General features: G+C 40.2%; 3 protein-coding genes across 11 annotated transcripts; 2 read left to right on the top strand and 1 right to left on the bottom strand.

Moving 5' to 3' along the window:
* The first annotated feature begins 18,352 nt into the window (after window positions 1-18,352).
* Window positions 18,353-26,956, top strand: LOC114264876 (serine/threonine-protein kinase RUNKEL). Of its 9 annotated transcripts, none has more exons than XM_028205591.2 (11): window positions 18,353-18,683; window positions 18,824-18,913; window positions 19,660-19,712; window positions 19,832-19,907; window positions 21,203-21,264; window positions 21,396-21,474; window positions 21,558-21,617; window positions 21,773-23,407; window positions 23,777-24,646; window positions 25,021-26,149; window positions 26,736-26,956. In XM_028205591.2, exons 1-10 carry the CDS (start codon window positions 18,636-18,638, stop codon window positions 26,134-26,136), a joined length of 4,089 nt encoding a protein of 1,362 aa, XP_028061392.2. In that variant the 5' UTR covers window positions 18,353-18,635; the 3' UTR covers window positions 26,137-26,149; window positions 26,736-26,956. The 9 variants fall into 9 exon arrangements, with proteins under 9 accessions (XP_028061392.2, XP_082737739.1, XP_028061395.2 ...); XM_082881613.1 differs by lacking the exon at window positions 18,353-18,683 and adding an exon at window positions 20,894-20,936 and having other exon boundaries at window positions 18,894-18,913; window positions 19,832-20,805; XM_082881614.1 differs by lacking the exons at window positions 18,353-18,683; window positions 18,824-18,913 and adding exons at window positions 20,752-20,805; window positions 20,894-20,936 and having other exon boundaries at window positions 19,672-19,712.
* A 2,477-nt stretch (window positions 26,957-29,433) lies between these two features.
* On the bottom strand, window positions 29,434-34,612 carry LOC114264875 (acyl carrier protein 1, chloroplastic). Its single transcript, XM_028205590.2, has 4 exons — window positions 34,342-34,612; window positions 31,314-31,424; window positions 30,529-30,651; window positions 29,434-29,844 (listed from the first exon to the last, which is right to left on the bottom strand). Exons 1-4 carry the CDS (start codon window positions 34,399-34,401, stop codon window positions 29,716-29,718), a joined length of 423 nt encoding a protein of 140 aa, XP_028061391.1. The 5' UTR covers window positions 34,402-34,612; the 3' UTR covers window positions 29,434-29,715.
* Window positions 34,613-38,000: 3,388 nt separating this feature from the next.
* On the top strand, window positions 38,001-39,636 carry LOC145795599 (uncharacterized). Its single transcript, XM_082880431.1, has 3 exons — window positions 38,001-38,013; window positions 38,097-38,755; window positions 38,832-39,636. The coding sequence occupies exons 1-3, from the start codon at window positions 38,001-38,003 to the stop codon at window positions 39,555-39,557; spliced, it is 1,398 nt and encodes a 465-aa protein (XP_082736557.1). The 3' UTR covers window positions 39,558-39,636.
* The last annotated feature ends 32,453 nt before the right edge of the window (window positions 39,637-72,089 follow it).

The raw sequence follows: 72,089 nt of genomic DNA, 5'->3' as shown, positions 1-72,089 counted from the left end.
TTGCATTTTTGCATGTGTTGCATTAGGCATTGTTGACATAGCTAGGATCATGCATGATTACTAACTAGCTTCTTTTTTGGCTCGGAGTACACTGTAAGTGTTTACGCGTTAGCATCCTTGCATGTGTGTAAGTGATTGCCATGAGGCTAACTGCTTAAGTGATTAACTGCATGAATGCCTGTGGATGAAGGCTTCATTGCTTGAATTGGAACAATTCAACAAAATGTGAGTTTTAAGCTCACTTGAAGTGGCAAATCACCATGTTTTCTAAGCTCACTTGAGGGTGGCAAAATTCCCGACTTAGCCTACTTGCGAGTAGCACTTTCAAAACATTTTCAAACAAACAAACATGAGATGTTTTGTTTCAACTTGAGTGATTTAGTCTATACTTGTATGTTGTGCGCATCATATAGTAAGCTAGTCTAATGAACTGGAATAAGAACACATGTGTTTTCAAAAACAACATATCATGTTAGTAGAGGCCGATCCTTCGATCGCGCGAGCGGGGGTACTCATTGCATGACCTTTCCCTCTTGTACCCAAGTTCCCAAGCCGAGGCAACTTTGGTGATGACGGACACGTGGCCTTAGGCACGAGTCAGGGTTTTCTAAATTTCCCAAAATAAAATATTTAGGTGGCGACTCTGAAATCTAGCAAAGCAGTCCATGTTTGGCGCTTTTTGATTAAAATCGATTTTCCAAAACGGTTTGCCGAATTTGGACTCTTTGGTGATTTATCAATCTTACATTGCACTTTGTGAGATTAGATTCAGAACTGTGACATGAGTCCGAACTGTAGTAGCTAAGAACTATAATTCGCGCCCTTGTGTGCGGAGCGGAGTTCCGGGCGGTGTACAGTTTCTGGCGACTCCGCTGGGGACTTAGAGAACTTGACTCGAACTCATGATATGTTGTTTTATTTACACTTATGTGTTTCTTTGCATTGCATGTGTATTGGTGCGCCTAGGACACCGTGTTTACCGTCTGTTATTCCTGAATGGTTTGCCGGAGGCTTGCTTGAAAAAGCATGCCATAAGGCTGACCGGTTGCGAGCTCTGCCACGATGGGAACACAAACCTTGGTTTTTACCGAGGCACCCTTTTTGACCATTCGACCTAGTTGCATATCAGAAACTATAGTGACCATTCCAAACTAGGACAAGTTGCTTACCCGAATGTAGGTTGTTTGAAACCGCTGCGTGCATAGTGAAACCCTAACTCCTGACAAGATAGGACAGGGAAACCTACCCCTCCATAGGGGTGTTTTGGCTCTTACTTGCGTGTTATGTGCTGTTAGGGTGTGTCTCTACAGGTTGTATGTATCAGTTGCAAGTCTGAGTATCGGCCTGAGGGTATCAGTTTACAGGGCAGAATTTTGGGCAGAATTCAGTAGAGAGTGTAGTCATTCAGTTGTGCTCATATCTATTTTGGTGAAATCAGGCTAAGATGCTGTCTGTTTTCTCTTTTGTAAGGTAGTCTTGGAACCATAGCTTCAGAAGGCTCCAATATCCCCCGGGTACACCGGACTTGTGTTGATAGACTTTGTCAGGTCAGAGATTCAGTTCAAGGGCAACCAGTGTTTCCTTCGCCAGTGGTAAGGCAAGAAAAGGCCAGTTAAGCACAGATCACCAGTTCAACAGTCCCCAGTTCAGCGGTCATTATCCACTTCGTCTGTGCGCAGTTGGACTGAGGTATCTGTTTCCACCTCAGAAAGGGGATACACACTTGTTCAGTTAGATCAGCAGTTTTCAATTAATATGGAGGACATGATGCGTCAACTCCAAGAGACTATGCAAGCCATGCAGCGGGATGCTACCCGCTAGGCAGAGGTTGTGGCTCAACAGACAGAGCTGATTGCCAGAGTTTAGCAACAGCAGCAACCACAACAAGCCGGAGCATCTGCTTCGCATCCACCCCCACCCCCACCTAGAGTTCCAACACTCGAGGATACTACAAACGTCCAGGAAGATATGGATGCTCCAACAGGGCCAGTCCCACCACCAGTTCTACCGCAGATTTCAAAGACACTAGCCTTCTCAACAGATACATCATTTGAATCTGAGATGGACCTGACTGCTCTAAAGGTCAGTAAGCTTGAAAAACTATTCAAGAGGGCTCAAGGAGTGAATTCCATTCCGGACATAGAGGATGGATATACTGACTCGGCGGTGACCTTGCCGGACCGGTTTAAAATGCCCCACATAGACCGTTTTGACGGTTCGGGCGACCCCATGGTACACCTGCGACTGTTCTTGGATATCTTAAGGCCAATGGGCCTCTCCAGGTTGCAAAAGCTTTTCCTCTTCGGCCGAACCCTGTCGGGTGTTGCGGTTATTTGGTATGCAAAGCTGGAGGACTCTGTCAAGAGAAGTTGGAAAGAAATAGCTGAGGCCTTTGTAGCTCAATACTCCTATAACACGCAGATCGAGATCACAACTCGTGATCTCGAGACAACCAGACAGGAGCCAAAAGAGGGCTTCTCCGACTTTGTAACCCGTTGGAGGACCAAAGCTTCTGTGATGACCACCAGGCCGGTCGACAAGGATCAGATACGGATGATTGTGCGCAATCTCCAACCCAAATTGATGCAAAAGATGATCGTCTTACCCTTTCCCACCTTTGTGGATTTACACGAGATTGGGGTACAGATTGAGGACGCCATGAAGCAGGGTCTGATTGACCATGAGAGAGAGCAGCCCAAGCGGGCATTTACACGCAGTTCAAATGCAGACACGAGTAGTACTACAGCTGCCGGAACTCCCGATGTGGGCATGGTCACTACCACCACTCCAAAAATAGCCAATCCCTTCACTGGTTCTTCCACTTCAAACCCCCAAACTTCGAACTATCTACCTCGAAGCAAGAGGGTTTTCACCCCACTCTATATGCCTTTGTCTAAAGCTCTAGGGGCCCTACTCAGGAAAGGACATCTGAAACTATTAGAACAACGGCCTCTACTCGATCCCCTCCCTCCAAAGCATGACCCGGCTAAATATTGTGCTTTCCATCAGCAACACGGTGATGATACCGACTTTTGCATCAGATTACGTTATGAGATTCAAGATCTCATTGACAACAAGGTAATAGCACCTCCAGAAAAATCAAATGTCAATCAAAACCCTCTACCTAGGTAGGTAAACTTCATCCAAACAACGGCCAACCCATTTGATCACAGCATATACATCACCCCAGCCCATTTACCCAAGCCTGAGGTGTTCATTCCAGTCAGCATGGACTTATGCATGATGGGTGCACCTGAACCTCAATCATCTCAAATCCCTGAACCCACTACTTCTGAGCTGATGAAAATTATTGAGATCTTCAGAGAACTATGGCAAATCTAGCCTTTGGAATTTTGGCTCCATTATCGACCACATCACGGGCCAGCAGTTTCAATCCAAAAGGCTCCTCAATCTTGGGGCAAGCTGCAATTAAAAAGGGCCAACCTGAAGCCATCTCAGATCTGAGTGGTGGCATGTCAGTAACAACCGGGCTCCGCTCTGATATAGCAACCCAATCCCTTGGTAAAGTGGAGGCAAATGGCCAGAGAAAGGTTAGGGCAGGCATCGGTCCCTATGAACATCTTCAATGGGCTGTTAAGGCTTTGAAAACCGAAGGACTGAACAAGCAGCAAGCTCTCGCAGTTGTTATAAAGACTGTTGATGACACTTTTATGACTCAAGTTGGGGGCAGTTTGAATCAGGAGGCAAGCCGGGACAAGAGATGTCGTGCCAAAAACACCCCTCTAAACTTCAATCCTACATATGTCAGAGATCGACAAACCCAGTCAACACCTGCTGACCCTTTTGCCAGTACATCCAACACAACCGGCTCACAACCTGCCAAATACCCACCTTGGGACCAAATGGTGTTCACCCTACTGTACATGTCTCTGTCAACGACCCTGAGGGTCCTAATCGAAAAGGGGCATCTGAAGCCCCTGGAGCCGCGACCATTACCGAATAAACTTCCTCTCTCCCATGATCCAGCCAAGTACTGTGCCTTTCATCAACAAGCTGGCCATGACACTAACAGTTGTTTTTGTCTTCGCCACGAAATACAAGATCTAATTGATAACAAGGTTATCATCGCACCAAGCTCTACAAAGTCTATCGACACTGGATCAGTTAACTTGGGGGATAATGTGATTATGTGATCGGGGGTTGAACTACCTGCTGATGGTGCTCAGTTTACTCCAGATGTGGGGGATGGCACGCACTATTTTGAGCAATGTGCAAATGTTGGTTATTTTACTTTCTGACTTGGGTGTTGGGTCAGTCTTGCTGTGCTGTGTTGAGTCAGTCTTTTTATACTGAGTCAGTTGAGTCTGTCTTATTGTGTCGAGTCAGTCCTATTTTGTTAGAGTCGGGTGATTTCGGGGGTGTTACCTCGGACATCACTATCTTGTTTTGTGTTTGTCTTTTGCACTCTTTCTTTTAAGTCTGTTTCTGCCTTGGAGCCAGTTACGCTAGGAGGTATGAATAAAACAACAGCGATTTTCATGCTTTTGTGTTTGTGTCTACCATGGATCTAGTTGTGCTAGAAGATTTGAATGAAACGACAGTATATTTTCACCTACTTCTTCTATGCCTTGAAATCATTGCATTGACCTAAGTTTTTCAAAACTTTTCTAACACTGTGATGAAAACAAAGAGGGAGGAATTTCTCGGGTTTTGCAAAATTTGATCAATTGAGAGAAAGAGAGGCATGCGAAGCCCTTAATGAATGAGATCATGTTTGTTAATGTGAGTACTGAGAAGGATCCTGGCTTGATCCAGATTGGTTCTACATTGTCTTCGAGGCGAGCGATTAGTTGTTTTCTTAAAAGATTTTCAAAAAAATGTTTTGTGTGGTTCTGCGAAGACCTGTGTAGAATCGCTCTTGAGATTGTGTAGTATGGGATCGCTCTCAACCTCGAGACTCAACCCCTCTTGCTTTCAAACCTTGAACTTGGATTCAGAATGTTCAACGGCCAACCATAATGTGAGGCTTGCATGGCCAGATTTGAAGCAACCCATGAACTAAGGGCAATAAGGTCGTATGACATCAAAGGACGCCTGCCAGGCCAGACTTGAAGCAGCCCTCGAACTATGGGCAAGAAAAGTCAGATCAAGAAGATCAAATGTTGTCAAAAGAAGCTTGCAAAGCTAGATCAGAAGTAGCCCTTGAATAAGAGGCAAAAAATGTCAAATGTGCTCGAAGAGTCAAAAATTGGGACATTTCTCAAGCTAATGAAGATCGGCAAGAATGCCAAATCCCAGAATGGAGAAAAGAAGAAAGTTTTGTTGAAGGACAATCGAGTTCCTATCCACAACACTGGGGGCAATTCAGACCTGGTTGGATGGACTCCTACATCATCAGCAAACGACAGCCATTCTCCTGGATTCAGATGGCTTTGAGATCTCAAACCAATCAACATGGACAAAGTTACACTTTTACCCTTGAAAGGTTCGCTGGGCCGAAAACCCGGAAGGGTAACCTAGGCAAAAGTTAGAGCACAAAAAAGAACAAAAAAAGAAAAAATGCAAAGATTGAAAAAAGAAAAGAAGAAAAATGAAGAAAATGAAAAGAAAAGATGAAAAAAGAAGAAAAGAAATGAAAAGAAAAGAAAAAAAGAGCTCGCAAGGTTGAAAATCCGAAAGGGCGGCCTTGGCAAAAGTTAGAGCGCAAAAGGAGAGGTTAAATACCCGATTGTACCTTAACCCCGAACTACGTAAGGCTTGATTCTCATCTTTGGGATACGTAGGCAACTTCATTTTGAAGTCCAGCCGTAAACACTTCAAATTCAACTGTCCTGTCCATGAGATTGAACGGGTCATCTTTGTCATTTCTGTATCCAAGAGTTCGGTTGTGATCCTTACTATGAGAACTGGTTATAGTGTGCTGAGGTGCTATTCAAACAAGGGGCAACTTTCCGTTGCCATGCGGTGTCATTTAGGCAAGGGGCAATTTTCCATTGTTTTGGATCTGAGGTTGTGCATCTCAAGAGTAAATTCCATGTTGGTCGAGCAGTGGCCATTTGCAAAAACAGTTCTTGAGAATTTTTACTAAAGTTGACTAGTTTTCTCAAAAATTTGCTCTATTTTTTCCAAAAATTGGACCATATCTTGGACCCAAAAAGGAAAATTTTCAGTGCTCATAACCTAACTCGCACGATTTTGAATTAGAAAATCGAACAAGTATATTAATCTAACTCTCATATTGGTCAAAATTGTTTTAGTAGAAAACCAAAACAAAAAATGGTCAAAATGATGAACTACGGACACAATTGAGTCAGGTGTTCTGTCTTTTCCCATTGTCAACATACTTTCCAAAAAGGGCACTCTACTTGCCAGAAAGAGCACTCTACCTGCTAGAAAAGGGCACAACTGAAGCTAACAACAAAGGGCTGAAAGCTCTCTCATCCTCCGAGCAGGGAGGTATCAAATCAAATGCGAAGCACGAACTGGAAAAGGAGCAGGGTATTCCACTCCCTTATTCTAGAAGGTCTGGTCACATCCGAACTGGCCAAGGGCATCATCAACCGATGTCAGTTGCTGATCTACTGCATATCTAGTCGCACCACAACCCCTCTGCGGGAGAAGCTCATTGTTGTGAGCGGAAGAAGAAGAATCTAGTGGAATGCTAGGGACAAGAGCCCACAACTTCCTGTTTATCCATCAACCACCCAGGGGAGGGATAAAAAAGAAAAGAGATTGAAGAATAGAGAGATGTGCGCTGAGAGAAAAAATGAGAAAAGGGCTTTTTCAGAAAACAAGAGATTAAGTGCCAGAGTGATGTGAGAATCACAAATGAGAAAGGGTGGGAAACAATACCAAAAGAAACTGGCTCCTCGTGAACTGAGAGGTCTCTTGCCATTGGAACACATCTGAGTGTTGTGTGTGTGTGTGTTTTTGTTTGTCTCGATTCTTGTTTTGAGTCGTTTCGGGTGTCTATAGATGTGTTTAGGTTGTTTTACCTTGTCTTTTTCTTTGTTGAGTCATTTTGGCTGTGGTCAGTCATAGGCTCAATACCCAGTTAAGAACCCTTTTCTCATTTCAATTTCAAAAATAAAATCATCTTGTGCCCAGAGTGCCGTGTCCTTCTCTACATGTGTGCAAAACAAGATTTGTTCTTTCATAAAACTACAAGGTTCAACCCAGGTCATGTGAGAATAGTAAAACCAGGACTTATCTGAAGCTACATGGGTTCCAGATTGCAAAGCAAAAGAAAAGAGAAAAAATCGAAGCATCTGAGTTTGTTTCAATTTCAGCAAATTTCGAGATTACATTCTGGATTTACCTCTTCAGGCCTTGTCAATACTCCAAAGTATGAGTGTGCCTCTACCTCAAGCTCAAGCTAAAGCCGGCTTCAAAGCCAGAATGGCAATCAGAAGTGCTTTCCCTGAGTACCATTCCCCGCCAGAGTTATCTTGGTTGTGTTTGCAATGAGTTCCTAGGAGACCAACTGTGACAGTGGAAACTAGAGTTCGAATGGCTGATGCTTAGAACACAAAGGTTTGGAATTTCTGAGACTAAAGTCTGGTTTAAATACCCAGGGATGTATCATCGGCTTGAAATCTGTATGGTAGCCCCATAGATTGAGATAACATGTGTATGCGCCTCAATTCTGGATACTAAACCAACCTAGTCTGTCACTCCATTGGAGAATAGGGAAAGTTGTGAGCATGGCTAGGAAGGAAAGGTAGCAACTGCGGTTTTGAAGTGTAATCAAGAAAGTGCAAGAAGAACCCACTTTTCAGCTCAAAATGTTTCTGCGGAATTTTCAACTCATGTCTTCGATGCGTAGCTCATCGTTAGTTGGCATGCACGAGGTGTATCCTTTTAAAATATATTGTAATCCCTCTGAGAGGTAAATCGGAGGTCACAACTAAATCGGTCTTGTCGAGACGCGCATTTCTTCACTGAGCATACTACATCGAATATGCATTGAATATTGTGCACAGAATATGTATGCTGCCTTTTCACTTGCATTTGTTATGCACGTTTCACTTGCATTGTTATGCACCTTTCCAGTTGCATTGTTATGCACCCCTTTCACCTGCATTGTTATGCACACTTCATTTGCATTGTTATTGTTATGCACTTCTCATGTTTGCATTGTATATGCACTTCTTACACTTGCATTGAATATGGACCTTAATAGCTCGCATTGAACATGCATTGGTTACTCCCGCATCGGACATGCATTCATGGTTCTTGTATAGAATATGTATCTCGATATTGCATGAAACATGTATTTCTCATGTTTGCATTGTATATGCACTTCTCACATTAGCATAGTGCATACTATCAACCTTGCTTGGAACACACATTCTTATCCTGTTGTATCTGTTAAGTTTATTTCTTATGTAGGCACGATATTGTATGTATGGTTCATTCAGAGGAATTCTGGGTAACATCATTCCTCTCCCGTACCCCGTTACTTAAAAACACTTGGGTGTGCCCGGTGTTTACACTAACACCCTGTTAGAAGCGTTTGGATTGTGTGCCCGACGCTTGTACCTCTTTGCTTTGGTTAAGAGCATTTGGAACGTGTTCCGATGCTTATACCACCCCGAAACACTGGACGTGTGCCTATGTTTCTCCCTCTTTGGTTAAAAGCATTTGGAACATGTTCCGATGCTTATACCACCCCGAAACACTGGGACGTGTCCCTATGTTTCTCTCTCTTTGCTTTGGTTAAGAGCATTTGGAACGTGTTCCGATGCTTATACCACCCCGAAACACTAGGACGTGTCCCTATGTTTCTCCCTCTTTGGTTAAGAGCATTTGGAATGTGTTCCGATGCTTATACCACTCCGAAACACTAGGACGTGTCCTTAAGTTTCTCCCTCTTTGGTTAAGAGCATTTGGAACGTGTTCTAATGCTTATACTACTCATTTTCCGTTCACGTACAACGAGTTGGAATCTTGTTTGAGACCTCGGATGTGCCCAACAGTCGCTTTTAGTCTTTCCTGCGTGAGCCGTAGTTAAGATTGCATAATTTTCTTGCGTCCTTTCTGTGTGAAATGTGGTTTGACTTGTGAGTCTCGCGCGTAGCATGTTTGTATTTCTCATGTGTGAGATTACCTTATCGGTTTGCTTCAAATGTTGTATTTACTTTGCATAACATTTGCATCTAGATGCTTCATTACAGCTTTCTTTGCATGATCATAAGTTATGTTCTGCATCATGCATGTCATTTGCAGCTTACCCCTGCCTGCGGGCGCGTCTCTTTGTTATTTTGCTTGTTTGTCTAAGTCTTTGGCCTTATCAAAAATGGGTCGTCTCTGAGCTTTGACATTTACTCCCGTCATTTCATGACTTCCGAGCTCTGTCAAAGAGGGGCAACTATAGACACCCTATTTTTGACCGCCCTTAAGACTTGGGCATTACTGGTGGTTTACTTAGTGGTGAAAGGTGTGCAGGGCAAAGGTTCAATTTCTTCGGCAATGAGAGAGTCAAATCCCAACTTCATACCCCTTTTGGACCAAAACAATCTTGATCAAAAGATTTTAGACCTTAAAACCCTCTCTTTCAAAATATTTTTGAAAAGAAGTTCCTACGATGTTCCGACGCTCGCATTTTGTTAAATGTTGCGCTTTTCGATAAACCGAGCGGGGACAAAGTGGAAATGAATGAAAGAGAGATGAAATCTTTGAAAAATCTTTCAAAACACCTTGTTTAGGCGTTTGGAGTTGAAGAAAAGAGGAAATGAGAGAAGAAAACTAGTTGAGGAGAAGTTCGGCATAAATTCGGGTGGGATCGAAACTGCGCGGCATCACCAAAATAGACATAACGTTTTTCATAGTTGGAATTTTGATGCAAGTCTTCACCATTGGAAACTTACTTCTGGGGCTTCAATTTGGACACAAGAATGACCTGAAAAGAAGTCCAGATGAAGGAGTTATGCCTATTTGAAGTTGGACCTAGAAAGCAGAATTTTGCCTGCCGACCAGAAAATTGGGCTACCAACCAGAAAAGTGTCCAACCGACCACTTAGGTGGTCTACAAGTGGTCTGCAGCTGGAAAAACTGGTCGGCAGCCATGCCACCACTATGCTTTTTATGTGCAGACCACGTCTCCCCCTTGCCGACCAGTTGGTATCCTTGCAGACCACTTTTGGTGGTCGGCCGACCAGTAGAAGTAGCTGGCCAACCACTTCAACTGGTCGGCAGCTTTTCTGCATCTTTTTGAAGATATTTTCTTGCCAACTGTGACAGCTGGTGAGCACAGAAAGCATCCTCCATACACGGATTGCTTGGAGCTCTTAGCTTCCTCAACAAACTTGTTGCATGATTTTTTTATATAAGGAAGGCCCTCTCTCCCTTCTCCAAGTTTAGAAAAAAGTGCTTTGAGCTATACGCACACTTCTATCTCTATATTGCTCCTTCGCTTCATATTTGTGCTCAAAAGTGTAGTTTCTTAACACTTTCACACAAACACATAGTAAAACACCATACTCTTGGAGCTGAGGCACCTAGAAGCTGGTTTTGGTGTTTTTGGATTGGTTTGAGCTCAGAAAAGCTGCTGGAGTTGCAGCTTTGAAGTTGTTCTTCAATGGTGAGTCAACTACCCCTTTAAAGCTTTATTTTGATTAAGCTTTTGGACCTATTTTCATGATGATTTAGGCCTAACTTTTAACTACAAAAAGTTCTGATTTCAAGTGTTTGAAATGTTTGTTTAAGGCTTTGTTGGTGTTGGGGGTGGTCCACCCCCTCTTGTGCCTTGTTTGGCCTTTTTTTGTGCTATCTTTTTAAGCTACTGGGACCATCTCTTTTGACCTTCTCACCACTGAAACTCAGAGGAATTTCAGTGGTGGAAAGGGTGTTTCGAGGTCCCAAATAGGAAAGGGTCGTCCCCTCTCCTTGTATCTTGGTTGCTTGCCTTGTTGGCCTCATGTTTGAGCATGTTTTTTAAGCATATGTTGGCTCCATCTCAGCCTATTTTTGACCTTATTTCAGTATGGCATACCTCTGTTTTAGGTTGGTTTGATAGCCTCTTACATACTTCTTACGCTTGTAGTGTAAACCTTGCTCACTAGCCTAGTATACTTGGTGTTTTGGCCCTTCATGCTAGCTTGTCTTGGCTATACTCCATACATGTTTTAGCATTATTTTGACATGCTTTAGGACTGTTTTGGGCTACCTTGGTCATCTGACTCATGTTTTGTATAGCTATAGTGCAAATGCCTTGACTAGTCTTGAGTTTTGAGGTCCCTACCATGCTATACTTGTGATGTTTGCATGCCTTGGCATCATTTGGCATAGTATTTCAGAGCATATACATGTGTCATATTCTCATGTTTATCCCTCTTTGATTGTGTTTAAGAGTTTTACCCTTATGCCTAGTTGGTGAGCCATCACTTGAGCATGTGTTCTTGCCCCTTTTGTGCCTAAGTTTTGGTGTGTTAGCCACTGTTTTGGCATAATTTAGGTCTGTCCATATTCGGTTTAAGTCCATCGGGTATTGTTTTGCATGCCTCTTGTGAGATGCTCTTTCCTAGCTTTGATGCCTTAAGCTTACAAAGTTGCATGCATTGTTTGCACGATAGAATCTTGGGCATGCCATCCTAGCATTGGTAGAATAGCATGTTGTTTGCATGTTATTGTATTGCGTTATGTTTGCATGTTGTTACATTGCATGTTGTTTGCATGTGCATACATTGCATTTTGTTTGCATGCCATTAGCATTGATAAGTTCATCATGTTGCATTGCATTGTGTTTGGATAGGGTGTTAATCCAAACACGAGGAACGAGGGACGTTTCATACTTGAAGTGATGAAACGTGCCTCATTTCTCGGTCGCCGACCCTCTTGATCATGCATGATAGAGGTTAAGGCCCTTATGTGTTATCCGTGTGTATTCATTAACATTGATTTGTGCAACTCGGCCTCTTTGGCCATCATGCATCGAGATGCACGATTGGTGGCTCGAGAGCCGAGCACTACACTCATTTGAGCATAAGAGATGATAAGGAGTGTGGTTGCACACACATTCTCTTACAAATACACTACCATACCTCTGTTTGTGCTCTGTTGCAGCAAAAGGAGAAATTGCAAGAATCAGTGGCTGACCGGCCATCAAAGGCTGCCGATCGGCTATCAAAAGTGATCGATGACTATTAACTTTGGCCGATGGCCATTCCTCTTGGCCAACCACCCCTCAACATGTTTCTAAGGTGGATCAGAAGCATATTGGAAATTGGCACAATTTTCAGAAATACAAAAGAGTGCAAACAGAGGCATCATGAGGCACGATAGTGGATTTCCGAGCAAAGCCGACCGAGCATGCATGCATCCCTCGTCATGAGGCCATTTCAGTGTTTTTGTTAACTTGGAATAAACTGTTATTTTATTTATAAAAGTGTTGCAATTAATTAGTTAATGCATTTAATTAATTGATTCGTTTTGTAATAATTAGTTAACTATGAGTATTTAATTAATTTTGTTTTGTAATAATTAGTCTAATTAGTTTAATTAGATTAGTTAATTAGCTTAGCTTAGCTAGCTTAGCTTATTCATTCGGACCCTCCGTCGAGAGGGCACAACTGTTGTAATAAACGTGCGTGTGTGTGATGCATGTCTTCCAACCCTCATTTCTTTTTCCCTTTTACTTATCAGTTTTTGATGGTTAGTTTTAGGGCATATTTCAAATAGCATCCTTATGATTGCATGCGTGCATCCATTCATCTGTTTTGCATGCACCGGGCTCGGCGCATCATACAAATTACATTGTATTTCAATACCATTTTGAATACATGTTATCAAGTGTTGCATTCATATGCCATTCTAGATAGCCAAGCTTATTTTAGTTACATTTTTGCATGTGTTGCATTAGGCGTTGTTGACATAGCTAGGATCATGCATGATTACTAACTAGCTTCTTTTTTGGCTCGGAGTACACTGTGAGTGTTTACGCGTTAGCATCCTTGCATGTGTGTAAGTGACTACCATGATAGCATGCTTGCCACGAGGCTAACTGCTTAAGTGATTAACTGCATGAATGCTTGTGGATGAAGGCGTCATCGCTTGAATTGGAACAATTCATCAAAATATGAGTTTTAAGCCCACTTGAAGTGGCAAACCACCATGTTTTCTAGGCCCACTTGAGGATGACAAAATCCGCGACTTAGCCTACTTGCGAGTAGCACTTTCAAACCATTTTCAAACAAACAAACATGAGATGTTTTGTTCCAACTTGAGTGATTTAGTCTATACTTGTATATTGTGCGCATCACATAATAAGCTAGTCTAATAAACCGGAATAAGAACACATGTGTTTTCAAAAACAACATATCATGTTAGTAGAGGCTGATCCTTCGATCGGGCGAGTGAGAGTGCTCATTGCATGACCTTCCCCTCTTGTACCCAAGTTTTCGAGCCGAGGCAACTTTGGTGATGACAGACACGTGGCCTTAAGCACGAGCCAGGGTTTCTTAAATGTTTCAAAATAAAATATTTAGGTGGCGACTCTGAAATCTGGCAAAGCAGTCCATGTTTGGCGCTTTTTAATTAAAATTGATTTTCCAAAACGGTTTGCCGAATTTGGACTATTTGGTGATTTATCAGTCTTACATTGCACTTTGTGAGATTAGATTCAGAATCGTGAGATGAGTCCGAACTGTAGTAGCTAAGAACTACAATTCGTGCCCTCGTGCGCGGAGCGGAGTTCCGGGTGGTCTACACATAGTTAACTTTTTTTTTTGGGTACATCGGAAAGAAAAAAGCATAGTCATCTCAAAAGCATTTTTTTTTTTTTGTTGATAAATAGTCTTCCATTTTATCCAATCAATGTTATGTTCCATTTTTTCCATTAATCTTTTTTTTTTTTTTGCTGTGCAATACATTAAGGTTATGTTCAGTCAATGTTTGGATCATTCAAAATTTTTCATATGAATTCAGGTAAGTTATTGTTATTTACTTTTTGTTACTTAGGAGAATCATGACATCTTGGGATTACAAATGTTTTTGTATGTATAACACCATTAAAATATTTAAAAACATAGTTTAAATTGAAAAACATAGTTTAAATTGAAAAACATAGTTTAAAAACATAGTTGTAATATGACCAAAACATAGTCATCTCAAATGCTACAATAAGCAACATGAAAGAGCAGCAAAAATGCGTGGGGAGCATTCTTAAGTTTAAATTGAAAAATTGAAAATTGAAAACGCATTCACAAATTGAAAATGCAGAATAAGTTTTAGTTACCTTGCTTTTGATTGACCTCACACTGAAGTTGGAAGCATTCACAAGTTTAAATTGAAAAATGCGGCTATGCGAAGCCTAGACCGTGGCTGCCACATTTACTTGATAAACCCATTTTTTTCGCTCTAGCAAATTGTTCAGATCAGCATCAGTAATTGATTTCTTGAACCTGCAGATACCCAAGAACATGAAAGAGCAACAAACACTCATTTGGCTTTAATGTTGATACCCAAGAACATGACGGGATGATGACAAAAAAAAAGAAAAACAGAGCTATGAACTGGGAAAAAAAACAGAGGTAAAAAAATGAAAGTAAGGAGATAAGAGTTCCTTACCTGGGTTTCTCAGAGCTTTCTTCCTTCTTCAAAGCTTTCTCAGAGCCATATGTGAAGTGTAGCATACAAATCTGGAGTGCAGTGGGTTGGTAAGAGGTGAGAGGTAATAAGTAAACAAATCTGGACCAATGAATTTTAGCCATTGATAAATCTAAACCACTGAAACTCTTTGCAATCTCAGCCATTATTTTTAAATTAGCCAAATCTGGACCATTAAAGATAGTTTGTGAGAGAGATATTTTTACAAATAAATCTGAGCCATTGCTTTTCAAATTAAATAGATCTGAACCATTAATTTGAAAGACATTTTCAAAAGAACCCTTCCATTGTTATATAGATAAATTTTTGGTATTTAGTGAATTTTCTAAAGATTTTTTTCACAAATATTATATTTTTAAGTGTATTTATGTAGGTGTATCTAAAAATTTTAAAAATTGTTTAGAATATTAAAAAAAATCCAGTGAAAATAAAAAAATACAGAAAATAAAAAATTTCAATATTCTGAAAAGTGATTCATGAAAATCCAAACCAAACAAGCTAAAATAATTAAAATTTTGCATTAAAAGGGTGTTTTGATTATTTTGCATTAAATAAAAAAAATTAGAAAAATGATCACACATGGTTTGAGATTTAATGTTTTTTTGTGACATTTTTGTTGACTTATTTTTTTTAGTAAATTTTTTAAAAAAAATTTAAAAAACTTCAAGCTTCTAGATTTTACTTTCGAGATGAACCGAAAAATTGTTATTTAAGCAGAAGAGTATAGAAAAGGTAAAAATATGCGAAAACAAATGGACTTTTTGGGATTATTTTGATTTTTTATTTTTTTAATGAATTTTTCAAAAAAAAAACTTTTTAGATTCCTTTATAATAGACCGAACGGCTCCGTTTGGTAGAGCTTTGTAACTATGATTTGAAAATATGAGTTGTATTTTGAGTTTGTGTGTTTTAGAATTATGATTTGAGTGTAGAAAATTTGTTTGGTTATGGTTTTTGAATAAAGTGTTGAATTGAGTGTGGAATTGAGTGTAGAATTGAGTTTTAAAAGTTTGATTTGACATGTGAAGTAAGAAAATTTGTTTGGTTATGAGTTTTGAAAAGAGTTTTCAAAACTTAATTCAAATTGTTATAACTCATAACAAAACACATTACTTTCACATTATTGAAAATTTTGATCAACACTCATAACCAAACTCTTTTTAAAATTCAATTAAAAAATTTATTATTAACAAAAAATAACATTAATCAATTTTTTAATTGAAAATACTACAAAGGAAATAATTTTTTTTCAAAATAAATATTCAAAAAATTTAAATCATAAATATTTAAATAATTTAAATAATCTAAAAAATTTAATAAGTAAAAAATTAAAATAAATATTCAAAAAATTAAATTGTAAAAATTTAAATAATTTAAATATTTAAAAAATTAAAATAATTTAAAATTTTAATATTTTAAATTTAAAAACAACTCTACACTTAAATCGTAACCAAACACATAAAACAAAACTCAATTAAAAAATTATTTTTAAAACTCATAACCAAACATATAACTCGAAACTCCATACTACTTTCACAACTCTACACTCAAATCGTAACAAAATACATAACAAAAAAATTAAAATATTTAAAAATATTTTTATAAAATAGAGTTTGAATTTATTTTTATAAAATATTTTAAAATTTAAAAAATTAAAATCGTAATATTTAAAAATATTCAAAAAATTAAAAAAATTAAAAAATTAAAAAAATCGTAACATATTTAAATATTAAAATATTAAAAATCTTAACAAAATTAAAATATTTTTAAAATATTGATTTGAATGGAGTTTTGAAAAGAGTTTTGAATTATGTGTTTGGTTATGAGTTTTGAAAAGTAATGATTATGTTTTGAATTGAGTTTTGAGAAATGAGTGTAGAATTATGATTTAAAAACCCTAAACAAACACCACACTCAAAAGTGAGTGTGGAACTAGATTTTGAAAACTCCACCAAACGGAGCCGTAAATTTTTTTACATATTTTTTTTTAAAAAGTCACTATTTTTTTTTTTATATATTTTAAAAAGTGACATATTTGAGAGATCTCAAACAACCAACTAAAAAAATCATACAAAAGCTAAAATGTCATAAATGTACTGAACAATATGATTTTTATAAAAGAATTTGGTCAAAACTCTCTCATAATAAAAATTTAATGTATTAAGGCAAACACAAAAAGTTTTTTTTTTTTAAATCTAACAAATATCACTATTATCAAAATATTAAACTTTAAAATAATATAACTTTTGATGTAAATGTCGGTTTTTAATAAAATTAATATTTTTAAAATTATTTCATCAAAATCTATCAAATAAGATCCATATTGACTATGAAATTCTTTAAAAAAAAAATTATTACCGTTGAAATTGATGTAAACAGTTACAATAATATATTACTTTGTTTGACAATTACTCTATTTAACAGTAATATGTTACTCTATTTGCCAATAACATATTATTCTGATTCATAGTAACATGTTACTCTGGCAATGTTGTCAAAAAAATAAAGAAAAAAATATTTTATTTTATCCTTATTCAATTATGTGTTTTCTCTTTAAAAAATTTATGAAAAAAAATAAATTAATCTATCATTTTCATCAAACATGGGTCCAATGGAAGATTTTGACTAACCCGAACCTTCTCATTTTTTGTAACCCTAACCTTCTCATTTTTTGCTAGTTTATTTTTAATTTAAACCTACATTAGATTGACACAATATTAGAAGACTATTCTTTTCATATACCTATTAGAAGACTATTCTTTTCACCACCTCGATTAAATAATTTAATGCGTGATTTTAAAGTTGAAGATGAAGTTTGGAGTGCATTCATTAATAAGTCATTGTATTACATTGACTTTTTTTAATTAGTTTTTTTGAGTCGATACTTTTTTTATTTGGGATTAAAAAATTTATTTGGTTTGATTTTTTTGATTTTTTTTACTTTTATGAGAGAAAAAATAAAATGATTACGATTTAAATACGACATTGTAATATTGGCTTATTTAGCCTATTTGTCTTTTGTGTTTTTTTTAGTACAACTAAGTTAGTCAAATGAAGGCTAAATAAAAAGTGAGTAATTCAATTCCCAAAAAGCACAAAACAAAAATTGAAGGAATTAAAATTATGAGTAATGCTACATTTATCGAATTTTGATTTGTCTGAATCGTTTAAATTTGTGCATGCCAGTCGTTCGCCTGGTCGACCGACCAGTCGTCCAGCCGATCATCTGACAACAGGAGTTATAACCGCAGTTGACAAGGGTGATAATTGTGGTTATATTGCATCGGTCATCTGAATGGTTGATCGCAGACAAACTTGAACGATTTGAACAAATTCAAATTTTGTGGACTAATTATTTTTCTAAAATTATAGTGTATTTAAATTCACTAAAATATGATGTGTTTGGTTTCAATTTTATAAATTCAATTTTTTTTAAACTGAATTTTTTATTTTTTGTATTTTTTATTTTTAGCGAATATTTTAAAAATTTTAAGTACTTTTTTTTATTTTTTTAGATACATCTTACTTAGATGTATTTAAAAAATAAAATATTTGTAAAAAAAATTAATAAATACACAAGAATACGAAAAATGTATTAAAAATATTTTTGATATTTAATGAATTTTGTAAAAAAAAAAATTATAAATATTATATTTTTTAAGTGTATTTATGTTAAATGTATCTAAAAATTTTAAAAATTATTTAAAATAATAAAAAAATTCAGTAAAAATAAAAAAATAAAAATGAAATTTTTTTCTAAAAAACGTGAATCCTCACTTGTGAAACCAAACAAGCTGTACAAGTATTGTTACCGTTACGTCGATCCCCATTGTTTGGCTACGGAGCAGACCCTATCCTTTTCGCGTTTTTCTATTTTTCTTTCAACGTCTGATTTTCAATTACGCTCATCGTCCCGCTCTCACTCTACATTTTCACAATCTTCTCTCACTACCCAAAGCCATCTCAATCAACAGTTCCAATCATAATCGACACCATAGTGTCTCTCTCTCTCTCTCTCTCTCCTCAGTCTCTGTTTCAGACTCAACCCTAGAAATTCTCAGCCATCAAACATGAACCAGTATCACATCTACGAAGCCATTGGCCGCGGAAAATACTCGGTAACTCTCTTATTCTCAATTTCATTCGAGCTTGTTTTTACTTAAATTAACTTGGTTGTTTAAAAAGTGCACAATTTAGCTTGGTTAGGTATGAATGTGTGTATATACAGTTGTTTAACTATTTTCATATGGATGTGTAGAATGTATACAAAGGTAGGAAGAAGAAGACTATAGAGTATTTCGCGGTTAAGAGCGTAGATAAATCGCAGAAGAGCAAGGTTCTTCAAGAAGTAAGCCTCAATCCTCTTGATTAGATTACTTAATTGTGTTTCTTGAAGGGGTTTGTGGTTTAATTGTGGTTTACTCAGCTTGAATTTTCATGCAATTGAATTTTTAAGGGAAATTGATGATTCCTTTTGAAATTGCCCTGTGATTTTGGATAATTTGAAGCTGCTCAATCTTTTATTCTGGCTAAAAAGCTTTTGACCTCTATAAATTCACTGCCAAACTGAATTGGATATGTAAACTTAGAGGTGCAAGCCATACAATGTTCTCCCATATGATTTAGTCATGATTTCCATTTAGTAGGTTTGAATGAAGGCTGAATTTCTTTTGATTTTGGCGCTGTTACATTGGGTTTGCTTCAAATGGTTTGGATCTCCAACGTGGAATTAAATTTGATACATTTGGTTGGAGAAACTTACATCATGAATTTCAACTAAGGTGGTTAAATAATGAGAATATTACAAGTGTACGATAATCTTTTTTTTAATTCATTTGATCAACGCTGTCAATTGTAACTATTTTACGAACTTAATAATGTGCCTCTCAAAAGAGAAGCCCCGGGCAAGGAGGTAGGTGGAATAGAAAACACCCATTTGACATCTATGGATTTCAGGTTTGTTAAATTATTTGCTGGTGTGGCATTACAATGGCCATTTTTTATCCTTATATCTATATGACAAACTTAAGCAGCTATAGGGTGTTTGTAGCTTATCTCATCTGTGCATTGGTACATATTTTTTGGTTACTGCAGGTTAGGATTATTCATTCCTTAGATCACTCAAATGTACTAAAATTTTATTCCTGGTAAGGTCTCTATTCTGAAACATTTAATCCTTCATCAATTGCTTAGGTCTAGAAGTTGGCATTTTATTTAACCCAAATCCTCTCTCTCTCTCTCTCACATCCGTCAATCTAAATTTTAGGTACGAAACTTCTGCTCACTTGTGGTTGGTTTTGGAATATTGTGTTGGAGGAGATCTCATGTCATTATTAAAGCAGGTACCAATTTCTTATTTTTCCAAATCATTTTAATCCAGGAATGTTGATTTTATTGATATTGTACAATCTTAGATTTTTTCCACTGGATATGATCTATTTGACACCCAAACCTCTAAAAACTCATTGTGACATTCTGGTCCCCCAGTGTTGTTGACATTATAAACTGCACATAGACATTGAAATTCTGTGCACATTGTGGCTGCCGCATACTCGAACCCACTTCTCATGCTTCACAACCTCATATAAGTCAGATTCGTTATGTGGAAAAGAGGCTAAAGCTCGAGTGTCCTTGTATTGGATCATATTTCACAATGATGCTGTGGAGAAGTGGTTTAGAAATATTTTTCTGATCCTGGGAAATGCTCGAGATCCTCTTCCGGTCACCTGAAAAGGAATATACACTCCGGCGGGGGTGCCGGAATTAGCACTTCGACGGACAAGTCAGTAACCGCACTCAAGAATACTTATATTCTAAGCTAAGCACTACAATTCTCGCATACCTCTTTCTGGCTGATATTCTTATATTTATATCTTTTAGGTCCATTCCCATCTCATATTCGGCACATCTTATAATAGACCGACCCTCACTCGGCCCCTTGCCTAATCGGCTATTTGGCCGAATAGGGTTGGATTTGAACATGCGAGCCAATTGCGGAGTGCCTCGAATCTCGACTCTCCGAGATTCGACCATCCGGAGTCTCTACGACTCCCTCTTCTCGGCCCCCACAGATGCTAATGGATAGTTTATTTTTAGTGTTCATGCTATATCAATTCCAATTATAATCTGTCAATTATGTGTTACGATGTTCGTTCTTAAGTTTCACATGTCTCTGTGACACAGCAGATTTTTTGACAATACTCATTAGAGCTTTAAAGAGGAAAAATGGGAAGACGTGCGGTAACTTAAATAAAATGCTCAAATAATTTTGTGGATACCTTACAAGTTTTGTTTGAACTTGGAGATTCAAGCGTGATTTACTGTGCAGGGCATATAACCTCTCCACATCTCTCATGCTGATTCTCCCTCGTGTGAGGCTGCACTGCAGATAAATAAATCTCCAATAACATGTTATAGGAAAAGTATTTCATTTTTTCATTTAATGCTGCGATGTTGGTTCCTATATCTCTGCATAATGCTATAAGCCTTAACACCATTTTAGAATTTTATAGTAATTATGTCATAAAGTAGAACAGAATTGAGATCATGGTGCTTTTTCATCACCCTGGATTCAATGAACTCTAAATTGCATATGCATTTTGACAAGTGGAATACTAACTTAATGATTGAGTTGCAGGATAAGCAGCTTCCAGAAGATTCAATACATGATCTTGCTTGTGACCTTGTCAGGGCTTTGCAGTAAGAAAAACTTATATTACCTTCAAAATATCCACCCCCCCCCCCCCCCCCCCCCTCTCCTCCCTTGATGAATTTGATTTAAGTTATGTCTTTTGAGCTATGGCCTCTGCCTGCAATGACATTATTACCAGGTTTTTGCACTCAAAAGGAATCATTTACTGCGATCTGAAACCATCAAACATCTTACTGGATGAAAATGGTCGTACAAAGGTATTTATGTTCCACATTTTCTAGATGTGCTAGTAACTCTGCCAGATGTGCTAATAATCTCTCCCGTATCTTGTGAATTGCAGCTTTGTGATTTTGGATTGGCAAGAAAATTGAATGATATATCTAAAACTCCTTCATCCTCGGTAGGTTTTTCTAACAATTGCAACTTTTCATGCATGCTACTGATTTTGTTAGTGTGACTCATTAGGATTTCAACTATGCAATATTCTTTCCTTTCTTTAAATTTTTCTGGAAATTTATCTACTTTTTCATTTTTACTCTTTGTGCACTTCTTCAGTTGCCACAAGCAAAACGTGGAACTCCCTTTTACATGGCTCCTGAGTTGTTTCAGGATGAAGGGGTCCATTCTTATGCTTCTGATTTGTGGGCTCTTGGTTGTGTGCTATATGAGTGCTACGTTGGGAATCCACCCTTTATGGGAAAAGAATTTACTCAGTTAGTAAAATCAATCCTTTCAGACCCAACTCCATCTCTTCCAGGTACTCCCAGCCGTCCCTTTGTCAATCTAATCAATTCCCTCCTGGTGAAAGATCCGTCTGAAAGAATACAGTGGGTTGAGCTCTGTGGACATGCTTTTTGGAGAACAAAATTTACTCCACTGCCTTTACCTCCTCAGCCTGCTTTCACTAATATGATAGAGCTTTTATCTAAACCATATCTCTCAGAACGCAATAGCGACAATCCTCCCCAAAACAAAACCCCACCAAAATCTCGTGGAAAAGATTCCAAAGGGGGTCCCAAACAGGATGAGAATTCTATTTTGGGATCAAGAGGTTATTACACACCGGTTAAGGGTATATCCAGTGGACGAAGGACTCAAACAAAGGCTTCAGGCAAAGCAATTGAGGAGAAGCAGAAAGATCATTCAAGCAATACTAGGGGTGTGAATCTTCTAAGGCTCTCAAGAATAGCAAAATCAAACTTACAGAGAGAAAATGAGAAGGAGAACTTCCGGAGGCCGTTGCCTAATGGGTCTGAAATTGATGCAGAAGTGAAAATTGAAAACACTGATATGGAACTTGATTTTAACGAGAACATGGAAGATGAGACACATGATGATCCTGATGGGTCTGATAACCTGACTTGCTCTGATGAAAAAATGACAGATCCAAATCAGCATCAGGAAAAAATAGAACAAATAGACATGGATATATCCCCTACGGTTAACACTCCTATCTCAGATGACTCAAGAACACCTGACCTGGATTTATCGTCAGAACACAATGAAGTGGCTGCTGCTCCACCCAGTGTTAGTCCTCTACTCAAAACTCAAAGGGTTAAAGAAGGTTCAGGAAGTGCCCTCAACTCAGATACCTCAAAATCATCTAATGATCTCTCGCAGCTGCTTTGGCATCCATCTGATCTCTCAGTTAGACCAGTGATGCCCAGCAAGAAGGCTGACAAAGTATCAATACCTTCTCTTCCATTTGATGCACTGTCAGCATCAGATTTTGTGAAGATGCCCAAGGATCAGTTGGACGCATTCAATAATAGAATCATAACAATCTTAAATGGAAACACTGCTATTGGTGAGAAGCAGAATATAATTAGATACCTCGAGACACTAAGCAGTAATGCTGATGCTGCCAATATCTTGACCAACGGGTCAATAATGCTGGTGCTTATCAAAATGCTACGACAGTCTAAGGCTTCAGCTTTGCGTGTTCAACTTGCTTCACTGATCGGTTTGTTGATTCGACATTCTACTTTCATTGATGATGATTTGGCAAATTCTGGAATTTTAGGTTCACTGACTGATGGTCTCAGAGACCAGCAAGAAAAAGTGAGGAGGTTTTCTATGGCTGCTTTAGGTGAGTTGCTATTTTATATATCTACTCAAAACGAGCATACTAAGGACAACAATCCTCCTGAATCTCCGTCTAAGGATAATCGGTTTTCTTCAGGCTGGCAGGTTCGCCTCTTATCTTCTGTCTGAGCTTCTGAAAGAGTGGTTTTTATTTTCTTCCCATTAAATGAAGACTAGAATTGTACGCACACTAATGTGTGCAGGAAATTGTGGATGAGAGTGGAGAGAGAGAATATTGTGTAGTGGATAACAGTATTTGTAGCAACTGCTAGACAACATAAATATTTGGGGAAATAAGAATTATTGTGGGGGTTTTTTGGGAATTAAAATTGTGTGACAAATTGTTTATACCAAGTGAGTTATGTGCTTTACATAGTAGTATAGATAATATATTGTTTTGTTTTATTTGTTCTCCATATGCTCTTTTCCTATGTTCATATTTCCTTGGTAAATATATTTGATTTATTTTGGCAGGTTTCAAGCCCACTAATTTCATTGGTGTCATCAATTTTACGGAAAGGAGAGGATGATATCACTCAACTCTATGCGTTGAGGACAATTGAAAACATCTGCAGCCAAGGAGGGCAGTGGGCAACTCGCTTCACCAGCCAGGATGTGATTAGCAATCTCTGCTATATATTTAGAGCTGCAGGGAAACAGGAGAGCATTAGGCTCACAGCCGGGTCTTGTTTGGTGCGTCTGGTTCGTTTTAACCCTCCTAGCATTCAACAAGTTATGGACAAACTTTCATTGAGGGACACTGCATCTGCCCTTACCAAGGGCAGTCCACGTGAGCAGCAAATTTGTTTAAACCTTTTGAATATGGCCATGATTGGGACACATATATTCACAAACATTGGACGACATCTTCTTCCCTTGGTGGAAGAGAAGAATCTCGTCCCATGTCTCACGTCTCTCATCGATCAGGGAACTGAAGTCTTGAAAGGAAAGGCACTTGCTTTTGTGGCTCTACTTTGTAAGAACGGGAAGCGATGGCTATCACATTTCTTTTGCAATGCAAGGTTACTCTCAGCAGTGGACAGGTTGGTAAAGGAAAAGGATAGCTATGTGCAACAGTGTTTAGATGCATTTGTTCATGTCGTGGCATCGACTATACCAGGTTTGCTAGAAGTTATAACCGGAGACATTCATCAGATAATGGGAGGGAGACGACCGGGGCAGATTGCTGCTCTTACCAGTCGAGCCACTCCAAAGACAAACTTTCATTTGTTTCCTGTTGTTTATCATCTTCTTGGAAGCTCCTCTATAAAGCGTAGGGTGGTGACTAATCACGTCCTGCAGCAATTGGCAAATTTAATAAAACTTGCGGAGTTGCCTTTTCAGGTTGACATCTACAACTCAGTTTTAACTTCGCATGCAATCTGTAAATTTCAATTTGGTAATTTCATATTTCTTGTGAGAGGAGGAGAGAAGGAAATCCTTATTAAAATTATAATTAGCAATGGTGGATTTTGGCCAAAGGACTCTTTGTAGTAACCAGGTGAAAGTGTGGGTTGTCTGTCCTCTGAAAAAAATTAGCATACAATTGATCAAGTAGAGTTTGGTTTGCATAATAAACTTTCTGAATGTCATAAATATATGAAAATATCGATGTGATATATTTTAAGCTCGGCTTTAATCACAAGATCTGAATACGTAACTATATTTTTTGGTTGATGTGGGGAATAATTTAATCATTAGTTTTTGGTGCATTTCAGGGCAGGGATGACTTCCAAATAACACTTTTACAAGTCCTTGAGTCCATCACGGAGGAGCCCTCAGTTATTGTTGAGAGCCCTAACACTTTTATCCGCGAAATCCTTCCCAGTCTAGCTGTTGTGTACAAGGGAAACGGAGATGGAGACGCCCGATTCTTGTGCCTGAAAATTATGTTTGATGTGATGGTTATTTTTCTCGATGAACCATCAGAAGATGAACAACGAGCAGTCGATTTGAAGTCCATATCCAACACTCATTTCCTTCCTCTGTTCCCCACCTTGATTGAGGATGAAGATCCCATACCCATGTACGCTCAGAAGCTTCTAGTGATGCTCATTGAATTCAATTACATCAAAATCCCCGACATTCTACATTTGAAGATAGTTTCACAGTGCTTTGAATTTCTGCTTGGTGATCTCTCATCTGCAAATGTAAACAATGTCATGCTCTGTCTGGCTTTGGCATCTGCTCCAGAGTTGGAAAACAAGATACTCTCTCAACTAAAAGTAGTAAGAAGGATCGGAAACCTTTTGGAGTTTGTGTATGCAAAGGAAATGCAAGATTTTATCGAACCAACTCTTGGGTTGTGCAGGGCTTTCCTTCTACGCTCAGCAGGCAATAAAAAAGGTTTTGTCTATGCAAAAGAACCGACTCTCTTAGGTGATGGTTCTTCTGAGGGGAGTGGTGTCGTTGATCAACATCAATGCATAAGAGATATAATGGATTTTGGTAGCAATGTTGGCGTCTTTCTGGAGTTGAGCAAGTCACATGGCTCAAACATTGCGGATATAGCCTCTGAATGCATAGTTTTGGTGCTCGGGGCAGCTCCAAGGGAAGCTACCACGGGTTTTCTAACTAAGCTTCCCAAAGTTAGTGTGATTCTCGAGTCATGTCGTCAGGGAAACTCTGACTTAGTAGTGCAACGGATGCTTCATGCCCTCGGGTTTTCATGTCAACAATATCTGTCACAAGCAATGATATTATCGATATCTATACCGGAGATTTCAAGAATTGAAGCCATTGTTTCTGAGCTCAAAAGCTCAACCATAAAGGGTGTTGCTGATGCTGCTTGCAGAGTGGCATTGGAGTTGCAGAGGTTGCCTCGTTGCATTTGAAGTTCTTTAAGAGGTATTTTTTCAGTTTGTCTTACTTTTTTCACTTAGACTATGTTTGGATCATAAATTTGGATAGAGATTTGGAATAGGAAAGAGAAAAGGTGGGTGAATTACAATCTTTAATTTTTGGGTTAATTTCATTTTAATCCCATAAATTACTGTCTTGTTTCTATTTCGTCTGTTTAGTCCCTAATTTTTTTTCAATTATTTGAGTTTAAATTATACAACCAAACACAATTCTTCTTCCTCGCACTATATTAGACAATTTATACCCTAAACAAAACACCCAGCTGCTCCGTCTTCTTACTCACTATTAGACAATTTATACCCCACAACCAAACATCCATCTTCTATCTTCTTATCCAACTCTTAAAAATAGTAAATAAAAAAATGAATGTTCAGTTGTATGGTTTAAATTGTTCAATTTTTGAAATGGCCTTTTTGTCCATTAAATTAGGTTTCAACAATTACTAAATTGGACTAACGTCTCCAATTAGACCACATTAGCTAAAAATATAAATTTTAAGGACTAGACAGATGAAAGTGAAACTAACTCTTAATTTTATTTATTTTATTTAAACCAAATAACCTTTTTGCAGGAATCACAAAAGGTTCATTGGCTTGGGCTTTCTAAAGGCAAACACCTCTTTATTTCCCGTAGTTCAGATGAGGCCTCAACAACCCAACCCTTGTACTAAGGTGAGAGAGTTCATTTTTTACATAATACTGGCTTTCATTGGCCTGTCTTTGTATAACTTATGTACACATGTAACATCATTAATTCATTCAATTTGAATAATATTTTTCAAAATTGAATCAAGATTTGAGTAAAGTGATTATTTAATACTAATTTGTTTTCTCCTACTACGTGTTGAAGTGATCTGGAAAATTTTAATATGTTGAGAATTTTCTTGTAATACACCTAGTTTAGAAAATTCATGCTTAGTCCATTCTCCAATTATGATTGAAGCACCCAATGATAAAATTCATATTTTGGTGATCAAAAAATGGTGAACTCATAATTTTTCTCTTATTATTATTATTTTTAAAAATTCTCATCTAGGAGTGGTAGACTTGAGTCTGTTTGGTAAATAAATGTGGAAATTATTATTCAGGGTGGATTTTAAAAATTATTACATATTAATGAATTTTTTTATAATTTTAATTATTAATATTTATAATATTTTTTTTATTTTTTTTATATATATTTTTTGGAACAACTAGTGCTCTGTTATTTGCCCTAAATGATGAGCCTTCCATGTTAGAAAATAAAACTATTGGAAATTTGAGCTTGCAAAATGGTCTCCATTTGAGTGAAAATTTTGTAAAAACTTGATTTGATATATGGGTTTGAGTCAAAGTATGAAGGGAGAATATAAAAAAAAGTGAATAATAGGAAAAATAATTTTAGGATGATGACAGTATAAGTTTTTTTTGCATAAATTATAATATTTCATCTTTTTCATCAATTATAATATCTTGAAATATAACGTGATCGTACTCTGAAGTACACAATAATTACCCGAGAGGAACATGGGCCTTTCTATGCCACGTAAGTCAGGCAGTCGGGTGACTATTTTTGCGTGGATGAAATATTTATTTTGTTTAAAGTACAATTTACTTCTTTGTCGTTTTGAAATTTGTTAATATTTTATAACAAATTGTCTCTTTTATTAATAAATTATCAATTCAATTAATAATCTTTATGATATCATAAATTTATTTTAATTAATAATTAATGTAATTGTATTATTATATAGTAGAGCAATTATAAATTTTATTTTTTCAGTTAATTCTATTAAATAACAAATACTAAAAATGAGATATTTGTAATTTTTTAAATAATATGAGCAATTTATATTTTACGTAAATTTCAAGAGATATATTTATAATTTATTCTAAAAATTAAAATTGCTTAAAATATGAATCCAAATTTGTTCACGCATTCAAACAATTGTAATGGTGTGGAAGTGTTGCAAACGGTTCTCTTTCTCGAATAAAAAGGCTCAACTTATGTGGGGCAAGTTTTCAAATAGTACTTTTAAGAAATAAAATAAAAAACTAATCTCAAATTTACTTTTTATTGTCCAAATCTGTCTATATCTTTGAATTTCTGTTCCGTTTGTCATCTTCCTTTTATGTTGTGTTTGATTGGAGGATTTAGAGAGGGATTTGGAAAGGAAAATAGAAAAAGTAGGTGAAATGTGAATAAAACATGCCTATATTTCATTTAGTTTTACACATCTTTTCCCTTTTTCTTTCCAAATCCCTCCTCAAATCCCCCAGCCAAACACAGGATTAGTGTAATTCTCTTCATAAGTTGAATTCTTCTGTCTGCATAAATAACCAGCTCTAGTTTGTCTATAACCTTGTATTTTTTTTTTTTTTACTATTATTATTAAGAATCATAATTTGTAGACCATCTGTTGTGAATGCTTCAGAGCTTAAGACAACAGGGACGAAACCATCTTCAATCAATCATGACTCAATTTTTCACTCAAATCTGAATAAAAATTTGAATCAAAGCTTCATTTGTATGAACATTTCAATGACAAACATCAATTTTTACTTAGATTCTTTTTTCTTTTCTTTTTTTTAATTTTGTTTTGAAAATTCCCATCATATCCTCAAAATGGCAATTTAGTAAATAAATGAAACAAATATAACGCTATTTAGGCATTTGAGTCCAGATTTGAATCTTCCATATTAAGTCAAATTTGAATCATTCTCAATTTAGTATGAGTTTAGGTCAAGTATTTAAGGCTTTTTTTTTTTTTTTTTAATTCAAATATAAGTTTGAGGACATTTGGATATGGATTGGAGATGTTCTTGTATCAGTCTTTTTTTTGGGGCCTCTTTAGTTGATTTATGTAAGCCACCCTTTACATCCACCATTTTACAGGTTTCCCCATTTGATTTAAATAAAAAACTTTTTCTTTTTAAAGTTATCTTTTGGATTACAAATTTGAGTAGGAATTTATATATAAAAAAAACTTTTGGATGTGATGTGATATTTTCAAAATTACACATCAGAATTCAAAGCAAAAAAATAGGTTCTTCCTACTAATTGGTGCATTTAACATTATTTTTGGCCAAATAATAAAGACTTGAAGATAAAACAATGCCTCAATTTCAAATCACCCCCGAAAAACTACTAAAAATTTGCTTGATCATTAATTTTAGAACCTCAACTTGAACCGCAACTTGAGATGCACGCAAACTAGTCCAAACATTAGATTATCCAAAAACAAAAACATGGTTTAGTGGTGTGTATGACTATGAACCAAAACCACCATATAATAAAAATGCAATAAGATTTATTAAATTTCTAATACATTTTTTTAAATGAACTTGATTTTAAGTCTCACAAAAAAGAAACAGAAAAAGAAAAAAGGGCAGTATGCAAGTGCTTTCTGACAAAACAAAGAGAAACAAGACACACACAAACCTGATAAATTCGTTCTAACAAGCACACTGGAAGCTTTTGAAGTAAAAGGTTACCAAGATATCGGCAAAACAAAGTAAAAAAACAACTTCCCTACCAAACGACCTTTAGTCCGGTGGAGTATTTTGTTTTTTTTAAGCACCTTTCTTTTCAATGAGCTTCTCGATCAGATCAGCTGCATCTTGAACAGTGGTAATACTCTGGGCACTTTCTTCTTCCACGCTGATCCCAAATTCCTCCTCAAGTCCCATCACAATCTCCACCTGTAACGGAAAAAGAAAGGATGCACCGTTTATGCAAATCATTTTTAAACCAAGAATAATGTACATGCAATCCACACACGCTTGTGCCGTCTTCCCTGGGAAGAAGCAATTGTACAAAGGCTACATTGGGAGCTGATGGCAATTTAAGACCCATAAGAAATAACATTGTCTACTGTAAAAGTTTGAGTGGGGTGGAGGGAGAGAAAGCAGGCAAATAAACAATAGTTCTGAAGCTAATAACCTGATTTAATGAATTTTTTTGATAAAATATTATTTAATGAAACAGAATTACACATTTTAATTTACAACACTAGTTGAATCTTGGGTATATTACACTCAAAATCCCCACAGTTTGCCTCTTGTCTTAATTTTGTTTTGGATTAAATTGACACAAGAAACAAACTACAGGGACCACAGGTATAATTTGCCCTTGAATCTTTTAGCTAACTGCTCAGGAAAGATACGAACAAGTACTGACTATTGACAAAAGGCAGCAAATAGCCATGGCCAATTTTATGGGTCATGAGGCAGGCACATGTCATCATTACAAGCAAAATGAAGAACAAAGGTAGCTAATATATATATATATAATTATTATAAAATAAATAAGTAGGATATTACCAATACAAAATTTAATATCAGTATGTTGAATATAATGACAGTTCATGGTTACAAATTGGATACCGTATCAAGAGAATCAGCCCCAAGTGTTGTGAACTTTGAGTCTCCAGTGACTGCAGTCTCAGCAGGTAGTGCCAGTTGTTTCCTCACTATTTCACACACTTTGTCTACAGTCTCTACTTTGGCCTGCTCAAACAAATCAGCATCTGTATCACTCACTGGCTACATCATCCTATACATATATATGTACCAGGACTGACAAATTTAAAATTGCCGGTTGCATCCTAAATTCAGAGGACATATGAACTGTATACTGAAGCACGTTCTTGTTGCCTCATATTACCATGTTGCTAAACAAACAATACATACAACAAATTCGACATTCCCACAGAAGTAAACATATATATATATATTTGATCAATCTAAAACAAACTATTGCCAAATTAAGAAATAGGTCTCTAACTTTGCATGGAATGTCTAGATGGATGTGATATTGCCTACCACTACACCGCTCGAGTGAATGTGCATTATCAACACGTCGAGATGATGAAGGTTAACTGCCATTCACGACATAACAACAATTTTTCAGATACTAAAAATGATAAAGATGCCATGAATCATTTCATAATTTTTTTAAAAATCATGTATTAATATCAAATTCCTTTGCTGAGTACAGTGGCTGAACATCTAATCAATTTTTTTTTTTAAATAAATAACACTGATGCAATCAGTGATGTTTTGTATCAATGGAGCTGTGAAATGCAAAGAATGATACAAGCTGTTAATTTAGGCATAGAAGGCAGATTTTTTTACCTACAAAATGCAATATCATGATACAAGAAACATACCGCACATGAAACCCGAAAGCGATGTGGCACCGGGTAGCTCCTAAGTGATGTAAAGCCTTTCCCTTTAATCGATAGGGACACCGAATTCGGACTAGAGATCCTGGTGGGTGCCTGCTCAATCCAATAACAAAATTTGAGTAAAACTCAACAATCAATAAAGCATAAATTAATTCTAATTTTTTAACATGATATGGAACAAAAGTTTCCGTCAAATGGTTAAGCAAATATATAGTTACCAAAATCTCAAAAATACTAAATAATTACACCAAAATCCTCAATTGTTACCTAATATCATTTTAACCCTCATCTACGAACCCATACCTTTGACCCCTCTAACTATAAAAATGCATCACTTTCACCCCTCAAAAAAGAGAATTTGTACAGTTTTTATGATTGAGTTGGTCAGAATGTACAGGTCCACATATTAGAGATGAAGTGAAACATCACAAGAACTAAGGGTGAGCAGCGGATATACCGATCCACCAAAACCGACCGAACCGAACCGATCCGTCCCATTTTGGACGGATGCGTGATAACAAACGGACGGTTGCGGATTGATTTTCTCCAATCTGCCAATCTGGTAGACGGATGGCGGATTTGAGATTCTTTTTGCCGCAACCGAACCGCCAAACCGCGAGCACCCCTAGTAATTTATAAGACTTTGTACTTTCAATTTGTTTAAATATTTTGTTTGTGTTTTCAATTAAAAAAAGAGTTTAAATATTCTGTTAAAAAAAGTTTTCAACTTGAATATCTTTTTTGAATTGAAAAAAATAAACGTATTATTTATCTATATTTTTTAGTTTTTAAATATATCTCTAAAAATAATAAATAGAAAATATGATATATGCTTGTTGGTTTTTATTTTCAAAAACAGATATAGATGTAACAATACCGAGACATACAATCTCTACTGCTTCTCTGTTCATGGTTTTGGTGGTTTGAATTATTTTTATATTTTAAGAATAACAGATTGTAATACTTTATGTGGATGAGGCATGCTATGATTGTAGTATGTGGATGAGGCATGCAGTGATTATAATATTTTTTTAAATCATTGAATGCAATACTTTCTTCTTTTTTTTGAGGAAGTGCACAAGTTGAATTATATTAAAAATTTATAAAATTTTAAACCGCCAAACCGATTCGCATCCATCTGCCAATCCGCTCAATCCACATCCGCCAAATTGGCGGACAAATGCGGATTGATTTTCTCTAATCCGCTAATCTGGCGGACGGATGGCGGATTGAAGGTTCTCTGGCCGCAACCGCCTACGCCCACCCCTAACAAGAACTTCAAATTAAATAATACAACATCCACAAGAAGTTAAGGGGCCTTGGTGTAATTAATCTATTTCTTTAATTTTTATAAAATTTGAAAAAATTACAAAAAGAACCCCAGGGTTTGAGGCTTGCAACAAAATAAACCCTAAATATTTAATTTTATCAATTTAAATCCAAATTATTTGATTTGTTTTCAATCTAAACTATCCGCCTATTTTCTTTGATTAAAATTGCCCCGGAAAAAAATATTTTAGTCATTAAATTCAATAGAAAATGGTATTTTAGACATTTTCCATACATTTACATTAAATTTAATAACTAAAATATCATTCTTCCAGTTGTTTTACTTAACATAAATAGGTGGATGGTTTAAATTGAAAACAAATCAAAAGATTAGAATTTAAATTGATAAAATTAAAAGCAAGAGTATTTATTTTGTTACAAGCTCAAATTTTGAAGTTTTCTTCTTCTTCTTCTTCTTCTTCTTCTTCTTCTTCTTCTTCTTCTTCATTTTTTTTTTTGGTGAAATTTTCCTTAAAATGTAAAGACATTGAATCAACACAACAACGTTCAAATTTCATTTTCTTAGGGGGAAAATGAATGCCAATTAGTGTAACTAGCAACACACTCAATCCTCAGCTACTGTACCAAAACAAACTTCAAAATGTAATTACTAGCACAAATCTGCAACCAATCCAAGTACACCACGTGATTAGGTCAACAGTAACAGGTCTAACAAAAAAATTCACGTTCCCACAATCAACAAACGCTTGTATTTGCATATACATATAATCATATACATTCATGTAAGCATCAAACACTGATTTCCATAGAAGGACTTCAAGTAGGGACTATAAATCAAAATAAGAGTGTCCAATCCAACAAAATACATATTCATACAGATTACAATCAACAAACACATTCAATCATGTAAATCCATGTAAGTATGAGCACTAATTTCCGAAGAACGATTGCAAGTAGAGACTATAAATAAAAATAAGAGTATCCAAAAACAAAATACATACACATTCATAGAAATTACAATTAACAAAAACATTCAACCATGTAAATCCATGTAAGTATGAGCACTAATTTCCAAAGAACGATTGCGAGTAAAGACTATCGAAATAAGAGTATCCAAAAACAAAATACATACATATTCATGCAATTAATTTACAATCAAAAAACACATTCAATCATGTAAATCCATGTAAGTATAAGCACTAATCTCCGGAGAACAATTGCGAGTAGAGACTGTAAATCGAAATAAAAGCGTCCAATCCAACAAAATACATACATATTCATACAAATTACAATAAAAAAACACATTCAATCATATAAATCCATGCAAGTAGAGACTATAAATCAAAATAAGAGTGTTCAATCAAACAAAATACATACAAATTGGTACAAATTACAATCAACAAACACATTCAATCATGCAATCCATGTAAGTATGTGCACTAATCTCCGAAGAACGATTGCGAGTGTAGACTATAAATCGAAATAAAAGTGTCCAACCAACAATATACATACATATTCATACAAATTAAAATCAACAAACATTCAATCATATAAATCCATGTAAGAAGAGATTATAAATCAAAATAAGAATGTCCAATCCAACAAAATACATACATATTGGTACAAATTACAATCAACAAACACATTAAATCATGCAAAATTCATGTAAGTATGAGCACTAATTTCCAAAAAAAGGATTGCGACTATAAATCGAAATTACCTGGTTTTGTTTGAAAAAGCATGAGAAAGAGGTCAAGGACGATCCAGTGACAGAAGCCATTGATGGATCGAAAAGAGAGACGAATCTAAGGGTAGAGAGAGATCTGAGAGGGTTCTTCGAAATGGGTTCGAAGAAAATAGAGAGAGAGAAAGAGATGGGGGGCGAAGAGCACGAAGAGTGTGATGTAGCTATAGAGAGAGAGGGATGAGTATTTATTCCCTATTTATAGAGGCTTTTGGGTTTGTTTGTTTGTGTTGGATGCCCTTTGTTTTCATCGAAATTTGGGGTGTTTGGTTTCGGTGATAAGGACTGCTCTCATTGTTGCACTAAGGTACCGTTTGGGTGAATGAAATCTAGAAATGTGTGTGGTTTAGTTTTTAAAAATTGTTTGTTTGTTCGTTTTTTTTTTTTTTAAATTTAGTAAACCTTTTTCGTATTTTAATTATTATTTTTACTTTTTAGATGGGAATTGAGGTGGCTAATGTGTATTAGCACAATAGTTATAGGATTCATTTCGAGACTCATTTTAATAATTTTAATTATTCATTTTTTAAGATATCTTAAATAGTATAACATAATTGTAAAAAATTAATTTGAGATGATATCGATAGCTCTTTCATCAAATTATATTTATATTTAGTTTTATATTTTAAATTACATTTACTATTAATTTTGTTAGATACAAATGCGGTTGATAAAAGGGTTATTAGATAAAATTAATTAAGTCTTGGTGTTCAGCCTAACGCCTGATCCACACTAGTAGGGGAGCTAAGGGCTCGGCTCAATGATCAAACACTTGCTCCAAAGCAAGGCAATCAAGGTAGTAGCCTAGTTCTAGGCCCACTCCAAAATGAACCGAGCAACATATTGGACAACCACTCCAAAGTGGGCTGAGAAACATATTGAACTTCTTGATTGGGCAGATAACCACTCCGAAGTGAGCCAACTTAGAGAAGGCCAATTCATCGAATATATTTCTTAAAGCTCGTAACTCTGTCTGAATAGAATGTAGAGACATGAAGATGCAGAGGGGCAAGGCGCACACATGATAAACTTGCACATGAGTGTTAGGTGAAGTGGTCGTCCTCTTCCAATGAGAGACGATCACTAATGAGATAAACAAGACAGACCTGCACCCGGGTGTCAGGTGGAGTGGTCGTTATCCTTCAATGAGAGATGACCACTGTACGGGGAGGAAATAATTCTCCTCGTATAATCCTGTTGACCAAGTCCACGCTCCTCCGTACGACGTCGCTTTGTCACCTGAAAACACAAACGTGAGCTAGCCGGCGGGTGTGTGCCGGAAACCTCTCCGATGCCTAAGTCAGAAAACTTGACAAATAGACAAAGCTCTAAGTTCTCAGAAAGATTGTGTTCAATTACCTCCTCCAAGGTGTTGCTTGTGAGCTTTTATAAGTTTCGTACGGCACAATCCTAGTAGGACTTGTACTTCTCCATGCAGAGTCCTCCTAGGATTCATTCTCCTAAGGATAATGCTTATCCTTTTGCACCCTCCCCCACTGCTTAAACCAAGTGGGATGGTTTTTTATATGACCGAACTTCCACATGACCGAAGTAAAATTGGCTATACCGAGCCACAGAGGGCCGAACTATACTTAGCTCGGTCTGCTCCTCCAATTGATTACTTCGGCTGCCCTGTTTGACCTTGATGTGCTTAGTTCAAACTTCCAAGTAGCAAGTTCTGACCGTCCCAACCGCTGTATGTCACGACCGGACTAATTCTGAAACCGGTCTTCCCAGAACATACTGCGGCCGGACTAACTCTGAGACCGGCCTAACTCCGAGTTGTCTCCGGACCGGAGTGGCTTTACTCTTCCTTGGACCGGAGTAATCTCACCTCCTCGGGCCGAAGTAACTTTGTCTCCTTAAGGCCGGAGTAACCTTGCCCCTAGGCCGAAGTAGCCATTACGGCCTTTTTACTTAGTCCTTCGCGTTTTGGGCCTCGAAGCCAAACTCGGAGCTCGGCCCAATTTTTCCCAAAAATTACCCTCTCAATTGCCCCTTAATTCCATCTGCGCAACATGATCGGGATTACCAGTCTACTGGCCGAGCTAGAGTTTATTAAGCTTTTTCAGCCGAGCCAAAAACCCTTTAGCCTCTCCAGCCGAGCTAACTTTACCTCGGGCTTCTCTTCGTCCGGTCAAAAACGTCTCTTCAATCACGACTGTAACGCTTCCCTTTCCATAGACACGTGGCAGGATCTGATAAGCCGTGGCCAACTGTTACGCCGCCCTGCAGAAATTTCGTACTGTTCCCGCCTCTTTTTGCCGCCTTTTTCTCTCCCTTCTTTCACAAAACAACCCTTCATCTCGTATCATTCACTCACACCTTGCTATTCATCTTCTCTCTGTGTTCTTGAACCTTCGAGTTTTCAAAATTTTGAGCTTGCTGCGTCCGTGTCACTATTTGCTGCTACTGCCTCCATCTTTAGCTCCTCTTTCAATCTGGTAAGTGAATCCACTTTCTTCCTCTCTTTTTGCTTATGTTGCTTTTACCCTCGTTTTGTGCAACTGTATATCTTGTTTTCGTATGCTTTTTGCAAATATTTTCTCCATGTATCTGCTCTGCTTTTGTACTTTCTATGAAGAAACCAGTAGAACTTGTATGTGTATGAACTATTTTGTAGGAAGATAGTCTTAGATCCAAAATCACCTAGCAACCGGACTAGAAAACTGTTTGTGTTATGTATGTAGACAGATTCAGAACATAACCGAACTAGAACTTGTAGAAACATCAGTAGTTTCTTCTGACCCACTCTAGCCAATGATAAGTTTGCCGTTACCGAACTAGGTACTTCGGTCTCCAACCGAGCTAAGACCTTGGGGCCAAGCCGGCTTTCTTAGTTCTGAAACCGAACTCAGAAAGCTGCCCCTAGGCGTTAGACCGGTATAAAACTGCTCAAAACCGAACTAAGAAACCTTCTGATTTGTAGACGGGGTAGAACCAGCCCTTTAAGCCGAAGTAGGATTTGTATATCTTGCTTATAATTTGTAGCGCGGTCCAACGATCTGTGCTTAACCCCCTTGCTTTCTACTTTGCAGACTTAGGTTGCCCAGGCACTCCTACGTGTGCTCAACCGAGCTACTGAGCCAAATTTTTGTACCGAAATAATTTATTCGTAATTTATACAACAAATGGGTAAGTATAGATATTTAGTCGAAACCCCTGGTGGCATGGCCGATTTCAGGCAGGACTACCAGATTCCTGATGATGTCCAACTGGAGTTGGCCAAGAAAGATGCTACTCCCTGGGACAATGAAGGCTCCGTCCCCTTTACCCTTCAGTCAATAATTGAAACCGGACTACGGTTTCCTGTCCAACCGCTCATCTGCGAATTTCTTAGACAGACTAGGTTATGTCCTACCCAACTGTCCACCAATACATACCGTATTATAATGGGAATAGACGCATTAAACCACCAAACCGGACTAAATCTCGGTCTAGCCGAAATATTCCATCAGTATTCCATCGGCTCAAAGAATGCTGGGTGGGTCTACTACCTCAGAATTCGCCGCCGCCGCGAGAAGATAATTAAGCACACTCCGGACAAAGATCTTAACGATGATGATTTCCTTTGGGTCTCTGGGAATTTTGAGGATTTTCAAGCTCAAATTCCTGGCCGACCTATAAATTGGAAAATGGGAGAACCTGGTAATTTTGCTTCGGTCTTCTGTCTTGTTTGTTATCTCGGTTGTTTAGTTTATTAGCCGGACTAACACTTCCCTTTACTGCAGATTTCGCCCATCTCCGTTCCCTGTACAGTTATCCCAACCTTGGGGTTCTGCGAGCCGCACTACGGGTTAAAGAAAGAAGTTGGTCAAAACTTCTAAATTTTCAGCCGACCTACCGGTATAGCGGTCGCCGCAAAGCAAAGGTAACTGATTTTCTTCTCGAGGAAGCACCGGAGCCGGACCCAACTCTGCCCGAGATAAGACTTGTCCCTCTAACAGCAGAAGAAGAGATGGCGAAAAGGAGCAGAGTTAGGGCCCTTCTTACCGAAACGGCTAGGCCCGAAGTAACGCCTCCCAGTCAATCGCAGCCTGCCGTTGTCGCCCTCCCTTCCCAACAGCCATCCTCTTCCCGCCGGACCAAACGTCCCCGGACTGCCGAACCCGAACGAGTTTTGGTTGATGAAGAACCTGTCATTCAGCCGAGCTTACCACCAAGCCCTCGACCGGAGTCTTCCGACCGGACCATCAGTTGCTGGGCACCGAAGCTATCTTTCAACGACCGAGACATTCTGGAAACAGACTCGGTTGTTGCTGAGAAGGACCACCTGTTGGCCATCAATTTGGCCAAGAGTGTGTGTCTGCCTAAAGATATGGAACATCACCACAAACAGTTAACCACCGAGCTGAAGTCCATCCGGTCAGCCACGAAATCAATGATTCTGGTAAGTAACTTCGGTCGTATTTCTGTTTTTCTACTTTTCTTTTTCTTCGGCTAAATTGAAGTTGTTGCTTTGTCAGGCTATCCAGAAAAATCAAATCACCCATAGGAAGGTGCTGGAGCTGAGGAAAGTGACAAGGCAAGCTGCGGCAGAGGCAGAGGCGAAATCGGCCGAACTAGAGGAGGCCAGAAAGGAAATGGCCGAACTCCGAGGTGAGGTCGGTCGTCTGACCGGAATGGTTAGTTCGGCCGAGGCCGAAAAGCAAAAGACTGCCATTGTGCTGAAGGACAAGTACTTGCGCGAGTTGCTAAAACTTGAAAGAAAGAAGGATGCCGAAATAAAAGAGAAGGTGAAGGAAGCCGACAAACAAGGCTTCAAGAGGGCAGAGGATGCTTATGCCCAACAATGCAATGCGGCCAAGGATCTGTTCTTTAAGTGCGGCTGGAGGGGAGCCGTTGAGAAGCTCGGTCATGATCCTCAGACCGAGGTTTTCAACCCTCCAGCCTACTTTATACCGAACTCCCTGATGGATTATGCCACGGCCATGCAACAGCAGTTCCTTGAGGGCTCAGATGATGAAGATTCTGATGAAGACTCTGCCCCTGAGGATACTTCGGTTGTGAATGCAGATCAGGTAGTTCGGTCGGAGCCCGTGGTGGAAGATCTAACTCTTGATCAACCAATTGAAGCCGTGGCTCCAGCCGAACCCGTTCTTCCTTCTGAAAGTGTTGTAGCGCCCGAAACCGGTCTTCGGGTTGACGCCGATGCTGCCTTTGACGCCGAAATAGATGAACTCTTCTCTTAATTTTGTAATCTTTTCTTTGTAACCGAACTAAGCAGCCTTGTAATGACTTCTTTTTTGAATGAAAATTTGACTTCTCTTATTCCGGTTATTGTGTGTATGCTTGTATTTGTAATGTCTTCTATTACTCCATGTGTTATTTCGGTTTTTGGTTGGTTACACTATACTTACCAGCCAACCACTCTTTAGCCGACATAATTATTTCGGCTGAAGAGTAACAAGAGTTGGTTTAATCCAGCCAACCACTCTTCAGCCTTACACTTACTTCGGCTGAAGAGTAACAAGAGTTGGTTTATTCCAGCCAACCACTCCTTAGTCATGCACTTACTTCGGCTAAAGAGTAACAAGAGTTTGTTTATTCCAGCCAACCACTCTTCAGCCATACACTTACTTCGGCTGAAGAGTAACAAGAGTTGGTTTATTCCAGCCAACCACTCTTCAGCCATACACTTACTTCGGCTGAAGAGTAACAAGAGTTGGTTTATTCCAGCCAACCACTCTTCAGCCTTGCACTTACTTCGGCTGAAGAGTAACAAGAGTTGGTTTATTCCAGCCAACCACTCTTCAGCCTTACACTTACTTCGGCTGAAGAGTAACAAGTGTTGGTTTATTCCAGCCAACCACTCTTCAGCCATACACTTACTTCGGCTGAAGAGTAACAAGAGTTGGTTTATTCCAGCCAACCACTCTTCAGCATTGCACTTGCTTCGGCTGAAGAGTACAAAGAGTTGGTTTATTCCAGCCAACCACTCTTCAGCCTTACACTTACTTCGGCTGAAGGGTACAAAGAGTTGGTTTATTCCAGCCAACCACTCTTCAGCCTTACACTTACTTCGGCTGAAGAGTACAAAGAGTTGGTTTATTCCAGCCAACCTCTAAGTTAGTTTTTCCAGCTAACTTAGAATAAAGTTTGGTTATTCCGACCAAACGTCCTGCAGCCTGGATCCTTATCCTGGGCTTAGGAGGGGTGTTGGTTTATTCCAGCCAACCTCTAAGTTAGTTTTTCCAGCTAACTTAGAATAAAGTTTGGTTATTCCGACCAAACGTCCTGCAGCCTGGATCCTTATCCTGGGCTTAGGAGGGGTGTTGGTTTATTCCAGCCAACCTCTAAGTTAGTTTTTCCAGCTAACTTAGAATAAAGTTTGGTTATTCCGACCAAACGTCCTGCAGCCTGGATCCTTATCCTGGGCTTAGGAGGGGTGTTGGTTTATTCCAGCCAACCTCTAAGTTAGTTTTTCCAGCCAACTTAGAATAAAGTTTGGTTATTCCGACCAAACGTCCTGCAGCCTGGATCCTTATCCTGGGCTTAGGAGGGGTGTTGGTTTATTCCAGCCAACCTCTAAGTTAGTTTTTCCAGCCAACTTAGAATAAAATGCTTACTATGTACCTAATCTTCACTAAAGCTAACTTTTACAGAGAACAACTTATGCTGAGAAGAATCGCTTGTTTTATTGAAGAAAGAAAAAATTACACGTCTTTGAAAAAGAAAGAATAAAATAACTTGAGATTGGCCGTGTTCCATGGCCTAGGGATTGCTTTGCCGTCCTTGTCTTGGTGGTATGCCCCTTTGTCTGTTAACCAAACCACTTTGTAAGGACCGTCCCAGTTTGGCCTTAACTTGCCATCTCCTGGTCCTCCACTGCTTTCCGATCCGCCGCTTTTCCGACATCTGCGAATAGCTCATTACTCTCCGGTTCTTCCACCGAATGAACATATCCTTTGGCGGCGCGGCTGCCATTCGCCGTGACGAAGCATTGCTTTGACATGATCTGATCTCCATAGACTTCTTCAATTATGCCGGTGTTGTTGGGGAACCGCATTACTTGGTGGTAGGATGACGCCACTGATCGCATGGCATGCAGCCATGTTCTGCCTAAGATGATGTTGTAAGTGGAGGGGACCTTCAATACCCAGAACTCCACTTGTTTTGTCACGGTTCCTGCTCTGACTGGAAGAATGATTTTGCCGACGGGCCATTCTGGCATGGAGTTGAACCCAATTAGGGGAGATACGGCAGGTGCCAAGTCTTTGTCTTGCAGCTTCAATTGCTTGAATGTCTCGTAGTACATGATTTCACATGAACTACCCTGGTCAATCAGAATCCGCTTGACGTCAAAATCCTTGACTCGGAGAGTGACGACCAGGGCATCATTGTGGGGGCAGTAAATTCGTTCCAAGTCTTTGTCAGAAAAAGTCATGACGTTTGTTGCCTCCGTCTTCCCTTTCTTGATGGCTGGTTGGGCACTTAGTACTTCTCTAAAGTGTTCTGCCTTTTTGATCGATCCCCTAAGCTCGCATACACGCTCAGGTTCAAAGACTCCATGTATGACATTGATGACGCCTTGAGGCGGGGCGTCTATTGGCATTCCATTGGGGTGGTTATTATGGTCCTGGGGGGCTGGCTGCGTCCCTCCTTCAATGTACTTATCCAAGTGTCCTGCTGCCACCAATTCTTCCAAGTGCTGTCTCAGTGGCGTGCAATTCTCAGTTCGGTGCCCTTTTTCTTGGTGGAAGGTGCACCGTGATCTGTCGTCGTAGTCTTTCTGGGCTTCTCCTAGCTTGGCTGGCCACTTGACGAAAGGCTCATCTCTTATTTCGCTCAGAATCCGATATATTGGTTTCTTGAACACCGTTGTTATGGCAGTGCGGATTCTCAACCATTTTTTATCTGGATCTTCTCCGTTATCTCGTCTGCCGCGTCCGTTTTTATTCTGTCGATCTACTGTATTGACCTTTGCTGAGGTCTTCTTTTCTGGCATTGTGGTTGTACTAGATTTTGCTTTTGCACGTGCGCCATCCTCTTCTACCCTGATGTGCTGATGCACTCTTTCCATCAGGGCCTCCATGGTGAGGGGTGGTGTCATGGTGATCGAGTCCCGTAGTCGATTCCCTACTGGTAGGCCTCTTTTATATTGCGCAATGGCCAGATTGGTGGGGCAGTCTCCAATCTGGTTGAATGTCTCCCAGTAGCGACTGTTGTAAGATCTGAGGGTCTCTTTTTCACCCATGTCGATGGAGAGTAACTGGTCTATCTCCACCGGTGTCTTAGTATTTTTCCGAAACCTTGTTACGAACGCTTCTGCCAATTGGGCCCAGGAGGCTATGCTGCCCTCTGGGAGCTTTTCGAACCAAGTCAAGCCTAAGTCGCCCAGACTTGATGGGAAGAGTATGCACATTAGGGCCTCGTTTCGCCTGTACACAGCCATGACTTGGCGAAAGTGGCTCAAGTGTGAATACGGGTCCGTCTTCCCTCCATATGTATTGAACTTCGGCTGAAGGAAGCCTGATGGTAGGGGTGCGTTTTCGATCGCTGGGACAAACGGCGAAGTCTGTAGTCTTGCTAATGCCTTGTCTGCTAGTTCGTAGGCCGGTCGCGGTATTGGCATTCCAACCTCGACGCTTCCATGCGTCCGAGGAGCCAACCGTTGTAAGGCCGAAACTCGGTGTGGATCTCTTGCCCTGGCATCCTCCTTGCATCGTGCTTTTTCTTCTAGCACGGTTCGTAAGTCGGATGACCTGGGTAGCTCGGTTTGTCTGGATCTGGTTTGGTGTGAATGTGAAGGCCAATACGTGCTTCCTTCAGTGTATGATCTTTCGGATCTCGTCCTCTCAGACCTGGAGTGACGAGTCCTTGAAGATAAGGAGTGAGTGTCGCCTGTCCTGAGGCTTCTGCTCTCTCCTTGAGAGGGTGTAGTATTCCTACTACGACTTTCTGAGTGGCGAGGGGGCGTCTTGTGCTTGCGCCCCTCTCCTGTCGCCACATCTTTGGTCTTCATCTGGCGTTTCAAGGCCTCCATGTCCGCCGCCATCCTCCGAATCAGTTCATCCTGTTCCTTTACGCGATCTTCCAGGGCTTGAGGATCAATCCTCCTCCTTTGCCTGTCGGGACTTTGAGAGTGACGAGGGCTGCCATTCCGCCTTCCCTTGCCGCTCCTCCTGGAATTATGTTGTTGGGGCTCCAAGTCCGCCATGGGAGGGACAGCAGGTAATCCCTCACGCCTTGCGCCCCCTTCTGGAGTTAGTCCGTCGACGGCGGACTGCGGCAAGTCTTCAATGTGTGCCATTGAATGAGAAAAGGAGAAGCTTAGTCAAGAGGTTTTTGTTCTTGTCTGATCTTCCCACAGACGGCGCCAATTGTACGGGGAGGAAATAATTCTCCTCGTATAATCCTGTTGACCAAGTCCACGCTCCTCCGTACGACGTCGCTTTGTCACCTGAAAACACAAACGTGAGCTAGCCGGCGGGTGTGTGCCGGAAACCTCTCCGATGCCTAAGTCAGAAAACTTGACAAATAGACAAAGCTCTAAGTTCTCAGAAAGATTGTGTTCAATTACCTCCTCCAAGGTGTTGCTTGTGAGCTTTTATAAGTTTCGTACGGCACAATCCTAGTAGGACTTGTACTTCTCCATGCAGAGTCCTCCTAGGATTCATTCTCCTAAGGATAATGCTTATCCTTTTGCACCCTCCCCCACTGCTTAAACCAAGTGGGATGGTTTTTTATATGACCGAACTTCCACATGACCGAAGTAAAATTGGCTATACCGAGCCACAGAGGGCCGAACTATACTTAGCTCGGTCTGCTCCTCCAATTGATTACTTCGGCTGCCCTGTTTGACCTTGATGTGCTTAGTTCAAACTTCCAAGTAGCAAGTTCTGACCGTCCCAACCGCTGTATGTCACGACCGGACTAATTCTGAAACCGGTCTTCCCAGAACGTACTGCGGCCGGACTAACTCTGAGACCGGCCTAACTCCGAGTTGTCTCCGGACCGGAGTGGCTTTACTCTTCCTTGGACCGGAGTAATCTCACCTCCTCGGGCCGAAGTAACTTTGTCTCCTTAAGGCCGGAGTAACCTTGCCCCTAGGCCGAAGTAGCCATTACGGCCTTTTTACTTAGTCCTTCGCGTTTTGGGCCTCGAAGCCAAACTCGGAGCTCGGCCCAATTTTTCCCAAAAATTACCCTCTCAACCACGAACAGGACAAATGGAACAAATTATAGAAAGAGAAAGTCTTGGAGGATAAGTAACCTTCTCCTATAAAAGGCGAACACTATTCTCCCTTAAGAGATTGGGAATCCAGACATTTAATATATACGCTCTTTGTATTTTCTCTCTGTTTTTTTACGAAGTTCAACCTTTTATAGTACGGAAATCACCCTTACACAGTTACCGACGTCCAATTAATTAAAATGTTTATAGGTATATTTTATTCGATTTATTTTAAAAAGTGAATGATTTGAATTATTGAAATGAGGCGCGACGTCCAATTAATTAAAATTTTTATAGGTATATTTTATTCAATTTATTTTAAAAAGTAAATGATTTAAATTATTGAAATGAAGTGCATTGGTCGGACAACCGTGATTATTGTACTGTGCATAGTAATCACCTTAATTCCTATTAGATGCACTTCAAAAATAAGATATTTATGAAAGAAAAAAAAAAAAAAAACTAACGTTAAGAAAATGGAAATGTGACATGTTTTGTGTTTCTTATTGTTATTATTATTTTTGACTTTAGTGAAATGTTTAAACAAAATTATAAATATTTTAAAAAAATTACTAAATTATTAAAAAAATTAAAAAAGAAACGAAATAATGTGAGTATTGACAAGATAAATCTCATTGCCCGTAATACTCTGTAATAAAATACATTTTTTGTCGTCCATTATAAGCATCCAAACGGGGTCTTTTTGTGGGGTGACATATTTGACAGAGTAAATGGGAGGTGTTTGGAAACGATTTTGCGAAAGGAATTACTACGGAAAAGCTTTAAACCTTGAAAATGCAGGTCTGTTTGGAAACAATTTGCGAAAGGAATTACTACGGAAAAGCTTTAAACCTTGAAAATGCGGGGCTGTTTGGAAACAATTTCAAGTGTTGCACGAAAACAAATGCAGAATTGAGACTCGTGAGACGCATGCTATGCTATGAAGACAGAACGTGAGACACATGCTATGTTATGAACTCTTTAATTTTTTTATTTTTTATTTTTTTGAAATAAATTACATTTTAAGCTCATGCGATTTATCTAACAAATACAAAATTTTTCTATAATTTCATTTATAGTACTTAAATCTCTAAATTTAATACCAAATTATAATTTTGAATGAACGTAACATAAGTAATAGAAAGTCATAAATGCCTCTATATATTTTACACTCAATCATTTTATTTGTATTATTTTGTATCACTCTCTCTCCCTCTCTCTCTCTCACTATATATATATATGTATATATATATTCTCTCTTACCGTTTTACACTCAATCATTTTATTTGTATTATTTTGTATCTCTCTATCTCCCTCTCTCTCTCACTATATATATATTCTCTCTTACCGTGACCACCATCATCACCACCACCTTTCAACACTAAACCCACCTCATTCACTCATTTTCACAACCAAGTTCTATCACCACTACCATCAAGCTCCACGATTACCATCACTGCGAGCTCCACGTCACCGCTGGACTGTCACGACCACTATCGCCCAGCTCTGTCAAAACCAAGAACCACCTTTTACAAAGTGCTATGAAGCAGCAGAAGATGATGGATGATGAAAAAGAATGAAATAAATTTAGAAATGTTTCTTTGGAATGTGTGAAGTTAGTTTTTGGACAACTTTCGGCATGCCGAAACCACCTATTTTAGGAAGAAGTAAGAAAACGAGGTGGCGTAGGATGAAGTATAAAGAAAGGTGAAGAGATTGATGAAAGAACGGGATAAATTTGTTAAGAATCGAGAAAATTATAGTGTCGGAAAGATGGGCCAAAAAATGTCGCAAACGGGGAAAAAAAATCTATTTACCCTTTAATTTTTTTATTTTTTATTTTTTTGGAATAAATTACATTTTAAGCTCATGCGGTTTATCTAAAAATTACGAAATTCCCCTGTAATTTCATTTATAGCACTTAAATCTCTAAATTTAATACCAAACTGTAATTTTGAATGAACGTAACATAAGTAATAAAAAGTCATAAATGCCCCTATATATTTTACACTCAATCATTTTATTTGTATTATTTTGTATCTCTCTCTCTCTCTCACTATATATATATATATATATATGTATATATATCTTCTCTCTCACTGTGACCACCATCATCACCACTACCTTTCAACACTAAACCCACCTCATTCCCTCATTTTCACAACTAAGTTCCATCACCACTACCATCAAGCTCCATGATTACCATCACCGCGAGCTCCACGTCACCGCTGGACTGTCACGACCACCATCGCCCAGCTCCGTCAAAACCAAGAACCACCCTTTACAAAGTGCTATGAAGCAGCAGAAGATGATGGATGATGAAAAACAATAAAATAAATTTAGAAATGTTTCTTTGGAATGTGTGAAGTTAGTTTTCGGGCAACTTTCTGCATGCCGAAACCACCCATTTTAAGAAGAAGTAAGAAAACGAGGTGGCGTAGGATGAAGTATAAAGAAAGGTAAAGAGATTGATGAAAGAACAGGATAAATTTGTTAAGAATCGAGAAAATTATAGAGTTCGAAAGATGGGCCAAAATAATATCGCAAACGGGGAAAAAAAAAATCTATTTTTGGTCATATTTTAGAGCGCCGACAAAACGCAAAAGAAAATGGAATGAAGCGTATGAGGAGTGATACGAAAACTAGGCCGTGAGGTGAATCTAATGAAGTAAAAATGAGGCAAAACAGAGTTATGACAAAAGATATACAAGGGCTTAAAATGGTGCGTTTGAATCTGAAAATCTAATCTTTTCGGGCTTGTTCGTGCATGTGGTTTGGAAAAGATAAAAGTGGGTTTGGTTGGTATGAATCTCATCAATGCTATTTCAAAAATCTAAATGTTTCCACATATTAATTGTTTGATTCCATGGGTTGAGTTTGCTACTAATTTGAATCATAAGGAGAAAAGTGGGTTTGGATAATTTTTAGAGAGAGAAAAATGGGTTTGATTCCATGATGGTCGTGATGTTGGTTGGTTGTGATTTTGCATGGAAGGTAATGTTGGTGAGATGAGAGGAGAAATAAAAGGTGATGGGCATGGAATATGATGGTGGTGATATTGGTTGGTTGTGATTTTGTATGGAAGGTAATGGTAGTGAGATGAGAGAATAAATAAAAGGTGATGGCAGTAGTTTTGCATAGAATATGATGGTGGTGATATTGGTTGGTTGTGATTTTTGCATGGAAGGCAATGGTGGTGAGATGAGAGAAGAAATAAAAGGTGATGGTGGTGGTTTTGCATGGAAGGTGATGGTGTTGTATATTTATATAATGAAGGAGAGAGAAGAGGTGTTTTGATCCAAGAGTGTAACTCACGCTTTGTCGCACTATACTTTTATGCTCTTAAAATCCACATTCTGCTTAAACAAACGGATCTGTCAGAAATTACAGTTTGGTATTAAGTTTAGGGGTTTAAGTGTTACAAATGAAACTTTAGGAGAGTTCTGTGTTTTTTGGACAAACCACAAGGGGTTAAAATGTAATTTACCTTTTTTTTTTCTTTTTCGTATCTATGCAATATGATAAGAGTGAGGGTACACTTGGATTTTCTAATTTTTCATAATGTTTGAATAATAAAAAATTCATATTTGTTAGAAAAGAAATATATATATCTTCATTGATGAGAGATAAATTTTTTTATATTTTTTCTAAATCTTATTTAATTTATAATATATTTTTACATAATTTACCATATCTTGTTTAAAAATATTATATAATACGTAATATATCAGTGTCTATAACAAGTCCTTATATCTATATCTTATTTTAAATACATATCCTAAAATTTTAAATTTTAATTTTATGAAAGTATGACGTTTGAATACGAAATTGTATATAATACTGTTGGCTCTTTGGCTTTCGAAGGTTATTATTGTAATTGCAAGCGTGCCAGCAAGAATCAATCAGTCCTTACAGAAATTTAATTGTCAACCAATTATCAGACGATTGTGTTTTAGTTCTCTCAGCCTCAATAAAAGAGGATTTTTACCGGTGGCTTGATTTAGGAGAATTAAACAAAATACCAATCAAATAAAGAACAACTGAAGCATTTTATTAGAATAAAAAACTTATAATGATTCAAACTCAGCCTCGTAGAGGTTTACAGCGATAATCTACTTGAAAACTACTCCTATTAATGAAGTGTAGTGCAGAATTTAAAGTACTGGAATGTACAGAACAGGACATGTAAAACTAAGTAAAGAAGAATAAGACTGGTTTTTTGGATCTGAGTCTAGGGGTCCGTTTCTGGGTTTTCTTTTCTATTTATACTGTTTAAGGATGACCATCGAACTGTATTTCCAACCGTCGAACTGCTCCTCCATGATCGCTGATCATGTTGCCTCAAAATTAGCTCCATTACGTCATCACTTGCAGTTAGGCTTCCCTCCTGAATTTGAATTCAAATGTGAGTAACCGATGATGCCACATCATTTTGTATCTCTCTGCTGATCCACTGCTACTCAGATCTCGTAACAACCAATATTAACTGACACGTGTACGATCAAGATCGAAGATTTGAATAGTCTTCTCGTACTACCCTTACTTTGCCACACGTCGAATTGTAATTGGCTTGTACAAAATATGTAGCCAACATTACCCCCGCACTAATATACCCAATACTTGGTGATATTAGTGGATCAATGTCTTTTTTTCCACGTCTTAGAACGTGCATGGGTTTTGCATTTTTCCAGAAAATGCAACTGTCATTTATCTGCATTAAACTCTCCTTCAATCTTTTGAACCCCCCACCACCTTAGCATTCGAACAGACTGATACATTTTATGGCCGAATCAATTTTCTCCTCCAATGATCGAACACACGAAGAGTCATATGACGATGCTGTTCCTCCTCGAAAGAACCTCTATGCATTAATTAGCCACCTTTACCCACCTTTCTATATTCAGGTCATGGATGCCTTTGCAAATTATCAACCCTTGGACTTCGAACATATTGCCCTTAATCCTTCGATTCAGAAACTCACAAATATGGACATGGGAAGTTCTTCTTCTGACTCACCCTTGGACTACGAACAAACTGCTCTCAATCCTTTGATTCAGAAAGTTACAAATATGGACATGGGAAATTCTTCTTCACAACCCTCTGCATGGGACAAGGTTGCGACTTCTTCCTCTTCTGGTGCTTCAAACTGGACAAGCTGGTCAAAACCTGAGGCCTGTGATTTGAGAGAACGAATCAACCATTACTTTGTCGAATTTACTGACCCTTTAGAGTTTCCTTCTTATGCACGAAGCTCGGTGGTCTATCCCTACGTGCCCATTGACCATCGACGCAGTTTGGAGGAGAATCTGCTTGTAGCATGGTATACATCCTCCATACCTACAAAGATAGTGCACGTCGCCCGACGCTTAGAAGAGGTACAAAGGTACAATCCATCATTCTTAGCCCAGAAGGCAAAGATTTGTTCTTCTGACTGGCTCGATTATATTAATGCCCTTGTTCCTTCTGCCCTTGTTCCATCTTCTGAAATAGAAGCATCCATACCTTCCCTCCCGTTAAATCCTTGCTGGACAGAGAGATTGAGGCTTGCCTTTCCCCAGATAAGATCTTTCCACCCTACAAGCCTCCCCCTTCCCCTACTCTAACTGAGCGGAAGCAAGCTCAACTTCTGCTCACGGCTTTTTTTCACTTGCCATTCAATGTTCTTGAGGATGAAGTCCCTTTCAAGAACCTTCGATGGGCTTGTGATATTCTAACTCGAGGTCATGTTCTCAATCCCCTCGCCCAAGCAGAGCTTCACATGTTTTTGGACCAACTTCCATTGCTTCTCCACTGGCATCGGACCTCTATGGCCACCACACAATCTTTAGACCAACTTTCGTCCCTTCGAATTCATGCCTAGTACGAAATAGAGAACTTCATTGAAGAATTCGATGATTTCAAAAACAAAGATTCTGCGCACTAGGATGACTTAGAGATAAACGAATTGGAACAAGGATTAAGAGAAACATCATTCGAAATAAAGGCTGAAGAGCTCTTTTACGAAGTGCGAGCACATCAACTTATGCAGCCAATGTTAGAAGAAATAGAGGATACAATAAAGAAAGAACAGAAATTCATTAATCATTGTTGGACTAAATTTCATGATCTTGTCATTTATTCCATTCCCTATTTTTATGAGCTTGAGTTTGTACCCAAATAGGGCCATTCGATGTAATTGCTTTGGTTTTTAATACCACTAGGACTTTTTCTTTGTTTGGTATGGTTTGATCTTATCTCCGTTTGTCTTTTAAAAGCAAATTTAGAGCTTCGAACTGAACAAGCTTATCCTTCGAACTTGGACTCGATTGTTTTAAATGAAACACTAAAAGAACCAACAATGAACCTGTCCAATTTATGGAATATAGTTAACAATTTTGTTGATTTTATTTAAAATTGATGCTTCGAATTTAACAATCTTACTCCTTAAAGCTTGTTTTGATCATAACCAACATATGGTCATGGTCAGTATGATCAATCAGTTTTAAATTGACCATTTTTCCTTAGAATAACAGTTTCAAAAAATATGAAAGCTCCTTTTTAGGGCTGTACTGTTTTAGTCTAGAAAGAAAATCTTTCTTAAATACAAACCAATTATTGGTTCTGATGTTTCGAACAGCAATTCCCACCCTTAAGGGATCTCAAGTCTTGCTTCGAAGGACATAACTTTCCTTGAGAAACCAAAAACAGGTTTTTAATTTCTTCGAAGTAAACTAATACTTGAGCACTCTTTTATCCATAAGTATGAAATATACTTCGAGATGAAGCTGCTGCTGCTGCTGATGCTGATGCATTACAAAAGGAAACCGCAAGAAGGCAACAAATTGCTGAACATTACTCCCTTCGTAGCTCTCCTATTATTGCCAACACTTCTTAAACAAGTAATTTCTTTTATGCTTCTGTTGTTTTTCCTTGTCAAATTTTGGTATTGAAACTTGACATTACTTTATATTTCTTCTTCCTTTCGCAGCAACAACTACTGATTCTATTCTTCCAATGGGAACTCCCTCGGTTTCAGTTGAGGTTGATCATCTGCAGAATGTGAGGACTATTCAAATCATCCTTCCACTTCCTAAGCCTGCATTTGATGTACCCTCCTTGAGACCAATCATTCCTAAATTTCTTTCTTTTGGGTTGGCTCCATATCTTCCCCATCTGACCTTTGACCCTCCTCAATTAGGTTCTCTTTCAAACCTCGCTCTTCTTCCTTCTCCCAAGGAAATTCCAACTGCTACTCCATCTCTGATGGCAGTTGATTCTCCTATAAAAGGTGCTGGCAGCTCTCCAAATCATGGTTTATTACCTCTGCCTACTTCCAGCCCTTCTTCTCTTGACCTATTGGTGGCTAGGACCATAGAGACTGCTAAAGATGCTCCACCTATTTCTTCTATCCCCATGCAATCCTCTATGCCTTTAACCACGACCCTCTCTGCACCCCTCATGTCCATGGTCGAGGTAGATATCTTTGAGGCGAGACTAGCCAGTGTCTTTGACACGCCCTTTACCTCTCCAATAACCAATGATGAAACTGAGCCATTAGTTTTGGCTGACTCTTTACTAGAAATTTTTCAGAGTCCTTCTTCCAGTTGTAAGCCTTTTACACCTCCGATAGATTTGGACAATTGCCTGGAACTATTGATATCTTTCTCAAGGATTCCTTTCGAGGCCCTAGAGAGACCTATAATAAGGAATGGCTTCCTTCAATGCTGCAAAATTGTTGAGCAATCCGGCATGTCTGTCTCAAGCCATCTATCTCAAGTAGCAGCTACTATTGACTTTTATATCAATATTTGTTGTGCTGCCAAGGCTTCAGAGGAGAAATTGGTCAGAGATCAGGACTTTGTTTCAACAGTATATGCTGAGATATCAGAGTTGAAGGGAAAACATTCCTCTGTCTCCCAATTTCGCACTCAACTATTAGAGAGGAAGGCTCAACTTGAGAAGGAGTTATCTGTAGTCAACCAGGCTTTAGCCCGAACTGATACCAAGTTGCTGATCACTAACCAAGGACTGGCCAATCGAAAACAAGAAATGACTACAGCCATTCAGTTGTTTTCATCTTTTAAAACTAGAACATCTGTTGTAAAAGAACAACTGAGGCATTGTAATGATTTTTGGGCCAATTTATGGCAGAATATATTCAACTCTTTATGAAAAATAAATTCTTATTTATCATTTGAGTATTTTTGTATTCTTGTACTTGGCATTTATTTATCTCCTTATGTTTCCCATATAGTTGGAAAATAAGGCTTCAAATACATGCCATTAATCTTTTTGGAATGTACATATCCATTCAAATTTCTCAAATGGTATGCTCCAAAAGGAAGGACTCTATGGATTTGGTATGGCCCCTCCCAGTTAGGTTACCATTTGCCAAACTTATGGCTTTTAATCCTTATTGGGAGTATGGTTTTTCACACCAAATAACCTTCATCGAAGCCAATGTGCTTGACTTTCTTATTGTAAATTTTGGCTGCTTTCTTTTTTTGAAAGAGAATGCTATTTAATGCCAGAATTATGGCTTCATCTATTCCTTTTAATTCCAAGCATATACTCTGATGGTATTGCTCAGGATCTAGCTGGTCTTGGCATCTTACCCTCAAAGACTTAACATTAATTTCCACAAGTAATACAGCATCATGCCCATACACCAAGGCATAAGGAGTAACTCCTGTGCTTGACCTTGGAGAAGTTCTATAAGCCCACAATACATCCAACAATAAGTTATGCCAATTCCTAGGATTGTCTTCCATAACCTTTTATATTCCTTTCTTCAAGGACTTATTGGATGATTCAGCTTAGCCGTTGGCTTGTGCATAATAGGGGTGGAATTAACAAGGTTAATTCCAAACTCAGCCACAAAAGAGCTCACCATTTTTCCATCAAACACAGTCCCATTATCAATAGTTATAGTTTGTGGGATGCCAAACCTATGGATTAAATCCTTGATGAACCCAATGACCTCAGTCTGGTCTACAGCCTTGTATGGCTTAGCTTCGACCCACTTGGTGAAGTAATCAGTAGCCACTAAAATGAAACAATGATGCTTCGAAGAGGGCGCGTGTATTTTCCACATCATATCCTTGGCCCATTCTCTGAATGGCCAGGGCTTTACTACTGCATGCAGGTCAGTTATGGGCACATGCCTTATTGTGCCATGCTTTTGACATGCTTGGCAACCCTTGGCATGTTCTATGCAGTCTTTAAGGATAGTTGGCCAATAGTAGGAATGCCTTCGAAGTAGCCATCTCATTTTTACACCAGGCTGATGAGCACCACAGATGCCTTCATGAACCTTAGCCATAGCTGTTAATGCTTCTTTTGGGCCTAAATATTCCAACAATAGACCATCTCCCCCCCCCCTTTTGTAGAGATCATTGTTATATATGATGTATTGCATAGATTGCAATTTAATTTTTCTGTTGGCCTTTGAGGATGGGCCAGCCAAGTACTGTATTATTGGATGCCTCCAATCTTGTTCCTGCAAGTCATTATGATTGACTTCCACAACCACATTCCTTTTATTTAAGGGAGGTATAGATTTCTGGTATGTTGTTTGGCTTATGTCCTTTTGAGTATTATCCCTTCTCTTGAAATTCGAAGCTTTCTGAGCCACATCATTAGCTCTATTATTCAAGAATCTTGGGACATGAGTTACATTTGCTATTTGAAATTGAGAGAGCAAATGTAATGCAACAACATAGTATGACAACATGCTTATACTTTGACATTTGAAAATCCCTTTCACTTGATTAACCACCAATTGAGAATCTCCAAATATGTCAACTGCATGTACTTGTAATCCAATAAAAATTTCCAATCCCACTATCAAGGCTCATATTCATCTTGATTATTAGAACAAGTAGTTTCATCCACTCTGAAACCATGTGTGGTTTCTATTTCTTGTGGTGACTTAATCACTATACCAATTCCAGTTAGGCCATTAGCTTTCTATCCATCGAACCACATTTGTCACGGCTCAACACTAGCCATACAAAGTTCCATTATCTCTTGGCTCTCTGTTTGAGATGGATGGTCTGCCAAAAAATTGGCTAAAACTTATCATTTCACCGCCTTTTGGGGAACATATTCTAAATGAAATTCTGACAAGGCTAATACCCATTTGCCAATTCTTCCCCTCAACATAGGTCTAGATAACATATACTTAACCAAATCTGTGGTTGCAATTACCAAGACAGTTGTAGGCAAAAGATAATATCTTAATTTCATTGCAGCAGAATACAATGCAAGGCAAAGCTTTTCTACAGCTGAATATTTACATTCACAAGAATTTAAAAACCTACTAAGGTAATAAATAGCTTGCTTCTTGCCTTCTTCATTGTCTAGGGTTAAGAAAGCTCCCAATGAATCTTCTGCTGCAGCTATAGAAAACTTCAAAGGCTTATCGCCCTTTGGTGGCATCAGCACTAGAGAGTCGGCCAAGTAGGCTTTGATTCCTTCGAAAGCAATTTGATGCTCTGCTATCCATACAAATTCCTTTTCATCTCTTAACCTTAACAAGGAAGAAAATACTTTAGTTTTTCCTGCAGTGTTAGAAATGAATCTTCGAAGAAAATTAACCTGTCCAAGGAACTTTTGTAATTCCTTCTTACTTGATGGGGGGTCTGACTTCAATGATGGCTTTGGCTTTATTCTAGTCAATCTGTATTCCTTTCTTGTGTACTACATAGCCCAAGAAATTTCCAGATGATACGCCAAAAGCATGCTTAAGAGGATTAAGTTTCAACTTGAACTTTCTCATTCTTTCGAAAGCTGCTTCTAAGTGAAACAGATGCTCTTCCATGGATTGCGACTTAACTACAATATCATCAATATAACACTCTAAATATCCTCCAATGAGGTCGTGAAAGATAGTGTTCATGGCCCTCTGATATGTAGCCCCATCATTCTTCAGACCGAATGGCATTTTAACCCATTCGAAGGTGCCAATATTTCCAGGACATCTGAATGCTATTTTGTGAACATCCTCCTCCGCAATGCAGATTTGGTTATAACCAGAGTGCCTATCCATCATTGATAAAATTTGATGCCCTGCTGAACTGTCTACCAGCAAATCTACTATAGGCATAGGATACTCATCTTTTGGAGTTACTAGATTTAAGTTTCTAAAATCAATGCATACCCTCATTTTACCATTCTTCTTAACTACAGGTACAATATTAGATAGCCATTCAACATATTTGGCTGTCCTAATAAAGCCTGCCTTGAGTAATCTAAGAATTTCTTCCTTAACTTTCTAAATCACTTCTGGACCCATTCTTTTTGGTTTTTGCTTGTATGGCTTAAAGTTAGGCTTCATAGGGAGCCTATGTTCCACTAATGATCTATAAAATCCTGGTAGTTCATTATAAGACCATGCGAAACAATCTTTATATCTCCTCAGAATAACCAACAACTGGTTCCTGTCAAGAGAACACTTATGGACAGACCTAAAACGTGGCAAAATAAGCACATAATCTTCACAAGACTAAGCCTAAAACATGCTCCAACAAAGGCTAACAACCTAAGGCACATTGAGGCAATAACATGGCATTACATGGCAACTATGCTAAGCATGCATGGGGTACCAAAACCAACTTAAAATCATGTTATATTATGGATATATAAGCATGAAAACAACCTAAACATGCTCAACACACACTCAAGCATAATGCTCTCTCAAGAGGCCAAAACATGCCCTTTTCAAGGACAACAAGGAGAGGGGGTGACCCTCTCCTTCTTGGGACTTCAAGGCATCATCTTCACCACTGAAATCCCTCAAGATTTCAGTGGTGAAGAGACCCCAACACCAAAATCCCGGAGCTAGCACAAAATGGCCCAAAATGAGGCCTTTCAAGGCCTAAGGGGGGTCAACCACCCTCAAACAACAAAACACTCTTAATAAACAATAAAAAGGGCCTAAAAACAGAACTTTTTTATGTTATACAATAAGCACAAAAACAGCTCTAAGATAGGTAGAAAATCAATGCAAAAATGGGGAAAAAGGAGACTAGGTTCTTACCCTTGAAGAACCCTTCACAAATGGTGCTCCAATGGCCTCCTTTAGCTTGAATCCAATGCCAAAACTTCAAAATCAGTCCCTTAGAACCTTAGTTCCAAGAGGAAGGTGAAACACTAGGTGTTTGTGTGCAATAGTAAGACACTAAACACCTAGTGCACAAAAGAGAGGGAAAAAGAGATAGAAAATGTATCTAACTCAAACCCTAAAACCAGAGCTTAACAATGGCTGTTTTTGCTCTCAAAATATTTTAACTCTCTCCTCAAGTCCTCTCCTCTTTTTGCCTCAAGAGAGAGCCTCTCTCTATATGTCTTGTAAAGCTTACAAGACAAGCTTTACAAGAGGGAGATCCCTCCATACACGTGTATGGAGGGATGCAAAAGCAAGACAGCTGTCTAAAAATATCTGCAAAAGCAGATGAACAGCAATCGGCCGGCCAAAAATGCCATCTTGGCCAAAAAGAGTGCCGGCCGGCAGTAAATAGTGCTGACCGGCAACAAATAGTGTCGGCTGGCAATAAACATTGCCGGTGGCAGCAAACACCAGCCGGTGGCCTCTAGCCATTGCCGGTGGTGGGTGGGGATGGTCTACAAGCCCTACCCTGCCCTTCCAAGGCAAAACACAAGTGTTTGGTGCAAAACCAGACACTAAACGGTCGAGTTCGGAGATCTTGAGGCAAGGCACGCGAGCCGAGGCCTTCGGGAACTCCAAACGAACACAAACATGGATAATCACCGAGTGTTCAAACGGTGACGTCCAAGTCTTGAGGACGGTCAAAAATGGGGTGTCTACAGTTGCCCCTCTTTGACAGAACTCGAAAGTCATAACAATGACGGGAGTGAATGTCAAAACCCAGAGACGACCCATTTTTGACAAGGCCGAAGACTCAGACAAACATGCAAGACAATCAAGATATGCGCCCGAAGGCAGGGGCAAAATGCAAAACAATGCACGAAGTCGGACATAACTTATGATCATGCAAAGAAAGCTGTAATGAAGCATACATGGGACAGTTTTAAGCATAGCATACACCAAACTACACTACAATGCAGAAAGGATGTAAGAGAATTATGCGATTCTCAATACGTCTCACTCTGAGAATACAATACCTGTACGGTTCGTTTGGTTGCACCAGCCTCGAATGAACCGTACATACAATATCGTGCCTGAAAAGAAAACAAACTTAACAGGTATAATATTGTTAGCAATATGCATGACAATGCAAATGTGGATGCGAAACGAAATGCAATATATACAAAACAATGTATAAACAATGCAAATGAAGATGCAATGTAATTGAAATAATACAAACTACATGCAAAGCATTCGAATCATGATCCAATCATGAGCGGTTCGAAACCACACCTATGTCAAATAGATTGATGGAGGTAACAAGTCTGTCTACCACAGAACGGTCAACTGAACTGTGAGCATTGTAGACAGACGCAAGAACAAGTATTGGGTGGAATTGACACAAGTGGGGAAACGACCCGCTGGAGAAAGGACTACGATCCTAATGCCGGATGCAAAAATTACACTACAATGTAATACATGAATGAATATGCTAGGAAGATGGCAATGGATATGGCACGCAGGCCAAACCAAATCTTGCCTAGGAAAGGTATGTACGCATACAGGCCATGTGTAACACAGAAAAGGTGCCGCAACCCTCAACCAACATACCAGCGTGGAATCGGCGCGATACACATGCAGAACTGTGTTTTAACATGAAAAGTAAGGGGCACATACCAGACCAAGCTCAACCTGGAAAGGCGCAAGCCATAGGCGGAAGGCGATGCAATGAATGCATGCAATCTACAATGCAATATCTACAAATATGCAATAGAATGGATATGGATACAATGGATATGGCAAGCAAGCCAAACCAAATCTTGCCTAGGAAAGGCATGTACACATACGAGTCATGTGTAACACAGAAAAGGTGCCGCAACCCTCAACCAACATATCAGCGTGGAATCGGCGTGATACACATGCAGAACTGTGTTTTAACATGAAAAGTAAGGGCGCATACCAGACCAAGCTCAACCTAGAAAGGCGCAAGCCATAGGCGGAAGGTGATGCAATGAATGCATGCAATCTACAATACAATATCTACAAATATGCAATGGAATGGATATGGATACAAAAATGCATGACAATGCAGTGCGATGCGACTACTGGGAAAAATGCAATGGATGCATGCAAGCTACAATGGAAATGCATGACAATGCACCATGATGCAATGGCTATGATTGCAGCTTTCCCTATCTTACCAACAGGGCGATATACTAGGTTGGTTCAGTATCCAGAACTGAGGCGCAGACATGCTGCCTCAATCTATGGGGCTTCCATACAGATTTCAAGCCGAGGGTACACCCCTGGATATTTAAACCAGACTTTAGTCTCGGAACTCCCGAACCTTTGCGTTCTAGGCATAAGCTATTCGAACTCTAGTTTCCACCGTCCCAGTTGGTCTTCTAGGAACTCACCGCAAACATAGGCAGGTAGCCTTACCAGACCACCGAAAGTCGTTCGGGCACGACGAACACCAAAGGAATTGCAACTTTAGAGGATTTAAGCTCTCCTAGACCGGAATCAAAATGTATGCATGACAATGCATGTTTTTTTTTTTGAGATGCAAATGCATGATGATGCAAGTGCGGCACGAGTGCCATACGGAATGTAAGGTGATACAAATGAGACACGCACGCCTCATAAGGTGCAAAAAAAGATTTTGACAATTGGACTTATACGCTACGCGAAGCCGGTTTGTAATTGGACTTATACGCTTTCGCGAAGCCAGCTTGTGTTCAAAACAATGCAATGTACTAACAAGTACAAGCAAGATGCGCAAGATAGCGCGAATGGATGCATGCAAGATGCAATTGAGGTGCACAAAACAGTGCGATGCGCAAAACAGCGCGATTGAAATACAATGCACAAAATAGTGCGACGATTTGAAATGCACAAAACAGTGCGACAGTTTGAAATGCACAAAACAGTGCGATGATTTGAAATGCACAAAACAGTGCGATGCGCAAAACAGCGCGAGCAATAAACTGTACAAAACAGTGCGATTGATATGCGATATACATGGGGCAACTTTTGGACCTTTGTAAAAGTCAAAAGGATACGAAAAGGATACACCTTGCATGGGTTGGAGTGCTACGCACGGCAGATGCAGTCCGAAGTCAGAACGGAGGCCGGTTGACCGTCGGGAATGCACTTTCTTGCACTTTCTTGAGCTATGAAGACCAAAAACTCCTCACATGGCCTTAACAAGGCTGTGGGAACATCACCGGCCGGGAGGGGAGGCCACCGGCTGTCCACCGGCTGAAAAACAATTACATCGGCACAAAAAAGTGCCGGCCGGCACAAAACATTGCCGACCGGCAAACAGTTGCTGATTCGGGGCAGTTTCGACTTTTCACTCTGGGCATTATAAAATAGGGTTTCAAAACCCTATTCCTCACTTTTCCACCGCCGAAAACTCTTGCCCTCTCTCTCTAGAGTGTTTTTCTTTCACTTTTCGTCCATTTCTTCGCGTTCTACACCCGTTTCGTCGTCGGATTCGCGATTTCTTTCGCGTTTCGGACATTTTCAACCGATCACATTTTTGTTTCGGTGCCTCGTTTGGCGTTCCCGCCTTTTCGGGGTTTGTTCCCCTTGTTTTCCTCTTCATTTCCGTGCCTTTTCACATTCCGGCCTTTCCGGCCATTCCCGACCCTCTCGGGAGTCGACTTTTCGGTTGACTCTTCGTATTCCGGCCCGGTTTTCCTTCCTCCGACCATTTTCTCATCATTTTCGATATGGCGGGCGATGTTCCACGTGGCGGGACTCCCCCGGACCACGAGATGGATCCCGGGGTTGAGCTCTTACCACTGAGCGAGCGCCCGTTCGACCCGACGACCTACCGACCGGCGATCCATGTTCTGCCCCCCGACGGCCTGCGTCAGTTCCGGAGCTTCGAGAGGCACGTGGCACCTGAGCTACTACTGCGTGAGCCTACCTCCCACCTTTCATTCGGCACTTCCGAGGTAACTCTTTGTCTTCTGCTTTACTTTTTGCAATGTAGGATACAAAAACAAACTGTCATAGTTAGTTGTACTCTTTAATTGCTTGAATCTGACATGCTGTAGACTGTAGTTGACTGTAAACATACATACAACTGATATCTGCTTGAGATTGACACATGCACACACACTGCACTAGCCCTGAATCACTCAAACACACTGCACTCACTGTATTTCACTGCATACACACTGGCACCCAGTATTTGTCTGAATTTGACAAACTTGCATACATGCTATATCTGTTCTTTCAAAATTGCATTTTGAATGTTGTCTTGCAATTGTTATTTTCTGTTTACAGGAGGGTTCCCATACTATCCGTGGGTATGGGAATACTGGTGCTCGGGAGTGGTACGGTGAGCTCCCTGATGCAGTCCGGCGCATCGTGGATCTAGCGGGTTTCGGCGCATTCTGCCGAGGACTCTCTAGGCTCTCCACTTGCAGGCCTCTCCTTGCCGCTCTGGCGGAGAGGTGGTGGGACACCACCGATTCTTTTCATTTCTCTGCTACAGGGGATATGACGATGACCCCTCATGATTTCTCGATGCTCACAGGCATCGGGGTGGGGGGTGATCCGATCCCTTTCGACATCACGATGGATGAGTGGACCGCCGCTCAGGTCCATCTACAGGGAGAGGTCCCACCTCTAGCTCACCCAGGTTTCGTTCGATATTCCTGGTTTGAGGTCCAGTTTCGGGTCCAGCCCGTGTTGGAGGAGGAGGCGGAGATGACCCCGGAGGACGTGGAGAGGTATGCTCGCGGCTTCCTCATGTTCCTGTTTGGGACTACCATCTTCGCCGATCGGGCGAACACCGTGCCTCTCTGTCTTCTCAGCGCACTAGTGGACATTCGGGACATCCTGCATTATGACTGGGGCGGCGCTGCTCTGGCCACCCTTTATGGATATATGAGCTCGGCTTCTCGCGGCAGCGGCCAGCTACTCGGAGGCTACTGGCGGGCTTGGGAGGTACATTTCTTCTCCGCTTTTTTCATTTCTGTCTCGTACTCTCTGTACTCTGTACACCGCACACACTGTAGTCTGCTTTACACTTGCTGTATACTGTACACACGGCACACACATACATTCTGCTTTACACTGACTGTACACTGCTCACACTGTACACTGCACACAATACACTGCACAACACATGGCTCTGCCATTTCTGCTTTATTCTGCATTCTGCTTTATCTGATGAATGCACTGGTATTTATCTTGCAGTTGTGGGTTTACACCTACTTCCCTAGGCTCGCTCCTGTGCCAGTTGTGGAGACTCCCCTGGCCGTCCCCTTTTCACAGCGCTTTGACGGGAGATGCACCCGGCGGCCGCCGGAGACATTCGGCTTCTTCCGCCGATACTTCGACACCATCACCCCCGCGGAGGTATGTTTTACTTTTGGTTCATTTAAGCTTCGCTTTCCCACTGCATATTTCAATAACAGTAGATAACAAACTGTCTGTCACTTTCAGATCACTTGGCGGCCATGGGCTTCCTTGCCGGCGGCGATGCGGGATCGGTTCCCTGGTGCGGAGGAGACCTCGCGTTTCCGGATTTTGCTTGAGGGCCCGGTCTGTCGGGCTTGGTACCTGGGGGAGCGTTTCCTACGCCAGACCCTAGGGTTACCTGAGCAGATAGTCCCGGTTCCCCCTCCTGCGGATATGAGGGAGACCGAGGGGCTCACCACTGAGCAGCTGGATGACTACTCCATTGGCTGGGAGGAGGCCGGCTTCAGAGGTACCAGAGACTATCAGGAGTACGTGCGGACGTACCTGATGCAACCTTTGAGCGGCCGTCGAGCAGAGGGGGCCAAGCCTGTGGCATCGGCGGCTGGGGCCAGAGCAGGAGTTGGAGTAGGGGCTGCGAGGAGGGCCCGGGTCCGTGGCAGGGGTGGAGTGCAGGGAGGTCGAGGAGTTGGCTGGCCTGCCCTGCCCGCTGTACTGACTTTCCAGGGGCAGGGTGGGTCGACCTATCAGATCCCCTTCGCCCCTCCACCGGCTGGTCACGAGTTCATCGACGTCCCTGACTTACCTCCGGTATGTTCCACTGCATTTTGTACAGTTATTCATTTCAGTTTACTTGATATTCCACAGAATATTGATGCATCTGATACTTTTGTAGGCTTCTTCTGAGTACACCCGTCAGTCGTTGGCGATGAATGCCTCGATGATGGGGATGCTCCAGCGGACATTTGATCTCCTAGCCCTCTACAGCATACCGGTATGTCCTTCTGACATTGGCCTCAAACTATTCATATACTGCTTCACATAATCTGATGCACGGCACAACACCTGATACACTGATCTCACAGTATCTGAACACTGCATACACTGCATTCTGCACTGTTAAACTGCCCACGGCATTCATACACTGTACTCACACACTGCATTCTGCACTGATAGACTGCTCACGGCATTCTCACACTGTACTCGGCATTGCATTCTGCACTAATAAACTGCTCACGGCATTCTCACACTGTACTCGTACACTGTATTCTGTACTGATAAACTGTCTACAGTATACTGATGCATTTCCCTTTTTATATACTTTTCAGCCTCCTTTCCAGATTCCCATGGCAGGAGGTGCTTCGGCTGGGCCTTCTGTCCTTGCCCGGGGGAGAGATGAGGAGGGCCGGATATTTCCCCGTACCAGGGGAGGGCGTGCTCATGTCGGGAGTTGCTCGCGAGCTCCAGTCCCGGACGATGATGATGATGACGAGGAGTCAGAGGCGGAGGCAGAGGCGGAGTCCGAGTCATCAGAGGAGGAGACCGGAGACGGTTCTAGCTCGGGCTCTGACGATGACGCTGATGATGCTCCTGGACCCTCGTCCAGGAAGAGGACCAGGACAGACTGACGGCCCTTGGAGTGCTCGACATGGATGCAGATTTTTGTCACCTTCTTCTTTTTGTACTTTTCCTCTTTTCTTTGGTAGTTAGATTACCTTGTACTGCCGTAGGCAGATTTTTGTTTTCCTCAAAACTTTGTACTTAAAAGATTATGAAATGAAACGGACTTTTTATCTGAAAAAGTGTTTACATTTACATATCTCATGCATTGCACCGCATCTCATCATGTTACACCTCAATGTAAATGAAATTGATTGGTTATTTGAAAATTGAACACTCGCACTGTAATAACCAGATAACTTAAACAGCCAACAGCAAAACAAACCAAGCAACCCACTGCCTGATTCTTGGACACATAGCCCTTACTCTGTTGGGGATTAGTCTGCATACAGCCCATAACACAGCATTCGGTTCATTCTGCACACGGCAATTCTCAAACAAACAGCCCAATCTGACAGGACGGACCTCAAAGATGGAACCGGTTGGAGTCGAAACACGTTCAAATGTAGAGAATGGCACAGCATTCTGAGCATAAATGATTTTTGAAATTGAATGAGGGTTTTTCAAACCGGGATATCGAGCCTACAACTGAACAGAGCGGGGCAGACTCAAATATAGAGGTACACGACCTAAACACAACGAGACACGCTCGGAAAAGACCTAAAACAAGGGTTGAGGTAAACAAAACCAACGACACGACACACAGACGCGTTAACGACGACGGGGGGGGACCTCAGATCACGAGGAGCCAGTTTCTCTAGGTATTGTTTCCCACCCTTTCTGATTTGTGATTCTCACATCACTCGGCTCTCGAGCTCGGATTTTTTTTCTCAAAACCCTTTTCCTCACTTTTCTCTCAACTTACACCTCTCTATTCTTCATTCTCTCATTTTTCATCCCTCCCCGGGGTGATTGATGGATAAATAGAAAGGTGTGGGTTCATGCTCAACACCGTTAGCTCACAGCTATTTCTTCTGGCGGGCAGAGCGCTTTTCTGGCAAGTACATCGATGACGGGGGAAAGACAGAACGCCTGGCTCAACTGTGCCCCTAGTTCATCATTTTAACCATTCTTTGTTTTTGCTTTCTACTAAAACAATTTTGATCAAAATGAGAGTCGGATTAACGTACTTGTTCGATTTTTTGATTTGAAAAGCATGCAAGTCAGGCAGCAAGCACTGAAAATTTTCCTTTTCGGGTCCAAGACAATGGTCCAGTTTTGGAAAATGGGATAGTTTTCGAAAAAATAGTCAACCTCAGTAAAAATTTTCAAAAAACTATTTTTCAAACGCTGATGCTCAACAAGCATGGAACTTACTCTTCGAGATGCGCAACCTCGGATCGGAGGCAATGGAAAATTGCCCCTGGTTTGAAAGGGGGGTGGGAGGCAACGGAAAGTTGCCCCTAGTTTGAATGGCGGCTCACGGCGGCTCGTGGCAACGAAAAGTTGCCCCTTGTTTGGGATGGTGCCGCAGCAATCTGTAAACAGTCTTCATTGGCGATGGTCGAACTCTCAGACGCAGAGATGACGAAGACGGTCACAACACATATATGGACACAATCACCTTGAAGGGTGTCGGCCACTGGACTCTGGGGATGAAATCGAAACCATTGCATGGACTGAGACGCTATGAAAGCGTTGGGGGCTGGACTTCACGATGAAGTTGCCTACGTATCCCAAACATGGGAATCAAGCCTTACGTAGTTCCGGTTAAGGTACACTCGGGTATTTTAACCTTCACTTTGTTTGGCTCTCACTTTTGCCAAGGCGCCCAATGCGGGTTTTCGACCTTGCGAGCTTCTTTTCATTTTCTATTTCTTCTTTTTCGTTCCTTTTTCTTTTTTATGCTTTTTTTCTTCTCTTTTTTTTTTCTTTTTTTTTTTCTTTTTTTTTTTTTTTTTTTTTTGGGCTCTAACTTTTGCCTGGGCCGCCCTTCCGGGTTTTCGGCCCAGCGAGCCTCTCAAAGGGTAAAAGTGTAACAAGTCCATGCCAAATGGTTTTTGAAATTGAAGCCTCTCTATGTCTAGGAGAACGACTATTGCACTGATTTGCAGAAGAATCCATCACGGTTGCTCCACGAGCTTCTTCCGGTGAGATCGACTCGTTTTGATTTGGCTTTTGGTGCCTCTTGCTCGAGGGCTACTTCAAAACTGGCCACACGGGCCTTTCATGGCGTTTGTCTGTTGAACTTTCTGAACGTTTTGAACGGGTTCAAAGTCGGAAAACAAATAGGTTGAATCATGAGGCTTAGAGCGATCCTAGGCTGCGCGACCTCAAGAGGGATTCCACACAAGTCTTCACAGGGCCGCGTAAAACATTTGCTTTTGAAAGTTTTTAAGAAAACGACAAATCGCTCGCGCCGAAGATAGTGTGGAACCAATCTGGATCAGGCCGGGATCCTTCTCAGTACTCACGCCGACAAGCATGATCTCACTCATTAAAAGGCTTAGCACGCCTCTCTTTCTCCCAAAATGATCAAAATTTTGCAAAACCCGAGGAATTCCTTCCTCTTCGTTTTTATCACCGCAGTGTTCAAAAAAGTTTGTTTTTTTTGGAAAACTTAGGTTAATGCAATGAGTTTGGCACGCAGGGGAGCAGGCAAGATGTACTGTCAGCCCGATCAAATTCTCTGGCACTTATGCTGAAAGCAAGCATGAAGTTTGAGATAGCAACAGCTGTTTCAATCGGCTTTGTTGGTGCAACTAGCTCCTTGGCAGAAACAGACTCAAAACAAAAACAGATAATAACAAAATGGCGTTCGGGACAACAACCCCAGAATCACCTAGTATTATATACAACGGGGACTGACTCGATACAACCAGACAGACCCTTAAGCAAAAAAGACTGACTCAAGACAAAGAGACAGACTCAAAACAAAAGACTGACTCGATATCCAAGCCAGGATTTACAAAACTCGGTTTCATCGATGCTCAAAAATGCGTGCCAGACGCTTCAAAAATACACCAAATGTTGCCCGCGGGCGGTCCACTTCACATACTCGCGGTATCTGAGCCCTCGAAATCCAACAACTGGGTGGTGACGGACTTGGCCGGGGTGGGTGGAAGGATAACCTTATTGTCGATCAAATCCTGCACTTCATGACGAAGGCGGGAACATCCATCGGTACTGTGACCGGACTGTTGGTGGTACGCGCAGTACAAGGTAGCATCATGCGTGGGAGGTAGATTCTTCGGGAGTGGCCGAGGCTCCAAAGGTTCAAGATGCCCATTCTTCGCCAATATTAGCAATGCCCTAGACAAAGGCATGTGGAGATCGTGAAAGACCCTGCGCCCTCGGGGCAGGTACTTTGAAGTTTGAGGATTCTTGCCAGATGCGCTGGCGAAGGGGTCGGCTGGCGCTGCCTTGGCTTTTTGAACCTTTCCCAGTGCAGGGTTGGGAACTACAGGCATTGTCTGGGCATGACGGGGCCTATCCCGATTTTCTACCTGGCTTGAACTGCCTTTGATTGGAGTGGGGAAAGCATCATTCACAGCTTTGATCATGATTGCGGATGTTTGTTGCTTGTTCATCCCTCTGACTTTCAGAGCCTCGACTGCCCACAGCAGTTGTTCAATAGGGTCGGCGTCTACCTTTGCCTTGTCTTTTCCTTTGGCCTCAACCTGATCAAGGGTCTGGGTTGATGCTGGCATGTCGCGGCTGTAGCTGGAAGCCACCTCTGGCTGGCTAAGCTCTATCACAATCCGCCCCAGTAGCGGGGGCTCCTGTGGTACGAAATTCCCGGCATACGGCGCCACTGGCGGTGAAGCCGACATTCCATAGGCCAGATCGGCCACGGTCCTCTGGAGGTCCCCTATCATTCCCATCAATTCAAAGGTGGTGGGCTCACGAGCCTGATATAACTGGGGAGCGCAAACCGGGTGCACAACGGGCGACCTGGGTGGGTGTGACATACTGATGCTGGCCTCACTCTGCGGAGCGGTCCCCTGCTCCAATGCAGCCGTCATAACCACAACTTCTTCTAAGTTTTGTGCCGCCATAAATCCTGCCTCAGCAAGGGGAGACACTGGCTATTCTGTATCAACTCTGCCACTCTCTGAACTGAAAGGAAAAACAGGCAGCATTTCAGTCCAAACTGATCGAATACGGGCGTAGCCAAACAACTGTACCCTACTGCTGATCACTGTTCCCAAATTTCTGTTCCCAAAATACTGAATCTGATACCCGCGGATAACTGATTCCTGATAACTGATTCTCAACAATACTGATTCTGGTGCCCTCGGGCCCGATACTCAAACTCGCAAACTGGTATATGCGTTCCTGTAGAGATACACTCTAAAAGCACATAGCAAGCAAGTGAGAGCCAAAACACCCCTATGTTGGGGTAGGGTTTCCCTGTCCTATTTCGTCAGGAGCTAGGGTTCCACTACGCACGCAGCGGTTTTCAAACAACCTAACATCGGGTAAGCAACCTGTCCTATTCTTGGAATGGTCACTATGGATCCGAACATGTACTAGGTCGAATGGTCAAAAGGGGTGCCCCGGTAAACCGGGGTTTATGTTCCCATGCTGTCAGAGCCCATAGCCGATCAGCCTTATGGACATGCCTTGACAAGGCAAGCCTCCGGCAAACCGTTCAGGAATGGCAGATGGCAAACACTGTGTTCCTAGGCGCACCAATGTACATGCAATGCAAAAAAACACATAAGCGAAATCAAAACAGGATATCATGAGTTCGAGTCAAGCTCTCTAAAAATCCCCAGCAGAGTCGCCAGAAACTGTAGACGCGCCCGCGAGGGACCTCACGCTACAGTTCGGACTCGCGATGTGTGTCGCGGTTCTTAATCTGAACCAAAGAGTCCAAATCTGGCAAATCGTTTTGAGAAACAGATTTTTGAAAAGTAGTGCCAAACATGGACTGCTTTGCCAGATACAGAGTCGCCACCTAAATATTTTTAAAAATGGGGAAATTTAGGAAACCCTGACTCGGTGCCGAAGGCCACATGTCCGTCATCACCGGAGTTGTCTCGGCTCGGGAGCTTGGGTACGATCGGGGAAGGTCAGCTATGAGCACCCCCTTTCGCCCGGTCCGAAGACCGGCCTCTACTAACCGTGATATCCGTTTTTGAAAACTTTATGTGTTCTTATCCCGTTCATTAGCCTAGAATTACTATGTTATGCGCGCAGCAAACAAGTATAGACTAGATTGCCTAATTTGGAAATAAGCATTGCATATCCGTTTGTTTTGAAAATGCTTTGGAATTTGCTACTCGCAAGTAGGCTAAAACACAGATTTCAATGAGTTTTTCCAACTCAAACAATCCAACCTTCACCCACAGGCATCCAAGCAGTTTATAACACATAAGCATCTAACCACATGTTAAGCATGCTGACATGGCAACATTCACACTCATGCGATATGCTAAAGCGGAAATACTTACATCGTACTCCGTGCCAAAACAAAGAACTTGTTAGCAAACATGCATGATCCAAGTCCATGGTAAGTGCCTAATGCATCGCATACAAAGTGTTGCTAGAATAGGCTCGGCTATCCTAAACATGGCATGTGAGAATGCACAACTATCACATATTCAGTTTAGAATTTGAAGTACAAATGCAGTTAACGTGATGTACCGAGCCTAATACATGTAGCACAAATGCATGAATGCACGCAAGCATAGCATAAGGTATGCTAATTTAAACGTGCCCTAATCTACCATCGTAAGCAGGTAAATAAAAGGGAAGAAAGACGTGAGGTTGGAAGACATACACACACTCACGCACACTTATTACAGATTTGCCCTCGCTCGGAGGGACCAAATAAATATTACAAATTAATTAACTACGCAAGCTAATTAATAATTACAAATTAATTAATTTAATTAACAAATTAAATTAAGCTAAGAAAACAGATAAATCGCCTCGGGAAATGCGCCGCCATGCATAGTTTGCCCTCTGTTTTCCTTCCTTCACTCCTCTGGAGGCTGTCAAAACCTCAAGACTGCATCCCTGGACACTGGGGAGCGCCACCGGCTGAGTGGAATTACCACCGGCACTGGTGTGTGGCCATCGGCACAAAATGAAGCTGTCGGCAGAGGAATTGTTGCCGGTCGGCACATTACACTGCCGGTCGGCAGAGTGTTCCTGCAGAATCTGCAAATGACAGCAACAGAGGGCAAGGCAAAGCATGGCAGCACAATTCAAGGCATATATGCACCAACCATGTCCCTTATCATGATAATGACTCAAAGGGGCATGTGCCTCGATTCTCGGACCACCAATCACGCATTTCCATGCATGATGGCCCAAAGAACCAAGTATGCAACTTTGATTTCAAATGCAATGCAAACCAATCAAACCAAACAAGACCCAATTCCTATCATCAAGTCAAGGAACAAGGCATGCATGCAAGATGCAATGCAACCTAAGCATGCAAGCTAAGGATGCAACATGGCATGGCAACTAACTTATGCAAGCATATAAGCAAACATAGGGGCATGCAAATGGATGCAAAGATGGACTTATGCATGAATTAGGCAGCTCTAAATAGGCCTAAAACAGTAGCCAAAATGCTATAATGAGGGACCAAATATATGCACACATGCACCTAATTGAAGGCCACCACTTAAGCACAAATTGAACAACCCTCAAACACATTTGAAAGGGGGAATCATGGACTAATTAGCATGCAACATAAGCATTGAAATCATGCTAAAACATGGTGCCAAACCAAGCAATAAATCAAACCAAATATGCAACAAATGGCCTAAGTGCTCAAAACAAACCAATGGAGCATTGGACTACACTAAGCAAGACCAAACATGGCATGAACTCATTGACCAAAAACAGAGTTTTGGGACATTAATACAAGGCCTAAGGACCACTTAGATGGCATCCAAATGACTCAAAAACAAAGGCATGCATAATCACCAAAACATGGAGCATGAGATGACAACCTTACAAGGCATTAAAGGGACATCAAATGCGAGCTCTCAAGCATACAATAAGGTCTGAAATGGCATGGTGGATGGTCCCAAATCACTAAAACAATGCAAGGATAGCATGCTATACATTCACATACTTAAGGCCAACAGGCCGGAATGCAAAGTGGCTATATGATGCATGCCAAAATCGACCCAAACACTTATGGACAGACCTAAAACGTGGCAAAATAAGCACATAATCTTCACAAGACTAAGCCTAAAACATGCTCCAACAAAGGCTAACAACCTAAGGCACATTGAGGCAATAACATGGCATTACATGGCAACTATGCTAAGCATGCATGGGGTACCAAAACCAACTTAAAATCATGTTATATTATGGATATATAAGCATGAAAACAACCTAAACATGCTCAACACACACTCAAGCATAATGCTCTCTCAAGAGGCCAAAACATGCCCTTTTCAAGGACAACAAGGAGAGGGGGTGACCCTCTCCTTCTTGGGACTTCAAGGCATCATCTTCACCACTGAAATCCCTCAAGATTTCAGTGGTGAAGAGACCCCAACACCAAAATCCCGGAGCTAGCACAAAATGGCCCAAAATGAGGCCTTTCAAGGCCTAAGGGGGGTCAACCACCCTCAAACAACAAAACACTCTTAATAAACAATAAAAAGGGCCTAAAAACAGAACTTTTTTATGTTATACAATAAGCACAAAAACAGCTCTAAGATAGGTAGAAAATCAATGCAAAAATGGGGAAAAAGGAGACTAGGTTCTTACCCTTGAAGACCCCTTCACAAATGGTGCTCCAATGGCCTCCTTTAGCTTGAATCCAATGCCAAAACTTCAAAATCAGTCCCTTAGAACCTCAGTTCCAAGAGGAAGGTGAAACACTAGGTGTTTGTGTGCAATAGTAAGACACTAAACACCTAGTGCACAAAAGAGAGAGAAAGAGAGATAGAAAATGTATCTAACTCAAACCCTAAAACCAGAGCTTAACAATGGTTGGTTTTGCTCTCAAAATATCTTAACTCTCTCCTCAAGTCCTCTCCTCTTTTTGCCTCAAGAGAGAGCCTCTCTCTATATGTCTTGTAAAGCTTACAAGACAAGCTTTACAAGAGGGAGATCCCTCCATACACGTGTATGGAGGGATGCAAAAGCAAGACAGCTGTCTAAAAATATCTGCAAAAGTAGATGAACAGCAATCGGCCGGCCAAAAATGCCATCTTGGCCAAAAAGAGTGCCGGCTGGCACTAAATAGTGCTGACCGGCAACAAATAGTGCCGGCCGGCAATAAACATTGCCGGTGGCAGCAAACACCAGCCGGTGGCCTCTAGCCACTGCCGGTGGTGGGTGGGGATGGTCTACAAGCCCTACCCTGCCCTTCCAAGGCAAAACACAAGTGTTTGGTGCAAAAACAGACACTAAACGGTCGAGTTCGGAGATCCTGAGGCAAGGCACGCGAGCCGAGGCCTCCGGGAACTCCAAACGAACACAAACATGGATAATCACCGAGTGTTCAAACGGTGACGTCCAAGTCTTGAGGACGGTCAAAAATGGGGTGTCTACACCACCTCTCCAATTTCTGGAAATGGATTACTGTCGATCCCCATGGCCTTTTTAGCTTTGGCTGGGAATTTCAAACTTCCTTTCCGAATTTGTTCTTGGATCCTGTCTCGAAAAACAACACAGTTTTTAGTCGAGTGAGACCAAG

The sequence above is a fragment of the Camellia sinensis genome, chromosome 7, assembly GCF_055761805.1.
Source record: "Camellia sinensis isolate YWXY chromosome 7, ASM5576180v1, whole genome shotgun sequence".
In the NCBI taxonomy this organism is placed as follows: Eukaryota; Viridiplantae; Streptophyta; class Magnoliopsida; order Ericales; family Theaceae; genus Camellia; species Camellia sinensis.
The sequence above is the reverse complement of the archived record's forward strand: the minus strand, read 5'-3'. Positions and strand labels throughout refer to the sequence as shown.

Excerpts from the sequence above, each read along its gene's own strand:
- LOC114264876 (XM_028205591.2), top strand. The coding sequence starts at position 18,636 with ATGAACCAGTATCACATCTACGAAGCCATTGGCCGCGGAAAATACTCG. Across the intron at positions 21,265-21,395 it reads GACCTTGTCAGGGCTTTGCA|GTTTTTGCACTCAAAAGGAA; the intron begins GTAAGAAAAACT and ends CATTATTACCAG. Across the intron at positions 24,647-25,020 it reads TTGCGGAGTTGCCTTTTCAG|GGCAGGGATGACTTCCAAAT; the intron begins GTTGACATCTAC and ends GGTGCATTTCAG.
- LOC114264875 (XM_028205590.2), bottom strand. The coding sequence starts at position 34,401 with ATGGCTTCTGTCACTGGATCGTCCTTGACCTCTTTCTCATGCTTTTTC. Across the intron at positions 31,425-34,341 it reads GCTTTTTCAAACAAAACCAG|GCACCCACCAGGATCTCTAG; the intron begins GTAATTTCGATT and ends TGGATTGAGCAG. Across the intron at positions 29,845-30,528 it reads GGGCTGATTCTCTTGATACG|GTGGAGATTGTGATGGGACT; the intron begins GTATCCAATTTG and ends TTTCCGTTACAG.
- LOC145795599 (XM_082880431.1), top strand. Across the intron at positions 38,756-38,831 it reads CCACGAAATCAATGATTCTG|GCTATCCAGAAAAATCAAAT; the intron begins GTAAGTAACTTC and ends TTGCTTTGTCAG.